At 34.7% G+C, this 72,089-nt stretch overlaps 3 protein-coding genes and 1 long non-coding RNA gene across 4 annotated transcripts; 1 reads left to right on the top strand and 3 right to left on the bottom strand.

The window, feature by feature from the left end:
* Nucleotides 1–10,055: 10,055 nt before the first annotated feature.
* LOC114384426 (E3 ubiquitin ligase BIG BROTHER-related-like) lies at nt 10,056–11,666 on the bottom strand. The gene is made up of 2 exons (XM_028344089.1): nt 10,876–11,666; nt 10,056–10,299 (listed from the first exon to the last, which is right to left on the bottom strand). Exons 1-2 carry the CDS (start codon nt 11,482–11,484, stop codon nt 10,297–10,299), a joined length of 612 nt encoding a protein of 203 aa, XP_028199890.1. The 5' UTR covers nt 11,485–11,666; the 3' UTR covers nt 10,056–10,296.
* A 2,822-nt stretch (nt 11,667–14,488) lies between these two features.
* On the bottom strand, nt 14,489–20,822 carry LOC114382941 (proteasome subunit beta type-3-A-like). The gene is made up of 6 exons (XM_028342486.1): nt 20,542–20,822; nt 20,336–20,443; nt 17,690–17,779; nt 16,038–16,122; nt 15,313–15,407; nt 14,489–14,810 (listed from the first exon to the last, which is right to left on the bottom strand). Exons 1-6 carry the CDS (start codon nt 20,727–20,729, stop codon nt 14,762–14,764), a joined length of 615 nt encoding a protein of 204 aa, XP_028198287.1. The 5' UTR covers nt 20,730–20,822; the 3' UTR covers nt 14,489–14,761.
* Nucleotides 20,823–27,807: 6,985 nt separating this feature from the next.
* Nucleotides 27,808–50,003, bottom strand: LOC114384417. Its single transcript, XR_003660676.1, has 12 exons — nt 49,373–50,003; nt 49,160–49,256; nt 48,962–49,074; nt 48,629–48,721; nt 47,629–47,670; nt 47,448–47,529; nt 47,174–47,282; nt 46,842–46,975; nt 44,221–44,301; nt 43,934–44,047; nt 43,733–43,843; nt 27,808–28,229 (listed from the first exon to the last, which is right to left on the bottom strand). It is a non-coding gene; the product is annotated as an uncharacterized LOC114384417 (long non-coding RNA).
* A 2,633-nt stretch (nt 50,004–52,636) lies between these two features.
* LOC114384592 (SWI/SNF complex subunit SWI3C-like) lies at nt 52,637–58,430 on the top strand. The gene is made up of 9 exons (XM_028344299.1): nt 52,637–52,871; nt 53,039–53,518; nt 54,162–54,697; nt 55,771–56,134; nt 56,206–56,279; nt 56,669–56,796; nt 57,013–57,086; nt 57,217–57,401; nt 57,647–58,430. The coding sequence occupies exons 1-9, from the start codon at nt 52,844–52,846 to the stop codon at nt 58,106–58,108; spliced, it is 2,331 nt and encodes a 776-aa protein (XP_028200100.1). The 5' UTR covers nt 52,637–52,843; the 3' UTR covers nt 58,109–58,430.
* Nucleotides 58,431–72,089: the final 13,659 nt, after the last annotated feature.

The following is a 72,089-nucleotide window of genomic DNA, read 5'->3' on the forward strand; positions in this document are numbered from 1 at the left end:
GGCTGATTCCTTTGATGAGATCTCCTTCCATCACGTTCCCCGGGAGGAAAATCAAATGGCGGATGCGCTTGCTACTTTGGCGTCCATGTTCCAGCTAACACCGCACGGGGATCTACCATACATTAAGTTCTGGTGTCGTGGCAAACCCGCACATTGTTGTCAGGTGGAAGAGGAACGGGACGGTAAACCTTGGTATTCCGATATCAAGCGATATGTTGAAAGCAAAGAGTACCCATCGGAGGCTTCCGACAATGATAAAAGGACGTTGAGGAGATTAGCGGCCGGTTTCTTCATGAGTGGGAGCATACTATATAAAAGAAACCATGACTTGACTCTCTTGCGATGCGTGGATGCCAAAGAGGCGAACCACATGATCGAGGAAGTCCACGAGGGCTCGTTTGGAACACACACCAATGGCCATGCTATGGCCAGAAAGATCTTGAGAGCAGGTTATTACTGGCTCACCATGGAAAGTGATTGCTGCATCCATGTAAGGAAATGCCATAAATGTCAAGCGTTCGCGGACAATGTCAATGCTCCGCCACATCCTCTGAATATCATGTCCGCCCCTTGGCCTTTTACCATGTGGGGAATAGACGTCATCGGGGCCATCGAGCCCAAGGCTTCGAACGGTCATCGTTTCATTCTCGTGGCGATAGATTATTTCACCAAATGGGTCGAAGCGGCTTCTTACACCAATGTCACAAGGAGTGTAGTGGTCAAGTTTATAAAGAGGGAGCTGATTTGTCGGTACGGACTCCCTAGGAAGATCATTACTGACAATGGCACCAACCTGAATAACAAGATGATGCAGGAAATGTGTGCGGATTTCAAAATCCAGCATCACAACTCCACGCCCTACCGGCCAAAGATGAACGGAGCCGTGGAAGCAGCCAACAAGAATATTAAGAAAATTATTCAGAAGATGACAGTGTCATACAAAGATTGGCATGAGATGTTGCCTTTTGCCTTGCATGGATACCGAACTTCAGTACGAACTTCTACTGGGGCAACGCCGTATTCCTTGGTTTATGGAATGGAAGCGGTACTCCCATTTAAAGTAGAGATCCCTTCCCAAAGGATACTAGCATAATCGGGCTTAGAAGAATCAGAGTGGGCTCAAACACGCTATGACCAACTCAACCTTATTGAAGGTAAGCGCTTGACGGCCATGAGCCATGGGCGCCTGTATCAACAAAGAATGAAGAATGCGTTCGACAAGAAGGTACGCTTGCGCAAGTTCCATGAGGGGGACCTTGTGCTGAAAAAGATGTCCCACGCTGTTAAAGATAATCAAGGGATGTGGGCCCCGAACTACGAGGGGCCTTTCATTGTGAAAAAGGCTTTTTTCTGGAGGGGCCCTGGTGCTTACCAACATGGATGGCGAGGAGCTACCTTCACCTGTGAACTCTGATGTTGTCAAGCAATACTATGCTTAGAATCTGGGGCAATTAAGGATGTAGCTGCATGTTCTTTTATTTTTGTGTGTTCTTCTTGGTTTCCCTCAGGGATTCCTGTCTGCTGTAATTTTCTTGTCACGATCTTCTAAAAAGAAGAGAACATGAGTTTGAGGCTTCAGTCCTCACTTTGTGCTTTAAACCATGTGCAGTCTATGATAGCCTGAGCCCTTTCGCTCAGTCCACGGGATGCCCCAAAGCGCGTAATTAAAATTGAACCTAATCGGCTCGTTGCATTTGAAAACATTCATACATACACATACGCATGCATGTTTTGTGATAACAGGGGCAGAATCATCTTAGGCCGTGGTCAGATGTCGGGACTAAGCTGAAGGCAGAAACCAATAAAGGTAAGACGGTAACACGGACACAGTTTGCTGCACAATGTCGTTTCCTACTTTCAGGTACTTAGGGACAGACGCAAGTAGAGGCTAGGGTCACAACCGATAGATCGTCATCCCTTGCCTAGCTTTGGACAAACGGAAAGCGTCGCTGCAAGGCAGCCTAACTTGCGCTCCCGATTAAGGGTCCAGTAGTTTCCTTTTATCAACTCTGGGGGCCACCCCCTGATCCCGGAGGAGGGCCAAATATGCGAGCACAACCAGAGAGAGAGGCTATCACGCTGCTACTATGCATACCAAGGCAAGATTTCACCCGTACCGCTGCAAAGAGACAAGTACGGATCATGCGCACCAACATGACCACTCTTACACAGATATAGATGACGTTGCTACTTAGCAACATTCTGCCCAGCGACCGCAATGCCGATCTCCCCCTACGAAAGTATCAGTTGGTTTGTACCATTCCGACATAGGTAAGTATGCATGTGGCTAAACTGATTTCTGATGCCATCCACTATTTGTAGGGATCGTGCCCACAAGACACCCAGTGGACCCGAAGAAGTCCAATAGGGTCCTGGGGTTTCTAGCTCTAGTTACGGGCCTCTGCCATTCCTATAGGGTACTCGTCCCCCCCAACAAAGGTCATGCCATCATGACATAGGTAAGTATGCACATCGCTCAACTGATTTCTGATGTCATCTATTGTTTGCAGGGATCGCACCCGCAAGAAACCTAGTGGACCAGAACAAGTCCAACAGGGTCCTAGGGTTTCCAGCTCTGATTACGGGTCTCTATCAGTTCCACGGAGTGCCCGTCGCCCCCGGCAAGTTCATCAAGCCCCCCATTAACCGGGCTTTCATCAAGAAGTACTGCACCCCCAGGCAGGCGCAGGACGAGACACCATAGCAGCCTAGGGATGGCTGACAGCAGGCAACAGACGCACCGCCGCCACCACCTCTAGAGTTCACCTCAGCTCATCCACAAAAAGGTTAAAGTGTTGCTTACGACACATGGCCGACCAATAGGCGACCAAGTCCAAAGCCAAAGGTAAGCAAAGTACTAGGTCCGTGACCGACAAGTCATCTGGCGTCCAGCTCAAGACATTAAAGAAGCGCTACTAGGAGGCAACCTAGTACCTTTTAAATCTCTGCTTGTTATTTAATCACCTTTGTTTCTCAAGTCATAGTAGGTCACACCCAGTTGCTCATGATCCTGGGAATTTAAATAAAATAAGCACAAACTCGGAAGGTAGTCATACCTCACAAAATATATATATGTATGTTTAGGTAGTGAAAATACCTTAGATATGCATGTATGTAAACAAAAAATACTTCACAAAATATATATATGTATGTTTAGGTAGAAAGATACCTTAGATATGCATGTATGTAAACAAAAAAAATACTTCACAAAATATATATATGTATGTTTAGGTAGAAAGATACCTTGGATATGCATGTATATAGCAAAAATATCTCGCAAAAATATCTCACAAAACATATATATGTATGTTTAGGTAGCAAGATACCTTGGACACGCATGTATATAGCAAAATACCTCACAAAAATATACATATGTTTAGGTAGCAAAATACCTCATGGAAAAAGAAAAAAGAAAAAAATAATAATAATAAGTTGTCTAGCTAAAAAACCAACAAGCTTTTGAAAAGAGATAACTTCCAGCTTTTCTTTGAAAAAATTTCACTGATTGTAACTAGTTTTTGAAAAAAAATGTGTGTACACATTTGAAGGGTAAATGCTGTGAAAGTTTTTCCGAACACCCAAAATAGACTCGGATGAATGCAAAAATTGATAAAAGAACATATTTTGGAAACGCTGGGTTGACTAAAGTAGAGAAAATGAATTATGAGCCCTAGCATCACATGACCAAAAATTTTTTGACACTTGAGTGTCCACATAGGTGCATGCATGACTAGTTTTGCATAAAATTTCCAAATCATCATTGTTGCATTTGTGTCATGGAAATAATGTGGGACATTCCCTTTTATCCCTGAACCAGACCAACACCCTGACATATATCATGTCCATCCGTTCTACAAGCCTTGAGCCAAAGTCCCAACTCACCATAAACCTTGCCCTCAAAAGAAAACAAAAAAAGAAAAAGAAAAGAAGAGAAAAGGAGAAAAGGAGAAAATTCCCGATCAAAAGAATCAGAACAAAGCAAAAAGGGAAAATTCCCAATCAAGGAAAATGGGGGAAAGCAAAAAAGAAAGAGAATTCTCGATCAAAGATTGGAAGAGAAAAGAAGAAATATGCAGAAAGGTCTTAGGACCAGACAATATCTGAACAATACAGATTTGTCGCCAAGTAAACAAGAAAAGAAAGGAAACCACGACCTAAAGTGGTCCTCTCCCTTTGATTGCCAACCAAAATCCTGTGTGTCAGCGACTTTTTCGCCTCGCACTAAACAAAAACAGAAAAGGAAAAGGCCAAAAACATTCAAAGCCAAAATTCCCACAAAAAAAAACACCTTTCCCAAGAAAAAGTCCTACTGATCCATGATCACGCACGTAATCTTTGATTTGATAGGAAATGATTTGCAAGATCAAGTCATGGCATATCTATGGTTCGGAATTAGGACGAAACACTTACCTGTGTTAGATTAATACACTTTGAGTGATTTCCTTCTATTTTTGTTGAACCCAGTGTTTCCTCTAAATGGTCATTTAGAAACAAAATGCTAAACATTCAAAATCTCATTTGTAATTATGAGAAGATTTCATTAGCATACTCTCCTTCCCCGGTAGACACGTTGTTTTTCATCCGAAAAGAATATGTTGCTCTAATTGGTTGGAAGTTTTGTCTATTTACTAAAGCGTGTTCGCATTTTAGTGAAGAAAACACCGAGACTATTTTAGTCTCATAAGTTATCCAGAACTACGTAGGTCTGAGTTCCTCATTGAGGATACGTAGGAGTAAGAGCCTCACTTTTGTCGGCCGCCCCACAATATCTGTCATACTGACACTGGAGTCATGTGACATGCGGAGATACCCGGGTGGTTATCCGTTTAAACTTTCTTTTGCTATCTCTAAGACTCAAAGCATGATAGCACGCAGAGACTAACGTCGTCTTCTGCACCTTTTGTCATCCAGAGGCGGCAGGCCCGATGACATGCAGTTATCCACACGCTCGATGAGTGATAAACGCGCAGGGACAAATTTTGCGCCCTTTATCATTCAGGAGCAGCGAGTTGAGTGGTAAACGCGCATAGACGAATTTTGCGCCCTTTGCCATTCAGATTTCGCAAATTGGGTGATAAACGCGCAGAGACAGATTTTGCGCCCTTCATCATTCAAGAGCAGCAAGCTGAGTGGATAAACGCGCATAGACGAATTATGCGCCCTTTATCATTCAGGAACAACAAGTTGGGTGGTAAACGTGCAGAGACAGATTCTGCGCCCTTTATCATTCAAGAGAAGCTGAATGGATAAACGCGCATAGATGAATTTTGCGCCCTTTATCATTCAGGAACAACAAGTTGGGTGGTAAACGCGCAGAGACAGATTCTGCGCCCTTTATCATTCAAGAGCAGAAAGCTGAATGGATAAACGCGCATAGACGAATTCTGCGTCCTTTATCATTCAGGAACAACAAGTTGGGTGATAAACGCGCATAGACGAATTGTGCGCCCTTTGTCATTCATATTTCACAAGTCGAGTGATAAACGCGCAGGGACAGATCCTGTGCCCTTTGTCATTCGGGGACAGTAAGTCGAGAGGTGGGCGGAGACAAATTATGGTCATCCCGCGCACCTTTTCGCCATCCAGAGGCGATCGTGTCCGGTGGCACGCAGAGACAAATTATGGTCATTCTGTGTCTCGCCGCCCAGGCTCGATCGTGTCCAACAAAACGCAGAGACAAATTATGGTCATTCTGTGTCCTGTATCAACCAAGAGGAACAAATTCGACAGTATCAAAATGATGTGTCGGTACTGATAATTTTCAAATTTTTGCAGGTTCCGCTGGCAGGGAGGTTCACTGGCCGAATGGTGTTTCGTTCGAATGAAATTAGTGTCTTATCTTTACTTCCCTTTTATCTCCAATAAAAGACAAGTAAAAAGGGGCAACTGTCATACCCTAATTTTGTCCGGGGACCATCCGTTGTTGGGATGCAACCCTCGTTTGACCACTTCGAGGTATTTGGCACCCATCGTTAGGCAATTTGTGAAGTTCCGAGACATGCCGGAAGCCAAAAGAAAAGCGTCGTAGCACAATTCGTGAAGTTCCGTAACATGCCAGAAATTAAAAGGAAGTGTTAGTGCGTAATCCGTAAAGTTCTGTAACGTTCCGGAAGGCAAAAAAGGGATGATTATATAATCCGTAAAGTTTCGTAACATTACGGAAAGAAAACAAGTATCGTTACGAAATTCGTAAGTTTCCGTAACTTTACAGAAAAAGAATCACCAAAAAAAGGCAGGGGGTGTATTTAGTAAAAATGGGGGTTCAAATAGCAACCAGACCCACTTGGGCCTTCCAGGATGTTCCTTCAGAATGCGGTTGCTTCTGGAGGAAGCAACCTAGCTCGCCTGGGCGAGCTGAGTGGCAAGCATCTCCTTCCTTTTCCTATAAATAAGGGAAGGAGGGAAGAACAAAAATGTTCATCCCTTCTGGTATTTCGGGATCACTTAAAATTAGTGAGAAAAATTGTTTTCGTGAAGAAAATCCAAGCCGAGGCGCTTCCGTAACGTTTTCGTGGGTGATTTCGCGAAGATTTTCAACCGTTCTTCGACGTTCTTCGTTCGTTCTTCGTCGTTCTTCGGTCTTCAACCGGTAAGTTCCCGAAATCGAACTTTTCAATTCATTCTATGTACCCTTAGTGGTCCTCATTTGTTTCACGTGCTTTTATTTTCATTTCATTTACTTTTCGTACCCCCTTTTGACGTGTTTTAGTCATTTATTTAAGTCATTTTCTCGCTTAATCAAAAAATAAAATAAATTTCCACCGATCATTTGAATTGTAACATTCGTTAATTTCTGTTAAAATGAAATACGACCGTTCGGTCATGCCGTAACCACGTTGGAAACCAAAAAGAGGTAAAATAATAATATAATAATCAAAAATATCTTTTAGTAAAATAAATAAAAAAAAATCAATCGGACGTTTTTCTTTGGTATTTCTCTTTCTTAAATCGAATCGACTAATAACCAAAGTGAAACTAAGGCTAAAATCAATTCATAAATCAAACTTTTGTCATCGCCTAAAAAAGCCATTTTCAAAGGTCCAACGCCTTGAAATGGTCTTTTCCGCTCTTATTGGTTAAAATTTCTAAAAAGCCTAAAATCAATATGTAACTTTGTTACCTCTTTCAAAAGAATAATTAATGGTCCAATGCCTTAATGTTTTCTCACTTTTCAAAAGAATCGAAAGATTGTCTAATGGTCCAACGCCTTAAATGACCTTTCATTCAATAAAAACATATCTTCCAAAAAAGGATAAAAAATAACTTAACCAAAATGCTTTGTTCACAAAAGAACTACGTAGGTCTGATTCTCTCATCACAATTGAGGAATACGTAAGAGCAAAGGGAAACACCCTTGTCGACCACAAAAAGATAAAAATATAAAAAGGCATAAAAAAGACATGAGAACGTAAAAAGGGAAGATAACATAAATTGAAGTCATATTTGCACATTTGATTAAAGGCTGCCGTCTCTTGTGACGGACGTGTTCACTGTTGGGATTTTTTGGCTTCTACATGAGCAAGCCAGCTAAAAATATTTTCCTATCCTTTGGGGGAGAATCCCTAAAAATTCCACTCTTCTCTTTCAAGAATTCACTGCTAATGGTTTCCTTATGGATTATAAGATGTTCATCCTCATAAGTGGGGAACCAACTACTAATGGCTTCATAATCCAGTTCAGGACGGTAAGGACCTGCAAAGCAAATGTTTTTAGAGTTCAAAGAAGCTGGGAGTAGTACCTAGGTTTCCCATACTTTCTTGCACTCTTCTTCATGTCTTAGAATGAGAATTAGCTCAATGCCTTTGTTGGTGGTCGTCGTTGATACAGTAGGTGTTGGTAGTGGTATGCTTCCCTCAGTACTCATAGAGGCCACTTGATCTGCGGAAGTATTGTATTGAGAGGAGGCCGCCATTGATGAGAATAGAAAGGAAGATGGAGAAGATTGCTCACAAGAGAAGAGAACTTAAGTTCGTGAATTAGGGATAGCAAGGAAGTAATGGAAGTGCGACTGACGTTTGAGTTATATATATAGGGTTTTAAAGATTGAAAAAAATTCAAAATTTGAATAAAGTAAACATCTTTTGAACTAATGATTTGATTTTAATATGACACATTAACAGGGTAGGCAGTTATAGTCGTAAAAGAGGTAATCATCTCTTATCGATTAGCATGAAAATCACAACCATGATTAGATTACGTCCAACACCAAAAATGCTATATTGTCGAAAGATGCTACTCGAACACACTAGTTTTAGGGGGCATCTGTTACTTTTGTTATTTAAAATTTGACTAAGTTATGAAAATTATGTTTCGATGAAATGGTTTCGCAAGGAGTAGAAGAATCCATTCAAAAGCGATCAAAACGGTTTAAAATTCAAGAAGTTGATTATGCAATCGAAGGAAGTTATTTTGATTAGGATTGACGATTTCGATAATTTCATTAAGGCATGTCAGATTGGAAAGTGCTCAGAAACGAAATCTTTTTCGACAATTGAAGTACCAGTTGACACGGTTGTGGAGAAGTTATACGAAGATAGTTATTAGTGTTGATTAATGTATCTAGGAGTATCGTTGCACACGTGTCGAAATCATATAATTTGATCGTTAGTATTAAAAGTCTATAAATAAAACTACTAATTGCCAATTTTCAGGGATTGAAACACTATCACTTAATTCGTGAAACACCAACAACGCTTACCATTGAAAATTGACTACAGGTTCAACAGGTCATCATTTATGTATTCAATTCTCATCTTTTATGAACTCATGTCTATTTTTTTTTGTTGCACATTTCTAAACCCTTTACTCTTTTCAATCTTCATTTCTTTTCAAAACTTTACTTTTCCAATCCGTTCTTCTTATTATTATCGAAATTGTTATAAAACTAATCATTAAATCGAAAACACTTTTACCAAAGTTTCCTTATTATCTTATAAACTACTATATTATTGTAATAAAAATGGATATATTTATCAAAATTATAATTGTGATATGTGTTCTCTGATAAGTTGAAAACTACAAACTTACTTGTTAAATAAAAGAAAACTCACAATCAAGAATGGATTTTATGTTTCATCTTTAAACATTTATTTTTTAATAAAATCATTTAGTAAAAATTCTTGTGTTGATCCGAAAATATCTTACTTTTAAGGAGTAAATATAATTTTCACGATTAACATATATTATTTATTCGATTATGGGAGAGATAGAATAGGATGTTTGTAAACTAGGCAAGGGAAGCAGAAAGCCGCATAAAAGAGTCAGAGGTATTTGAAAACAAAATGCAAGCCATAATCGAATCCTACCCATAAATTCGATTTTGGTTACCAGCACATTCGATTTTATTTACTTTCGGGTGCACACAGACTCGTTTCCATAGTCGACATCAACAGGGTTAAATTTGGAAACCCTCAATTTCTCATTTTTACTGTATCCTTTCTTTGCATTAATTTCTGCTGTTTTATGAAGAAATCTGCATCCGTGAAGCCCACTGATTTCATATAGATTTTACTATAACTTTCTACAGAACCGAACGAACGAAAGATCATATTTCTTTCCTTTTCTACGATCCAGTAACATTCTCCGCTCCTCTTTCCATTGAAATGAACACAGGCATAGTCACCATGTAGGACACCTCTGCTAAAAATTTAAACGACACTAGCGAAAAGCAAACATTGCATTAAATAAATAGACTAAACTAAATTGCTTAATTAAATAGACATACCAGATTAATAATTTAGCCTAAAATTTATCTCAAATATAAAACTTGGTAAATGGGACAACAGCTGTCTCACGAATTGCCCTGTTTAGCCCACTTTAAAAAGGCAAGCCCCATGAAATTGAACCATTTTAACGGCTACAATTTGTTCTAATGCATTGACAAAAGTAAAATGCCACCATTGCTCCACGTAATGGTTTTTTTTTCTTTTTACATCTCACGTAATGCTTTGTTCTATATGATTTTAAATTAAGATAAGCAACTATAGAATATTGAAGCGAGTCCTTTGATTGAGGAAATAGGCTTCTAGCAGCTTGATATATTTTGATTCTTTCTCTAATTTGCCTCTTTGTCATGATTTATATATTTTTAAGTATCATCTTGTATTAATTCTATATACTATAAGTCCACTGAATGTTCTGTGTCGGCTAGGCTAAAGCCTTCTTTTAAGTAAATAAATAACTAGGTGTGATACATACGTAGACATAGTCTTTAATTTAGCAAGTTACGGCATGACAGCCTCCAAAGAAACAGCAACGAACCTTCTCACCTTGACACCTTCACGTGCCACCAACATTTTACTACAAGTCAATAATGTGAAAGAAATTAATGTGTATCTAACTACTTGGAGTTTAGTGATGAAGGTGCTCTGAGATGAGATATTGGTATGCTGTGCCATATTTATCGCATTGAAAACATATTTAGTCCAATGCATGCACTTTTGACAAATAGGAAGAATTGATGTTTTCCATAGGATTACTTGTCGTGCTAATAGTTAGTTTTTTTTATTATTCAAACAAACATATTTTTCCTGAATTCATTTTAATTTTAAAATATTATTTTAATACATGAATTAATAACCTCAAGTTTTCAAAATCAATTCTACTAAAATGTAAACAAATGGACCAAACACATTAATTTCTTCATATCCATCAACGTATTCACGAAATGAAACAAAGAATTGATAATAAAGTATAATTTGATTTTCAATCACTTTTATACCTTGGAACATCAAATTTCTGTTATTTACAATGTTACAAATTAAGCTCCAGAGCAGCTTTTATTTTCTCAAGTATTTCAAATTAATTAAGATTGCACAAAGTAAGGAAGCATAAATTTTACACTATCTAAAAACCAACTATATATTCTTAACTAACCATCTTGGGAGCTGAAATTTCGATGTTACATATTGGGCAAACCTTCTTAATTTGGAGCCACTTGCTTATGCAATCTGTGTGATAAGGGTGCTCACACTGAATTGCCACCAAAGATTCACCTTCTTCATATTCGACCTGACAAATCACACAACGATCAATTCCACTTTTGTTTTCAGCAGAATGGAAAGTGTGAGAATGCAAGCATGAACAGATCTCATGTGCTGACAACCCTCTCTTCTCTTGTCCTATAAAATCTCCCAACTCAATCAATTCCTCATAAGTCAATTCATCTACATCGATCTCATCTTCTTCCATATCTTCGTCATCTTCATTATCATAATCATCGCCGTTGTCATTGCTTCCTTCACTCTCAAGAAATTGAAGTTCTGATTCGAACTCTTGGCTCAGGAAAAAATCAGCATCATAATCATTGTCATCAAAAGAGGACTCACCCTCAGTTTCACTTTCAAATGATGCAAAAGTTGTGAATGTCCCACTTTGCTCTTGCAAGTTATTTTCTTGAACAAAATTGTTGTCAGAATTAGCTTGCTCATGTTGATTGTGTAATGGGGTTTTTTGGGGAGGTTGTTTGCCTTCTTCACGTTCCATTGAAGGACCAAAAAATTAAGGGTAATTACTAATTAGCCAAAAGAATTGATGGGTTGGGAAAGAAGTGATAGAGGTATTTGAGGACATCGATGGATGAAAGCACAAGTTTGGAAATTTCTTTGAAGATGAACAAAACTTGCATGTCAAGTAATAGGAAACCGTTTTCATGTATTCCAAATATTCCAGATTCTTGGCTATTCCTATTAATATAATACCCCCATCAACTTTTCTCTTTTTGGATAAGGCAGCTTACGTGCAAAGCAAAAGCTAAACATTATCCTTAAGTTGCAATATACCTTATTCCAAAATTGAAGGTTTCAGCTAGCAATTGCTGCTGCTTGCTTACCTCAACTTGTGAACCTTTCATTGTATATATAAAACAAAACAATTTTTGTAACTTTTAATTAAAAAAATACAGTCAAGTTGCAAAATAGCTCAATTTTTTAATACAATTTCATTGTATAAAAAATACAACTAAATAAATTTAAAGTTTAATTTTATACATGGTGTAACAATTTTTACATTACCAATTAATTAAAAATCATGTTAGACATAACTTTTAAAATAATTATTACAAAATTCAATAATATTACCTAATATGATAATGTAATATGTAAATACCATTTATGATTATGACTATGTTCGACAAGGCACATTTCAGCTAGTTTTTATGTTATTTTATTAATTGAAAAATTTGTTTGACGATTTGATAAATAATTTTTTTTAGTAGCTTCTAGTGTTTTTTAAATGTTACTTGAAGTAACATTTTTTGAAATGTTGGCTTCTAGCTTCTGATTTTTTATATTTTCTTTCATTTTTATCTAATTTCCTAGTTATCCTTTTTAATAAATCATTTTTCTGTCATTTTAAACTGTTCAGCCACTTCAGCGACTAATTTTATCAAACATTTATAATTTAATAAGTTAATTTTTCAACTTTCAACTACCATCTAGCTTTCAGCTAGCTTTTCACCTTCAACTGTGTTAGACAATTTTACATTATTAAATTATAAGTAAAAAATGACTGAAAAATAATAAAATTATGATTTATTTAAAAAGGGTAATAAAAAAAGTGATAAATATATTAAGGATAAAAATGGAAGAAAATAAAAAAAGTTAGAAATTAGCGTTTTAAAAAATGCTAGAAGCTACTTAAAAAATTATTTACCGAACAGTCAAACCAGCTTTTTAGCTAGTAAAAAAAGTTAGAAGCTAACTGAATACCTTGTCAAAACATAGCCATAGGTGAAAGCTGAAAACCTAGTTGCTGAAAGCTGAAAAATTAACTTGTTAATTATAAGTGTTCTATAAAACTAATTTGTTAAACGACATAAAAATAATAAAACTATGATATATTTAAAAAGGATAATCAAGAAATTTGATAAATATGTTAAGGATAAAAAAAAATATAAAAAATTAGAAGTTAGAAGCTATAGCATTTTAAAAAACGCTATTTCAAGTAATGTTTTAAAAAGCGCTAAAAACTACTAAAAAAATTGTTTATAAAATAGTCAAATAAATTTTTCAACTAATAAAAAAAATTAAAAATTAATTGAAATGTTTTATGAAATATATTTATAATAATTTTTAAACAGGAAGTAAAATTGTTAAATTTTTATTTATCTGTAAAAATTAAAGATGTTATTAAAAAATTTATAATAACTGGCCTTAATCAATTGAGTTAGATACTTTACAATAAAATTGTTAAACTAAATCTAAAAAATGTGCCGCATGCATCATATAAGATCTCTTCTAATTTCAATTTTAGCATAATGATTCATTTCCTTGCCCTAGGCCGCAAAAACGTCCATAAGGGAGAAGCGCACCACTTGCGGGACAAAACTTTTGATGCCTTTTTAACCTTTATCTTCCTCTTTCTCTTTTTTTGGAAAATATTTTCAGTATTTTTAGATATGTACCTCTTTTATTAAAATTAAGATACTCAGTATGTACAATTATTTTTCCTATTTTATTTTTTAAAATAAAAAATATCATTTTTAAAATAATAACTAAAGAAGTAGGTATTACAAGAATATCAAAATTTTATTCCACCTTTTTATTCACAGATTTTTTCCACCTTCTAAACCTTTTAGTTTAACAAACATAAAATGTAAAAACATTCCTGGCCTAGCCATAATTTTACAAACAATAAGAAAACCATGAACATATAATTATCTTGCACTAATAATATAAAACAATATTACATTGTTATCAAGTAGGAATTTGGCTAATTGTAAATCGCCCATAAAAGTTCTAAAATTTGGCTAACAAGCAAATAACAAATAGGAATTCAAGTGATATTGTGCCTTAGGCATAATAATAGTCATATTTAAATGCAAATTAAACCAGTCCTTTAAAAATCTAACTAAAAATTAAATTGACATAACTTTCATATTATAATTTGATTAGTTCAAGCAGTTAAATTTGTGGTTGGACTGTAGCTAAATTAAATTATATTCGAGCAAAAAAGCTTAACTGATTCCTGATTTAATCAGTTCAATCGGTTAGTTTATTTCATTTTTAAGACATTCAAACATGTTTTCAAGAAATGTATTTAAATTAAAGACACAAGTGAGTCATTTCATCCTTAGAGGGTTCTAAATTTATATTAGCAAAATTATCCTCAAAATCATGCTAAATCACGTGATGCAATGGATCTTGCAGGGAAAACCAAAGGATCTGCCTCCCGTTCCATCCGCTAATTTTCTCTATAATATCTTCAATCAAATTCATTGGATCCAGTTGAAAACAATGTATGTACGCAATCAAAATATGAAGTAGAAGAAAGAAGCAGTGTTTCTACACATCATTTTGTGCACCAATCTAGCTGCTCACCTTTGGTAGGTTCTCTCATCTCAACCACATTAACTTTATTAACCTTCTGAGAACTTTTTTTTTAAGTAGTTTATTTTTTAAAAAAAAGACTTTTAATACCCTTTTTGAAAGCAAATAATCATTTATACAAGAACACCAGAAGAAAGGAAGAAAAAAACGGGAGAAATAGATTTGAGGCAATTCTTGTATCATTCTCGTGCTTTGCATGCCAGTCTGCACTGAAAAACATTCCAATAGGCCACTCAAATTCACAACATGCCCAACTCAAGTATCTCCTTTTCACTGATAATCTAAATATAGAACAAGTGAAACCGTCAATATATAAATTTCAGGGTACATTTTATCTAAAGAGCCACAATAACAAGGTACCCTTTAAAACAAAGGAGGGTAAATGTCATGACATTCAGCTCCAAGCTAAACAGAAATCCCAGGTGGCTTATAATTCAATCCATCCTTCCCTTCAAAATCCTTTCCTTCACTTCATTTGGCGTGCTGCAGAAGACAGATCAACATACCAATAAGCCCTTACAATAATATATTATGATTAGGCATAAAATCAAAGTTAAATGTCCTAATTCCTCACCAATAAGCCCTTACAATAATATATTATGATTAGGCATAAAATCAAAGTTAAATGTCCTAATTTCGAGGAAGAAAAATAGTTATAAAAGTAATAAAAAGAGGATGTAAGACAACATTTTAGGGAACAAATAGAGTGTTGCAAGTTTCTCTTTGAAAGTGATTATAGTAATTGGTAAAAATAACGATTAGAAGTCACAACAGCAGACAATGGCCTAATAGATTAGAGGAACTTCCCTACTCAGGATTTGTTTTCATCATGCCTTATTGTGAAAATTATTTTTAATAGATGCAAAAGTCAGAACTTCCGGTCTGGCCAGTGGCTTGTACAAGTACTCAGATGGGAAATTGACAACAGCAGCATCTAAAAATCTAAAGATCAAACTGCTAAGAGAATCAGAATTTGTAAGCTTACACAACATAGACATGTCCTCCCCAGCCACTCAAACAATCACGATCTACAGATGATAGCAGTGCTTGGGAGATGGTCTCAAACAATTCCTCTGGTTCCTGTGTCATGATTAGAAACCAGGCAGAAAAAATATAAGCTGTGTCTCTTTAATGAACATTGAGAAACTATGCTTAAAGATCTTTGACGTTAAATCACAAGTATGAAAGTGGAAAACTTTGATGCTGAAACCAATCCGCAAAATTAAGGCACTAGTAAAGCATTAATGGTCTTTAGAATTTGAATCCCAGACTAACACACCATAGAACATCTTGTTCCCATTCAAATATTTTGTCCTGGATTATTAGACATTTCTACCAATGATGCAGTTTTATAACTTGATAAATACTTGAATTAACCTCATATATGTCTGCATATGCAATAGCATTTTATTATGTATTGATATTTTATACAGACTTCCTCCCTTCCCAAATAAAATACCATCCCGAATTCACTTGCACAATGATTAGTCAAACTTATTAGACTTAAAAAAACCTATGATGATTTGATTATTCGTCTATACTTTCGCAATGAAGCTTATTCAATAAATATGGTGCAATATAATGTCTACAATAGTACAAAAAATGGATTGTTTCTGGGTTGATTGCTAGAAATTATCCATGTTAAGTATGGTAAAACACGACTACATTAATTTGCAAAACCACAAAAAACAAACAAGTTTTGTGACCTACCATGTCAGGCTTAAACATTGCCTCACAAGCACCATACAGAGACTCAGATGCAGTGCCAGAAACAACAAAATCTTTTGCAAGCTCCCTGCATACAAGAAAATAGTAAGATAAAGAATTACATACATCCAGCTCATATGACAATATACAACTTACAGGTTATTTAATTTAGGTGGAAGAATTGCTTAAAAGGCACAATCAATCTAGAACAATTTCAGATTAGAGGATACAGAAGATGTAGGCATATGACAATATACAACTTACAGGTTATTTAATTTAGGGGAAGAATAATCTTGCATTAAAGGTACAATCAATCTAGAACAATTTCAAATTAGATGTGGGCATATGAGAAAGAGACTAATGGAGGATAAGCAATCCTGCTGAGCAAACTAATTAAACAGATAACAACAAAGAAAAAATAAATGGAGCAAAGCCGCTACTTTATCAGCTGTTAGTGAAACCTAATAAAAAAGGCAATGTTCTTTCCACGAAACATAACCAACACTTAATCTCATCCCAAATGAAGTGTTATGCCAAAGATACCTACTTAAAAATACAAGAGTTTTGTTCCAACAAAAATGCAGCAACATATAATACATATGTATGAGTATACAAATTTAAGCTTCTAGTTTCACAAATTTGGTCCATCTTCATCACTTCCCTTGTAAATCATTTTTGCCAACCCCAACTTGCTTTTATCTTTTATTAACTACCCAATTAATTTTTTACTTGTTTTGTATCATAGGCAGTGTTATCAATTGTGCATTGCAGAAAATGGCAAAAAGCCAATAATATGCTATATCATATAGCAGATAGCATCACGGGCATATAGCGGAAGTCACATAATGGTTGAAATATATGATATATATCAATTACATATGTATAAAAAATTATGAAAATAAAATAAAATACATAAAACTTGGCATAATATTAACTCAAAAGTTCAATTGCCTGGAGACTTGTCAGAGATGACAACAGGATGTGGGATGCATGCTGCAACCACAACACTGATAGCAGCTGCAATAGCGGATGGAGTCGCAATCACAGATCCGAGAAATTTCGCTATGCAATAGCTATATAGCACCTCTATAGCAGCTATTTAACAACACTGATCATAGGATAGAAAACCACCAATTTTTAGGCTATTGAAACTTGGAAGAACAAAACATTTATAAGATCTGTTCTCATGTCTAAAGTTGAAGGAGACCAGAATAAAGCTTTCTTCCCTTACTTTATTGAATTCAAAATAGTACATATATATAGAGTACAAAAGATAGGGAGAGAAGAGAGAGAGAGGCTATGACAGTGACAATGCACTGTTGCCCTCTGAAAAATGCTACCAACTAAGTTACTACAAATGGCTAAACTACAAGGATATTCAACATCTAATTTCCAAGTAGCTGGAAATGGAATAGCTGGAATTAATAAAGGTCAATAAAATTGTTCAAATATGCAGATGATGGTTGTCTCACACTCAGACCTTCAGCCAAATGCATAAAAAGATGCAAACCATTGCTCAGAACTGTATATGGTGCATACATATCACTTAAATAGCATTATACATATATACTACACATTGCTAACATTTGCAAGATTTTGCACATCACCAACCTCCCTCTACAAGAAAATATGGACTGTCTAATAATTCAACTTACTTTGCGCCAATACAATCCATTGTGCAAATGAATGGTTTGTCTTCATCCCCTAATCCAGCAATTACAGGCTGGCAAAAATATGGACCAAACCTGAAAAGCAAAAGAACGCAAACTTTGTTTTCACTGTTCCAAAAAAGAGTTTATTAACAATTTAAAATAACAAGAAAATTTTAAATCTCACAGTTTACTGTGATTTCTTATAATCAGAGGTCTGCAAACAAGTACAAGGGAGCCAAATAGGCACAAAATTTAACATGGTTCAACTTCAACCTACAATAAGCTATATTGGTCAACATTCAAATTGTGAATTGCTAAGCTAATTTTTGAATTGTGAAGCATCATATCATATCAAAATCAAATCTCAAGATACAAGATACACACACACACACATATATATATATATATGAGCTGGATGTATATTGTACTTATATGGCCGAGAACCCCCCCAGGCCATACCCTATATTAGGAAGTCCCTCAAAGGCAATATATGGCCGAATAGTTCAGTCCCTCGGATACGTAACACTTGAGATATTCAGAAATAATGAAATGCTTTGGACTATAGCGGTTAAAGGTAACCCTCTTAGTCCTCTTAAGGACTCGAGGCTTGGGGGACATGTGTACTGATATGGCCGAGAGCGGTCATACACTAGATCAGGAAGTCTCTTGTGCCAATATAAGGCTGAACAGGTTACAGTCCCGCAAATACATATTGGCTCTATGGAGATTAAGAAATCTAGCTTATCTTATTTTAATCCTGTCTAAACTCTATCAGGTAATCTCAGATCGCATTCCCTTAATCAAGAGGTAAGGCCCATGGACCTTGAGACCCATAAATATAACATGTATGGTATACTTCTGACTTGAGCATAGGAGTGCCTTTGCAAGTACCCTACGTAGGTTGGAAGAGAAGTACGACAGATATTGATGAGAATGATTCAGCATAACAAAGGAGAAAATTACCTAGGTACCCTGATGCAAGTACATATATACATACGTACACTCGTGCAACAGTTTTAAACTAGGAATTAACAAAACAATTAAATCACAAGTCTCAAAACAAAATAACAAGTCTCCTGATGATTATAGCCCTCCACCATTAGAATCGTAAGTATCAACAAAATTCCAAAAGACTACCATGCAGGATGACCCTCCACCATCAGAATGGTGGGTATCAACACAAATCCAAAAGATTATCATAGAGGATAGCCCTCCACCATCAGAATGGTGGGTAACAGTTTACACTATACAGTTTCCCATCTGGGAGTTCCAAACCACAATGCAACCAAAACATTTTCACCATATGCTGAGTTAAAAAAGACTCTCTTTGAACTAAATTTTCACATAACAATGATAAGTTGGTAACTCAGTTTTATTTCAAAACTCTACACATTCAATTTCAGCTACCAAAACGACTTAATAAGGCCTTTATATCTTATGCAATAATAAAGCTTATCTATTATAGACTAATATTATCATAACTCTGGATTCAGGTACTTTTTTAACAAGTATTAGGCTATGTTTGGCCCAACCTTTTTTCACCTTATAAGTTTTTTCTTTTTTTGAGCAGAGCTAAAAAGTTAATTTAAAGTTAAATTATAAAATAAGATCTTTAAATATAAAATATGAAGTTGTTTGGTAACTATAGCTTAAAATCTACCCACTTTCTTTTAAAAAAAATTAAGGTCCTTAAGAGATTTTCTCCAAATGTGTTTGGTCTAACTTCTCCATTTAAGAAGAAGGAAAGCAAAAAAAAAAAAAAAACTGGGCCAATCACTACCTTACTAAGCTCATTATCAAGCCAAATCAAGTCACAATTCATAAATAAACTGTTTCACAGTGATAAAAAAAACAGGGAGGATGAAGGGAAATGTAAAGTAACCAACCCCAGAATGTCATATACATGTTTTATATTCAAAACAAGGATAATAGACTTCCTCATAATATGTCCTGTTTTTTTTTTTAAGGGAGCACAGAAATCAGGAAGGGGTGAAACAAACTGAAGTAGGCAACAAAGAAAAGGGAAATATTTAGGTTCCTAGCGACAAGTAGGCATTTATACATACAGGTATTTTGCAAAAGAAACTCCAGTTTGTCTCAGCTAAGTTCAGAAATAAATATTTATCAGTAAAAAGGCTAATAATATGCTCATTAACACATTCTCTTAAACACACACTTTATTATTGGTTAAAATTTGTTTAAAATCACAAAATTATGCTGATCTCAATTCCTATTTAACGAGTCTCATGTGTTTCTCAATAAATTCCAGTCAATTACAGAGTGGTGAAAAGAGTCTTCTTAGAGCTACTCACTACTAATGACCATAGGACAAAGACATACAAACACAGTTATAGCTAACATCTAGGAATTCCATTACCTCATCCTCATCATAAAACTCAAATCCCAGTGCCATTTTGAAAGGAAACCTAGAATCCCATAATTACAAGAAAATCTACTCTATACACTAGGGTATCAATCAATTCCTTCAAAACTCACTAATAACAACAACCCACAATCAATTTCCATTCATACGACTTCGCTAGGCAGACCCCATTTTAAAATCGCCAAAAAATTAAAACTTCCAACAAATACTCCTTCAAAAGAAATCCAGAACAGTTTTTTTCTTTCCTTATATCTAAATTGCATTACCTTTTCTCATAGAGCAGAGCAGAGACTAAACTGGCAAAGGTCTCTGGTTTCATATCCCTCTCTTCACGCAGCTGGTACAGTTTGTGCCGGAAAACAAGACGCTGATACCTTAAAAAAGTAAACAAAGAAAAACAAAAAAACAATTAAAAAAAATTGGGGAAAAAAGAAAAGAAAAGAAGAAAATAGAAAAGGGTAGTACTACATACAATGTTTGAGCATCGGTGGCGAGGCCAGAGAGAGCGATGAAGAGCTTGTCGTGAATCTTGGAAATGCGTTGAAAATCCGTGGCTATAGTTTGGAGCTGAACGCCGAGCCTTCGGTCGCTGGCAATGGCGAAGCAGTTCTTGCCGACCATAGCCACCACGGCGCTTCCGTTGTACTCGAAGATCGACATCCTCTGAATTTGCAATTGCAGAGCCTTTGTTTGGGGTTAAGTCGTCAAATAATGTTGTCCTTGTCGTCTTAGTTAGTATTTCAAGAAGAGCACCCTAGTTTTCTTTGGGGTTAAGCCACCAAATAATAATAACATTTTATATTTATTTATTATCTATATTCTATAATTATAAATAAATTTAATTACCAATTTAATTTCAATAATTTTTATACTTATCTCTTTTACTCTTATAATTAATAAATGAATTTTTTAGTTCTTAAGTTTAATAAGTGAATTTTTTAGTCTCTAAAATTTACATTTTAATTCTCACTCCAAAAAAAATATATGTCTTTAATTTTTTTTTTAGTTAAAAAATCTTAATAACAGAGATTTTTTGGAAATTAAAATATAAATTTCAGGACTAAAATATTCACATATTAACACTAGGGAATAAAAGGAATAAGTTTGAAAATTATAGAAACTAAATAAGTAATTAAATCTAATAAATAAAAGATAATCACTCTTTATCTATCCTTTTACAAAACAATTATGTCTTTAATAAGTATAATAAATAAAAATAAATATTGAAATCCAACAATTATTATTATTTTTTCTCCACTTTTTTTTGAAATATTTTCTCTCACGTTTTCTGCTCATACTCACCAGGGAAGTTACCCCAATTTTATTCAAAAATTAATCCCTTATGCATGTAGTTAACTTCAGTGTCTCAATCCTGCTTGCTTTGATAGAAATGCTTTCAACAGAATTTGGGGAATGAAACTTGTCCACTACACCTAATGAAACTATTGTTGTGTGCTTCAATACATTTTTCTCTTTCATTTGCTGAAAGAGAAACGGTAATCTTAGAAAACCATTTGGCATTACAAACTAAAAAAAATGTCACGTTCGCATAAAATGATGTGAGTTGTAAGTGAGAGTTACTCAATAACTTAGTTTTTCCACTACTAAAAAAAGGCATTTTTACGACGCACCTTCGAGGTCGGTTGCAATATGACCGTCGTAGTAGGCAGGGCGGTGACATTTATGTAAATATTGTACTTTTACAATGACATTTGCATGTAACACCATCTTAGAAAGCTAATCAGGGACATTTTTGCAATTAAAAGGAAGTTATCTAAGACGGTGTATATGAAACACCGTCGTTGAAATTGTCACATATAAAGACAGGTTTCAATATTCACCATCGTTAACATTACTTTATAAAATGATATACAATCATTTTCCTGTCGCGCGCTAGGTCTTCCTCGAACTCCCTCTCTCTCAAAATTCTTCTTCTCAAAATTCCTCGAACTCTCTCGCAACACCATCACCTCCGCAAAGGAAGTCACACCCCCCTGAGCTTCGCATGGCGTGTGGCTGACTTTTTGAGCACCATGAGCTCGACCTGCAAGTGTTCTCCAAGGTAAGCTTGCATGTCTTTTTCTTTGCTTAAGTTTGACTTAACTTTAGAATGACAGTACCATGTAAGAAGAGTTAGGTCTATTTCAATTTGTGTTTTTCCCCCACAAAGCAAAGGGTTGTTGTTCTCTTTCAGTATTAAGTTTGAAAACCAACCTATATTAGGTCAAATGAATGTATTTTCTCTTTGTTTTAGTTCCATTTCTTTGTTTTATTTTATCCTTCCATAACTGGTATAGTTTTGTTATATTCGTTGTTGACACTTTGCATGGGTATTAAGTTTTAGTTATTCACTTGTAGCTGAATACTCTCTCAGTATGCAAGTGCATTTGACAATTTTATGCTTTGTTACCTTATGTTTTAACTTGACAGACAAGGACTGGGAAGATATCAAGTTTGGGGTGGACAATGAAGTAGACTTCTTTGTTGTCTCATTTGTCAAGGATGCTAGAGTGGTGCACAAGTTAAACCACTACCTCAAAAGTAATTTTTTAGTCATCTAATTTTCTTTTTATGCCTATGTATCTAGGTGTGTGCATCTTTGTGTGTAAGTTTGTCCTTTGTTGTTGTATTATTGGTTCTCTAATGGGAATCAATAATCACTGCCATTTGCAGAATGTGTTGGTGTAATAATAACTATTATTGGAAAGCCTCCTTAATTGTAGTCACACGTAGCCCACCTTAGTTGCAGCCTCTTTGAAAGTTGTCTTAATTGATCTCTCAAAGGTGGTGTTTATTTAGTCCCACATCACCGAGAGATATGACTTAATAGAGCTTTAAAAACTTGAGAAGTCCTTACCTTAGCCCACTGATTTTGTTGGATTAAGTTAGGACCAAAGCCTCAATTCTAAGAACTACCATGTTGTTAGTTAGGTGTAGAAGTTAGAAGCAGTAGTGTATTATGAGAATATTGATAGAAAATAACTTATCATGTATTAGCTGTTGTGTATTTAAAATTTAAAATTAGAAACTAACTTTGTGATAGTTATTCATAGAAAATAACTAATAGCACTTATTTATTAGCCCACCGATTTTGTTGGATTAAGTTAGGACCTAAGCCTCAATTCTAACAACTGTGATGTTGTTAGTTTGGTGTAGAAGATGTTGTTAGTTTGGTGTAGAAGTTAGAAGCAGCAGTGTATTTTGAGAATATTTATAGAAAATAATTTATCCTACATTAGCTGTTGTGTATTTAAATTTTAAAATTACAAGCTGACTTTGTCACAGTTATTCATAGAAAATAAGTAATGGCACTTATTTATTAGGATATTTTTATAGTAGAGTGTGTAATTAAGCATAAGGTTTTGTTACTTGCTGCTTCTGAACATAGAATACTCCCTGTAGGAGACTTTTGTCTCTGGGACAGAAAGTGAATTGTTGCTCTATCATTTCAAAATAATTGTCAGAGAAGCAGTTTCTAATTGTAATATTTAAGTAATACAGAGCATTTGGTATCACATTCTAATAATACATTATTACTTTTAACTCCTACCCGTTACTGTCCACATCTGTTTTTCTTGCCTCGGTTTTTGAATTATAATTTCATTTGGATGCTTTCTTTCTTCGTGCTCTATTTTTCTGTTAAATTGTTATTGCAATTCATTTCAAGTTGTTATATTGGTTAATTTTGTTAGAATTTGAACATCAAAGATTTGTCTTGGATCTTTTGGTAGTGCACGAAAGATCTTTTGGATGCTTAATGGTTGTCTTGTTAGTGTCTTCACTTTTCAAGGAATCAATGTGAAGGTAAAGTCTATAAAATGTACATGACATTATATGTGACTCAATTAGTTACTGAACATTGTACATGTTCATACTTGATAGACTTATCAGATGTTACCCAGGATTGCTATAATATGAGAAGTAGATAATAGAAATTTATTGTTGTCTGCAATATTTGTCTCTAGTGTTTTCGGTGGTGATTATGTTATTGAAATATAGATCAAAGCATCTTTTAGGCTTATAGGAATCAATAAAGTTGTGATATTATACAAAAATTACAAAAGGTCCAACTATAGATGCTAATCAAGATCTTCCAACAAGCCACAGATAAAATTAGGCCTCTTCGTATTTGTTATATGCTATATTTCTCTCTTTCCCATTGAGCTACCTACCCTGTTCTTTTTTTAGGGCATTTTCAATTTACTCTTGCCTACGGTAGCAACTTATTTAGTGTCTTGGAGCCTCCTTATTCTACACAAAGATTTGGCCATTTGAATCTTTGTAATGTTGGCTCCTTTGTTATCCAACCATAATTAAGTTTACTAATTTAGCTATTATAAACCTACCTACTCTTCATTCCCAGTTTTGTTTGTCAAATGTGGCAAGCAATTGACACCACAGGTTAGTGCTTGTAGTCTAGTTTAGATCCATAGTAAGGCATAAAAGCCAATTAAAATCATCAAGTTTCTATATTAGGAGAACTAATTGGTTTAATTCAACTTGTAAAAACAAATCAATCCCAATCCAGTTAAATTTAAGATGACAATAATAGTTTATTAGGATTTCTAAGTTCCAAGGAATCCGTGTCTAAGTTAAAGTGGCCTAGGAATGGTTATAGAAAGCTGAAAGCAGCGGATGATCATAAAGAAATAGATAGGGAACTACTTCCAACAACTGGATTGAATAGGGTGTGTTCTTAATCTGCATTTGTTCTCTCTATCTCTCTCTCTCTCATAACGGTAACTTGCTTGAGTGATTTTTATATTGAAAATAGGGAAACAATACACGCTGTGAAAGAAGTAAGAGAGGCCTTGGTAGTTGTGATGAATCCTATGACAAACAACTCTATGGATAGTATTGTGCTATTTGGAGACAACTTCAAAGATCTCAATAACAAATGCAATACAGTCAGTATGTTCGAATAGTTGTTTGGATTGTTGTTCTCCTTTGTTTCATTGGTAAGTTGTTGGTATGATTGTATGTATACTATATTGTACCCCTCCATACATTGTAAGTGCTGGCATGCAGCGGAATTTCTTATGAACAACTTCTTTCTACTTTAGAAATTGAGGAATTTTACTTTGTTACTCTTTTTATTATTTAATATGATTTATTTCAATCATTTGTATGGCCTTCTTGCTAATGCTTTTGCTTTTGCATCTCCTCATCCTAAGCTGTTGTTTATATTTCTACTTTTTTTAATTCTTTTTTTCCAAAATTGTTCCCTTTGTTTGCAAAAGTTACTCTTGTTGCTTTCTCTTCTGCTTTTCTATTTTTTGTTTCATTATTTTGTTGCTTTGCTTGTTTATTTCACATGTGGACAAGAGGTTATTTTGAATTCTACTAAACTTTATTTTGCAATGGGGCATTCTTTTATGGGGGGCTTCCAATTATCATGTACAAGTCTGTAATGTGAATGTGAAGTGTGTAGATTTGGTTACTTTTTTGCCCCCTTTCAATAATTTACGAATAAAATTTCCTAGTTGGTTGTATTTACCAATTGATTTTCTTTTTCCCTTAAGCTTATATCTTGGTACACATTGTTGGAAACTGTTCAAAATTTTCTCTGTTGCTATCATACATTCTTCACATGCACACATTATGTTGGCCCTATTTACCAACTGATTTCTTTTTTCTCTAAACACCCATAAGCTGATATCCTGGTCCATTCTTGGCAACTGTTTAAAATTTTGTCTGCCCACATTATACATGCCTCACATCCTTGCATTATTTTGGCTGTTTTTACCAACTTTTTTTCCTTGAACACCCTTAAGCTTGCAAGTTACATCTACTCCATTGTTGATAACTGTTTGATAATTTGTTTGCCCACTATAAAATGCCTCATCACATGCTTGCATTATTTTTATTATATATGATATATGTTGTTGCTTACACTTATTGGTATCCTGCAGCTTTAATTGCATTCCATGAAATGTAGAATAAAGATATAGATGCACGATCTATCAATTTGTTGTTGGAGACATCTCGAGGTACAGACAAGTTTTTGATGCAAATTCATATAGTCCCACATTGTCACTTGAGCAGGAGAGATAGAATAGATTTTCTGGATTCTCACTTAAGCTTTGGTATTACAGTTACAGTCTACCATAAGCACTTCCTCATTTTGTTTTTTGTTTTTCAATCTGTTTCTCCCCTCCCATTTCAAAATAGTCAAAGAAGAGCTCTCTCTTGTACTATATAATAGTAAGATGGAAATGATAAAAGGGGATTAGCCTATTTGATATTGTAATGTGTATCACACATCTTATATAATGTAGTACCTATTGATGTGCTAGATACTTTTTATACCTGTCTGGGTGATCATTCTTTTATGTTTTTGAATTGGTTCATATGCAGCTTTACATTCGATGTTGTTGGCTTGTGACTGTATTTAATTTTCCCTTGTCACCTATATATACTTATGACATATTTCTGTCTCATTTTCTTCCCTTTCAACTTTTTGCAGTCCTGATGGATATATGCATGTACCCGAGTCAAATTAAAGTGGTGTGTATATTTCTATTTTCTTTAATTAAACATTGTAATTGATCATAGGTTTCTGTTACATTTCTATGTATGTATATATATATATATACTCTAATTGTTACTCGTTCATTAATTTCATGCATTAGTGTAGGATTAATATATTCTAATCTGCTTTTATGTAATATAAATATCTTTCTAAGACAATGCTGACGTCAGCACGATCTTAAAAAGTCAGGCTTCAAAGACGGTGCTGACGTCAGGACCATCTTAGAAGTCTAGGCTTCAAAGACGGTGCTGACATCACGACTGTCTTAGAAAGTCAAGCTTTAAAGACGGTGCTAACATTAGCAACGTCTTAGAAAGCCAACCTTCAAAGACGGTCGTGACGTCAGCACCGTCTTTGAAAGTTAAGGTTTTCTAAGACGGTGTCTCTTCGACCGTCGTTGAAAGTTGGACACTTTCAACGATGTTAGATTCAAAGACAGTCAAACACCGTCGTTGTTTGTCTCTATCCACCGTCATAGAAACCACTTTTTCTACCAGTGTTCCCTTCTTTTTCCTAATGTTTGGTTCTTCTTGGTTTCACTTTCACTTTTGATTATTTGTATTTGTGTTTTTTTTTCTTCATTTTTTCATGTTTTTACTTATCCTGATATGCACATTTTAATTTTATTTGATTTTCTATTTTGGAGACTTCATTGATAAATATGCTTGGCTTTTCTAGTGATGGGTATCATATTTTTTGTGTTTTCATTTTGGCTATTATTTTTCTACATGTTGATGCATGCAATTTGATTCGAGATCCATCCCTCATAGATTTGCACCAACTTCAAGTCTTGAGCAAGGCAAGTTATTTAAGCTAAATATTTATAAGGTCATGAATTTTATATTTGGATTATGGAATAGTCTATCTCATGATCTTTAAAAATGAAATGTCATATCATCTAAACACTTTCCTTATCTTACTTTTGGTTATACTGTTTATCATCGGTTATTTTTTTCTTTTCTTTTCTCTTATTATTTTTCCTTTCTTTCTAATGATTCAAATTTGTAATTCTTCTTCTTTTCTTTTCATCTTTCTTGTTTAACAATGTGTTTAGATGTCTAATTAGTCAACCTAAGAATTGAAACCAGATACACATTAAATTAAATTCTTTTTTATTTCCTTCTTTTGCAACTTTTTTCTTCATGTTTTCTCTCATTTCTTTTTCTTCTTATTCCATATTACAATCATTTTTAACTAAAAGTTAAAACTACCTATTTTAAAATTTTTAAACCAAATACCGCCCATTTTGAAATTGTGACACCCTTCACCCCACACATATATATACTAATAATAAAAGGAATAGGAATGTGAAATTAATTAAAAGTTTTAAAACACATTTAAATAAAAACATTTCACAAGGGTGTAAGACTCGCATTCATTTTTCTAACATCATAATAGAACTTGTCCAAATAAATAATAAAATTATCTCGGCTCAAAACAAGATCGTCCAAAACTCCAAAGAATGAACTAAAGACTAAGCATGTAAAACAAAATGATAAAAAAAAACTACATGCCCAGAACTTCATGCAAATAATACAGAAACTCATGCCCCAATGTCACATCTTATTATAGCATTGTGTTCCAGCATCCTCTAACATGAGGTTCTCCATAGCCATCCACCTAACCATCTGCTCCCACGAACACAAAGTTCAAGATCATAACAGGATCCATACACAAACAACACACAAGGAGTGAGTTATCACATTCCTAACTAATAGAGAGAAACGATACAACATAGATATACATATCTTGAAATACAACTTACTTCAACACAACTTACGTCATTCCACCACTTATCATGTAACATCACATCTAAACACTACACGTCTCACACATTTTCACATCATTCACGTACTCATGAATGAAAACTCAATATCACACAACCAATCAATACACAAACATTATGCAACAAATATACTAAGACTCAATCCTATATACAATGTGGTACCGTGTCAGTGAAAAATCTCATCGGGCGCCTAGGAGTACATGACAAGACAAACCACACACTGGTAAGTCAAGTCACTCTCACTAGGTAAGATCATAGGGAGACCAAACAGGGTCACTCTGTTTTACGAGAACGCTCCAACCATTTGGGATTAGCATAGGCTTTAAGGAACATTCAAACTGAGTATATTTACCCCCAAGGTCTATACTCTAAAGAGTCTGTCAGGGTCTCTCCCTCTTGATTCAGGTCCAACCAAAAAACATTTTAGCATGCAGACTCTAACTATGAATTGTACAAAACACACGACTCTTCAATTGTACTCAAAATAATTTTAACTCGTCGCGCCTCAAAGTGATTAAACTCGTCAAGTTCCCACAGTGGATCCCATCACAATACTTGTCGCGCATTAACTCGTTGCCCTTAAAGGGTCTTGCAGTCGTGTGATTGTACGGTTCATGGCTCACAACTCAATGCACACAACATCTCAATACACGTGTGATCTCACAATTTATCACACATTCAATTTATCACTTACACACAATCTCAATCACAATTTCATGATCCCAATATAACAATTTATCACACTAATCTAGTAAATCTTGTCCAAGACACAAACAAATTATTCAAAAATGATTCTCACAACATGGGGAGTAAAACCCCTCAAAAAATTTCACATAGTCCTATCAAAATTAAAGGAATCAAAATCATAGGTAAAAAACATGAAACATCTAGCGCGCTCAATTTTATCAACCAATTCGTATCAGGACATCAATTGGTTTGTCAAACACAACAATCTCATAATTATAATTGTAAAGGAAGAATTACAATACAATAAACATCTCAAAACAAATCCCAATTTAACCCTCTAAGGATCCCTACACATGTTCATTCTAATCTCAAATGTGATAAACTCATCCCTTACCTCTAAGTAGGCTCACATATGTAGTCCGGCAGTGATAGCGGCATCTCTAATGGTTCCCTAAAATTCCTCAAGCTTTTCCTCTGGTTGCTCGGTAGGGTTTCCAAGCATTAAAGAGAAGGAAAAGGGATTGAAGGTTCCATTTCATTGTCTCCGTGCGAGGAAAATTTCTCTTTCCACACACATTATTACGCAAATCCCAACAGTGAAAATGTGTGGAAGTGAGTTCCAAACATGGGGTTCAAATTTCACAATAATCCAATGATTAACGACTTTGGGATCGTAGTTTTACTAGAATAGGTTTGGGTGTATACGGGAAAAAAAAGCTACGCGCGAGAGATATTTCTCTCACCTTAGACATTATTTCACAAATTCCAATAGTAGAGATGTGGGAAAATACATTCTGAACCTAGTATCAAATTTCACGATAATCTAACGGTTGATGAGTTCGAGATTGTAGTTTTAATGGAACGGGTTTGAGTGTATGTGGGAAAAAGAGAAAGTTTTGGAATAGGTGAAGGGAAAACGGATTTGAGAGGAAGAAAGAAGGTAGAGACGTATCATAAATGTAAAAAATAACCTAATATGTCTCTATTTATAGTTAGGGTACTCTCGACCTATTATTTAATTTATTTTATAAAATAAACTCAATTTTATTCCTTATCAAATGGAACATTATTTTTATTTTCTAAGAACTTATATATATATATATATATATATATATATATATATATATATATATTATTTACCTTAAAACCATTATTTTAATTGATAAAATTACTTCTTCCTATTTATTTAATTACAACAACATCATTATTTTTTTAAAACTCTATTTATTTTTAAATAAAATCTTTTTTAATTTATTTACAAAAAATGGGGTGTTATAGAAATTGGTCTTTACATGCCACCCATTATTTACCCCACTTTTCCATTTTTTATTTAGAGTCCTCTCATTCTTTTTCATTTAATCTCCAATCCTTGTTAATTTCTATTTTAATTTATGATTAGCAAAATTTTAATATGACTTAAATATATTTTTGGTCCCTATAAGTTCATTCTTTTTCATTTTTAGTCCTTGTAAGTTCATTTTTCGAATTTTAGTCATTATATATTGGTGTTTCTCCAATTTTTGTTCTTGTAAGATATTTTTCTCATTTTTAGTTTTGTAAGTTTGTGTTTTTCCAATTTTGGTCCCTATAAGATTATAATTTTTTCATTTATAGTCCTCATAAGTTTGTTCTTATAGGGACCAAAATTGAAAAAGTGTAAACTTACCGGAAATAAAAATTGAAAAATGAACTTACAGGACTAAAAACATATTTAAGCCTTTTAATATTACCTATCATTTTGAATTTTTTTATCTACCAATTAACAATAAACCAAATTTTAAGAATGATTGTAATATGATTTAGAAAAAGGTCAAGTCATAAGATAAAGTTTCAATGATAACAATCTAACAAGAATTAAATTGTATGTCTTCTGAAGTTAAGTTACTAATGGTTTGCTTTGAGAATATGATCATAAGAACATGACTTAATGATATACATTGGAACAATTCACAAAGAACATGGATCAAGTTAGGAACTATCAATTTGAAATAAACAAACATTCAACAGCAAAGTCTGCTCATCAGAAGCAACTTTATCAAGACAAAATTTAATATAAAAAAACATATTAGATTGGACATGCTTCCAAAAAATCAAAGTGCAATAGTGAACAAAATAAAAAGACACAAGAAGGGGTTGAATTGTGTCTTAAATAATTTTTGGTTCCATTTAAGAATGTTTCTTTATGTAGAAAGAGATTGTTAAGAATAAAGAGACTTTCTGAGGCCAGAAAGAAACTTTATCAATTTATGGAAAAAGGTTAGCTCAGAACAAAACTTCAAATCTTTTTATTAAAGACACAAGTCTTTCTTTGAAATCTTCCTTGCAAGATATTCTTAATCAGTTCCTTTGGTTAACCTATAAAAATAATGTTTAGTAATTGATTAGAGAATAAAAGTGAGTGTGAAGGAAGAAGATATCACAACAAATTTATACTGGTTCACCCTAAATCACAATAAGGTTATGTTCAATCCTCACTCAAACGAGTCAGATTTCACTATCATAACTTCAATTGCACTGGCACACAACACCACAACACCTTAACTCAAGGTGTCAACAACCTAGAACTTCACCCAAGTCTTAGAACAATAGTTGAAACCTTAATCAATGACATTCCCACTAACTTAAGATATACACAGTTGTTCCCTCACCCCAACACCAATACTTGGCCCTAGATTGGAGACTTTTCTCAATTTTACAGCTAAGTGGTTTTATGTGAATATATTGCACAAACACAGATTCTTCCTATACTAGGAGGTTTCCACTTAGGAATACAATTCTCACTTCTCAGAAGGAAACTTTATCATTTTTTGAAAAAATGTTAGTTCAAAATGAAACTTCAAATATTTTGATTAAAGACACAAGTCTTTCTTTGAAATCTTCCTTGTAAGATATTCTTAAACATTTCCTTTGCTTAACATTGATTAAAAAATAAAAGTGAGTATGAAGGAAGAAGAAAATAACACAACAAATTTATTCTAGTTAACCCCAAATCACAATAGGGTTATGTCCATTACTCACTCAAACTAGTGAGATTTCACTATCACGACTCCAGTTACACTAGCACACAACACTACACTACCTTAACTCAAGGTGTCAATAACCCCGAACTTCACTCAAGTCCCAAAACAACAACTTAGACCTTAATCAATGACATTCTTACTGACATATACACAATTGCTCCCTCACCACAACACCAACACTTGGCCTTGGATTGGAGACTATTCTCAATTTTACAGTAAATGGGTTTTTTGTAAAGATACTGCATAAACAAGTGGGTCACTCTCACAGAGAGGTAGAAACATATTTTCTCACATAAAGAAGGCTTGATGTTTTTAGTTCTTGCTTCAATAGAGTTGCTTACTTCGAATGGTAGCTTGGACCTCCTTAAGAAGGCTTTCAACAAACTATTTGTTGGTTGTAGGGACCACACTATCAATTTATTATAGAAGTTCAAATATTGCTAGCTGTAACATGCTCTATCTGAATTTAAAAGTCATTCTAAACTTTTCATTCTGAAGTGTAGTTTAGTGAAACATATATCAAAAAGATTTTCTAATAGGTTTGTTAAGTAGAAATCTTTGATTTTGTAGCAATTTGTCTTGAATGAGGATTAATGATGTGTCTTGGTAGTTGGTTCAACTTTATTCTTCTTCTCAAATCATCACAAGTTCCTTTAGTATTAATCCTTTAGTGCTTGTTGTTTGCAATAGTGATATTTTATCCTTTATTCCAAAATTATTGTCTAGAGATGTTTATGTTTTTAAAGGTTATTTAATTTATGCAATTTGAATTATTTAGGAACATAATTGGTCTCTAGGGTATGATATCTAGACTTTTGAGTCCATGATACTAGTACATAGGGTACACTTGCCCTTGTGCAACATTATTTTACACATCACTTTCTAATGGAGACTCTATTCAGAATGTAACATACTGTACATACAGCTTCTACCCAAAAAATAATTTTGTATGCCAAACTCACTTAGTAGTGTTCTAACCATCTCTTGTAAGGTTCTATTTTTCCTTTCCACAACACCATGTTGTTGAAGTGTTCTTGGACAAGAAAAATTGTGGGAGATACCTTTTTCTTCAAAGAAATGTTTGAATAAACCATTTTCAAATTCTCCCCTATGGTCACTTTTTATAGAGATAATTTTTAAATATTTTTTCATTCTGAACCCTCTTACATAAATTTCTAAATGCATTAAATGACTCATCCTTATGAGAAAGGAATAAAACCCATGTAAATCTAGAAAAGTTATCTACTATCACAAGTTCATATCTCTTCCCACCTAGACTTAAGGTTTTGGTAAGGCCAAAAAGATCTATATGCAATAGTTCTAGGACTTTCTGAGTGGTTATTGCATTTTTACTCTAGTGGTTGGATTTGGTTTGTTTTCCTTTTATAAATGCCTAATAGACTCTGTCTTTCTCTTATTTGATTTTGGGTAATCCTCTCACAAGGTCATGTTTGAAAAGTTTAGATAGAGTCTTCATGTTGAGGTGTCCTACCCTTCTATGCCAAAGCCATTTGTCATTTTCAAAAGCTACTAGACGTGATTGTCTCGATAGAAAATGCTATAAAGGTCTCTTTTTAATCCCAAAGAATAGGACTTTTCCCGTAGATGCTTCTTTAATCAGACAAGCAGTAGCTTCAAACTTAACTTCATATCCATTGTCACATAGTTAACTTTTGCTTAGAAGATTATGTTTTAACCATTTCACATAATAGACATTTTTAATCTGAGCTGAGTTGGGTTTACGAATTTTGCCAACTCCCTTGATGATGGCCTTTTTGTTATCTCCAAAGGTTAAAGACCCTCCATCCTTCTTTTTCTCAAGGTTGAGGAATTTTCTTTTGTCTCTAGTTATATGCCTGGAGCATCCATTATCCAAGTACCACAACTCTTTGTTGTTGTTGTTGTGGAGGAGGCATTCCTACATTAGAAAGTAATATGATCTTAAGTACCCATAGCTTCTTGGGTCCTTCTTTGTTAGTCATCTTTATGAAAGGAACATTTCTCTTTTTGTAACATTAAGTGGTTAAATGTCTCCATTTGTTATAGTTAGAGCATTTCCTTTTGGCCTCTTGATTTTTAATAGGCTTTTGAAATACTTTCCTTTGCTTCTGATTTAATCCCAAACTAGTTTTATCAAGTAAGCCTTTTTGGTCTCCAATTAGTCTATTAAGGTTTTTGGTTCCATTTACAAAGTTAGGAATGTCTTTAGACAACTTCTCAACTTTCTCTTTTAAAACTTTGTATCCATTTGCTAGTTGAGTTTGATAAAAAAAGATAACTTATTTTTTATCCTATATTGCCTTCTTTATTTATTAAGAAAGCTTGAAATGAGATTCTTCTAAACAATGATTTATTTTGAACAAAGCTTAATTGTTTATTCTAAGTTTCTCATTTTCTTTCTGAGCATCAGAAAGTTGTTCTTTCAGAAAGATACATTTTTGAGTTAAAGAGTGTGAACCATTAAGTAGATTATCAAAAGCTTGTTCTAATTCTTTGTAATTTGAAAAGACCATTGTACTTTCAGAGTTAGATACATGTTCATTTTCTGAATATGCCATTAGACAAATATTTGCTACTTGTTCTTTTTTTTTTTTCGAGGATGAAGATTCTAAATCATCCCAGATGGTTATCATTGCTTTTTTCTTTTGATCTCCTTTCTTTAAGCTTTTCTTTAGAAAGGGACAATCTGGTTTAATGTGACCAAGTTTTTGCATTTATAGCATATAATATGTGATTTTGAACTTTCTCATTATTGAAGATCTTTTCTAAATGATAATCTTTTTGTCCTTTTCTTTTTCTGAGTAGTCTTTGTACTCTCTTTGTAAGGAAGGCTAGCTCATCTCCATCTTCTTCAAAACCTTCATTATCACTTTCCTATGATTCTGCTATTGAACTAAGCGCCTTTAATAGTTGACTTGCTTTGGTTTTCTGAGAAACCTTTAGAGGGTCTTTGGTAGGAGAGAAGTTTATGATTCCCAAGAATCATAGGTTGGGAAACTTAATTGCCCATGTTTGGTATGTATTTTAAAAAAACAACATTCCTCGGAAAGGATGTTTCCCAGGAATGTTTTTTAATTAGTTTCCCACATAAACTTTCCCATGGGGGAAGGTGGGAATCATACTTTCTCTAGTTTAATTTTTCTTTTTCTACAATAAAATCATCATGTTATTCTTTATTAAATTATATAATATGGTTAATAATTAAAATAATTTGTAACAATATGTGTATCTCTTTGATTCCTAGAAAACTTATCTAAAGATTCTCAATGGTTAACCAAACAAATTTTATTCATTCCCAAGATTCATGATTCTCAAGAATCATGATTCTTGGACATGAAAAAACTTCTCCCGTACCAAACACCCCCTTAGTGCAACAACTTTTCCTTTAGGAAATTGTAGCTCCTCCATAAGTTATTGCTCATGAACCTTTAGTGAGCCTATTAGTTTATCCATAGCCAAATTCTTCAAATCTTTGGCTTCTTGTATTATTGTGGACTTTGGTCTCCAAATCTTTGGTAGGCTTCTTAAGATTTTTTTGATCTTTTGGTGTGTTGTGTATCTTTCTCCAAGAGCATTTAGTTCATTCACTATGGCAGTGAATCATTGAACATGTCTTCAATGGATTCTTGTTCTTATGTCCTTAACATCTCAAACTTGTGAGTTCATATATTAACCTTGTAATCGTTTGCCTAATCTGTTCCCTCATGTGTTGTCTTCAGAGTGTTTCAGATATCCTTTATTGTCAAACATTCTGTAACCTTTTCATACTTAGATATGCTAAGTGCACATGTTAAAATGAACCTTGTTCTAGAGTTTAGAAGGACTCTTGCTTTATCTTCTGAAGTCCATTCTTCTTTGGGCTTCTCTATCTCTACTCATGCTTGAGTTTTTTCCATGGGCTTGTATGGACCAATTTCTATGGTGTCCAACAAATCTACATCTTGTGATTCCAAAAACAACTTCATTTTGTCTTTCTGGTAGTAGTAATCTTTTCCATCAAATCCTAGAGGTCTATTTGTTGAAGAACCTTCAAGTATGAGCACTGTTTGAGCTTGTACAACCATCACTTCTTCTAGGTGTGCTCAACCTAAGAGTTAAGCTTTGATGCTAATTGAAGTAAATAAAATGACACAAGAAGAGGGTTGAATCATGTCTTAAATAATTTTTTATTACTTTTAAAAATGTTTCTTTACTCAAAAAGAGATTGTTCATAATAAAGAAACTTTTTGAGGTCAGAAGGAAACTTTATCAATTTCTAGAAAAAGGTTAGTTCAAAATGAAACTTGAAACCTTTTCATTAAAGACAAGTCTTTCTTTGAAATCTTCCTTGTAAGATACTTTCAAACATTTATTTTGCTTAACTTATAAAGACAATATTTAGTAACAAATTAGAGAATAAAAGTGAGTGTGAAGGAAGAAGAAGATAATGTAGTGAATTTATACTAGTTCACCCAAATCACAAGGCTATGTTCAATCCTGACTAAAACTAGTGAGATTCCACTATCACAACTCTAGTTACACTGGCACACAGCACCACAACACTTTAACTCAAGATGTCAACAACCCAGAACTTCACTTATGTCCTAGAACAACAACTCAAACATTAATCAGTGATAGTTCCACTAACTTAAGATATACATAGTTGCTCCCTCACTAAAACACCAACACTTGACCTTGGATTAGAGACTTTTCTCAATTTTACAACAAAGGGGTTTTCTGTGAAGATATTGCACAGACACAGATTTTTCCTATACTAGGAGGTTTCCACTCAGGAATATAGTTCTCACTTCTAATAGATTTACAATATAAGCTTAAGATGGAAGTGGTTCACTCTCATTAGAGAGGTAGAAGCATATTTTCTCACAAAAAGAAGGCTTGATGTTTTTAGTCTTGCTTTAATAGAGTTTATTGCTTCGAATGACAACTTCAACCTTCTTAATAAGGCTTTCAACAAACTACCAATTGGTTGTAGGGACCACACTATCGGTTTGTTGCAGAAGTTCAAATATTGCTAGTTGTAACATTCTTTGTTAGAAATTAAAAGTCATTCTAAACTTTTCATTCTGAAGTACAGTTTAGTGAAGCATATATTAGAAATACTTTCTAATAGCTTTGTTGAGTTGAGATCTTTGATCTTGTAGCAACTTCTCTTGAATGAGGATTAATGATGTGTCTTGGTAGTTGGTTCAACTTCATTCCTCTTCTCAAGTCATCACAAGTTCCTTTGGGATTAGTCCTTTAGTGCTTGTTGTTTACAGTTGTGATATTTTATCCTTTATTCCAAAATTTTGGTTTGGAGATGTTTATACTTTTAAAGGATAACACTTATCTTGCATCCTTGTATTGAGAAATCTTCAGATTCTAATGAATCCTCAGAATGTTACTCATGTGGAAATTTGAGAGGAACTTAATAACTTCATCAATAGTTGCAAATTCAATACTTCATATGATACCTCAGAAAGTGTATCATATATATAGCTTGATTCTCCCTAGTTTCATTGTAATGAGTATCTAGCTTGCTTTGAGATTTGATGTAGATAAGATATTTCTTGAACTCAATCAAAAGTAAGTTTAGACTAATGCAGGAAGTCATTTTAATACGTGTTTCTGATGTTGCTTCATTCTAATATATATCTTAGTCTTCCATTAATTCCTTGGTTTGAAGCTTTCTGAGAGTTCTTTGTAGTTCCCAACCTTGATACCTTTAAAGAAAAGCTTTGGTCATCAAAACATGCTTCAGTTTATCTTTTGAAGATTTCTTGTAGTTTGTTTCCATTATGAAATTTCATTCTAAACACATCAACATACTAAACTTGTCTTTATTTGTTTACTAAAACACTAGCAAACAAGTTAGTCTAGATATCTATCTCCATCATCCTTATATTTTGCATGACTAATGCTTTGTTATCATTAAAAATAAGGATGTGGATTCAACAAATATGACCAAAATTTTTGTATGATTACAAGCATTATTAAAAGATGAACTTGATCAAAAGTTAGTAACATTTGAGGCTAAAGTGGATCAACTAATCACTAGAAGAGGGGTTGAATAGTGACACTAAACTGACTTTACCTTTTAATGCATAATCAACACACTACTTTTGATATATGGAAGGAGAGAATTCTTCTACAATTAGGGTGGATAGACATAGACTATACTATAGGTGTTAGTTGCTATTCATTAGTTTGGTATTGAAATTTTGCAAGAAAATACCAATGTGCCTCCAATTTATTGTTCTTTTTGTAGAAATTGTACATATTTCCCTTATTGTGTGATTTTATAGAGTAGAAACTCCATTTTTGTGACCTAATGTTGAATCCAACTCCGTTTTAGGCCAAAGAAGAGAAGGTAAAAGCTGCTGATGACTCGCTTAGCAAGGCAAATTGGCTAAGCGAGATGCATCCGCTTAGCGAGGCATCCAGCTCGCTTAGTGGATGGGAAACCCTAGAAGAGGACAAGTTAGAGATCTGCACGGCCAACATGCCCAGCGAGGACGTCGTCTCTTCTCGTGCTTAGCGCACCCATGCTCGCTTAGCGGATTTTCACTTACTCTCGCTTAGCGAGACATGCTCGCTAAGCAAGTCTTCAGAAGTTGAAGAGTCCAAGAGCCTTTAAAACACTAAAGTTGACGGAATTTCAAGGGAGAGCCAAGGAGATACTATAGAGAACAAGTTGAGAGCAGCAAAAAGAGCTTAGCTTTGTGAAAAATAGAGAGATTTAGGGTTGAGAGGCTAGAGAAGACATTCTCCACCATTTTCTTCCATTTTTCTCTCACCAAAAATAGTTTTCTTCTTGTTTTGTGAAGCTTTACTTATAATGAAAGGCTAAGCCTCTTTGTTGGGGAGTTACTACTGAATCTCTTGATGTAATACTCTTACTATCTGTTTAATGTTATTTCTCTGTGTTCATTGCTTCTATCTATGCTTATTTTACATGCTTGTGGCTTGATCACCCATTTGAATGTGTAGTTAGGCTTTCTAGTATTGGAAAATGCTTTAAAACCTTAGAACTTGATAGAGCAAGCTAGAAATTTATATGTCTAGGAATGGAGTGAAGTGATCTAGTCTATTTTACACTGTAGGCTTAGTGCAACTTTTTTAGAACAAGTTTGTTGAGAAATCAAGAACAAAGACTAAAGAAAGTTAGGCTCATTCATGTGAGGAATCATGGTTTGAGTAATTTCTCAGTGTAAAAACACTAGGATAACGTTAAATAGAGAAAAACACGTTTTATACAGCAAGAGAAATTCAGTAGGACACTCCCCAACGCTTTTAACTTGATAGTTGTCATTTTTGTTATAGCTTTAAATATTCTGTTTTTGTTCAAATAGATTTTATAGTGCAGAACTCAACATTTGTTTTATTTCAATCCTTATAAGTGTTTACATGTTGAATATACATGGTCTAGGTGAAATAAATTCCATGTGGATATGATACTCGATCTTATTGTTTTATACTACTTGTGCGAATCGGTACACTTGTCGACCAACAAGAAGAATAGGGAAAGATGAACCACTTACAATCACTAATGAAAGTAGTTCAGCTGCTGTTGCACTATGAGCGGTGAGAGCGATCCAACCGGCTCAGCGTGATGTTCATTAAGACCAAAATCTCGGCTATGATATGTGGTTTTGTTGACCAACATGAAAAGGTCCTAGACTTGCTTAAGGCTATTGATGACCAGTTCATCACTTCAAATAAGGCTTTAGCAAAAATCTTGATCATGAAGTTCTCCTCTCTTCGGCTCATCAGTGTGAAAGGTGTGCGTGAGTACATAATGCAAATGCGAGACATTTCAGCTCAACTTAAGAAGTTGGAGGTTGATATGTCTGAGCCCTTCCTGGTGCACTTCATTCTGAACACCCTTCCATTAGAATATAGACCATTTAAGATTTCCTACAACACACATAAGGACAAATGTTCTATCAATGAACTAATGACCATGTGTGTTTATGAAGAAGAAAGGCTTGAAATGGAGATGAGTGAGAGTGTATTATTGACAACTGCTTGTGGGAAGAACAAAACAACTAAGTCTCAAGCTAATCAGACGGGGAATGGTAAAATACCACCTCAAGCTGATATTAAGGTGACAAAGTGTTTCTTCTGTGAGAAGAATGGACACTTGAAGAAGAATTGCCCTAGATTCCAGAAATGGCTTGAGAAGAAAGGTAAATTAATCTCATTAGTATATTATGAATCTAATATGGCTAGTGTTAATATTAACACCTGGTGGATTAATTCTGGATCTACAATCCATATTGCAAATTCTTTATAGGGTATTCAAAACCTAAGGAAACTAGTGGGAAATGAGCAAAGCATTTTATCAGGCAATAAGCTAGGATCACCTGTGGAGGCTACTGGAACTAGCATTTTAACTTTAAGTAGTGACTTTATTTTGAAATTAGAAAGGACTTTTTATGTGCCATGTTTTTCTCGAAACTTGATTTATGTTTCTAGACTCATACCTTTTAGATATTCCTTTAATTTTAAAGACACATCGTTTGAGTTATTTTATAATTATGAATGTGTTGGAAATGATATCTTGTTTGATGGTCTTTATCTTCTTGGTTTACAAAATGATGCCACTTATAGTTCAATGCATATTTAAACTGGTATTAAAATGTGTAATATTAATGAGAATTCCTCTATGTTATGACACCAACGATTAAGACATATCTCCATTAAGATGATTAAAAGGTTAGTGAAAGACGAGGTACTTAATACTTTAGATTTTGCTGACTTTAAGACTTGTGTGGACTACATTAAGGGTAAGCCGACCAACATGTCTAAGAAATGTGCTAATAGGAGTTCAAGCATATTAGAAATAATTCATACTGATATTTGTTGTCTAGGTATGGATGCACATTGTCAGAAATATTTTATCACATTTATAGATGATTAGTCACAATATATGAATGTTTATTGTCAGAAATATTTTATCACATTTATAGATGATTATTCACAATATATGAATGTTTATTTGCTTCATAACAAAAATGAAGCATTGAATGCCTTCAAAGTCTTTAAGGCTGAAGTTGAGAACTAATGTGGCAAGCAAATAAAAATAATGAGATCAGATTGAGGTGGAGAATATTATGAAAGATATACTGAGAATGGACAAACACCTGGTCCCTTTACAAAGTTTCTTCAAGAACATGAGATTATTGCCTAATACACTATGTCTGGTTCTCCAAATGGTGTTGCAGAAAGAAGGAACCAAACATTATTGGACATGGTATGAAGTATGCTTAACAACTTCAATCTTCCTAAATCCTTGTGGGCTGAAGCACTAAAGACGATAATGTATATATTAAACTGTGTTCCAGCCATGGCTATCCCAAAGACACCTTTTGAGTTGTTTAAAGGTTGGAAACTGAGTTTGACACATATGTGCATTTGGGGTTGTTCGTCTGAGGTGAGAATATATAACTCACAAGAGAAGAAACTTGACTCGAGGACTATTAGTGGCTATTTCATTGGCTATGCTGAAAGGCCTAAAGGTTATAGGTTTTACTGTCCATATCATATTAATAGGAGGAATCAATAAATGTCAAGTTTCTTGAAAATGACTTGATCAGTTGGAGTGATCAATTGAGGGACTTAGGTTCTAAAAGTGATCATATAGAGTCTCAACTTTCCACATTAAGTGAAAGATTAGTTGTAATTCATATCCTTCATGTTCAAAGGGATAATGAACAACAAATGACTAGCATTCCACAACCTGTTGTTGATAATCTAGTAGATCAAGTTGATAATCAAATTCCTGAAAATGATGAACAACCAGCTGAACAACATGATCCACAAGAAAATATTGATGCAACAATAAGGAAATCTACTAAAGTAAGAAAACCAATTATTCCTAGTGATTATATTGTATATTTGCAAGAATATGAATATAATATTGGAGCTGAAAATGATCCTAAAACTTTTGAACAAGCCATGAGTTGTAAAGAGTCAAATTTATGGTATGATGCCATGAAAGATGAGATGAATTCCATGCAGAGTAACAAAGTTTGGAACCTTGTAGAGTTGCCTAATAGGGCAAAGGTCATTGGCTGTAAATGGGTCTTTAAGACCAAAAGGGATTTGCTAGGCAACATTGAGAGATACAAGGCAAGACTCATTGTTAAGGGATTTACTCAAAAAGAAGGAATTGATTACATAGAGACTTTTTCTTCTGTATCTAAGAAAGATTCTCTTCGTATTATCTTGGCATTAGTTGCTCATTTTGACCTTGAGTTGCAAGAAATGGATGTGAAAATAGTCTTTCTTAATGGTGATTCAGAGGAGGAGATTTATATGAAACAACCTGAAGGCTTTTCCTCAAGCAATGGTGAGCATTTGGTTTGTAAGCATAAGAAATCTATACATGGTTTAAAACAAGCGTCCTATCAGTGGTACCTTAAGTTTCATGGGATAATTTCTTCATTTGATTTTGATGAAATCCCTATGGATCAATGTATATACCACAATGTCAATAGGAGTAAAATATGTTTTCTTGTTTTAAATGTAGATGATATTTTACTTGCAACCAATGATCGAGGTTTGCTACATGAGGTGAAACAATTTCTCTCTTAGAATTTTGACATGAAGGATATGTGTGATGCCTCTTATGTCATTGACATTAAGATTCATAGAGATAAAACTTGAGGTATTTTAGGTCTATCACAGGAAACCTATATTAACAAAATTTTAGAGAGATTTCGGATGAAATATTGTTCACCAAATGTCACTCCCATTATGAAGGGTAATAGGGTTAATTTGATCCAATGCGCAAAGAATGACTATGAGAGGGAATAGATGAAAAACATTCCTTATGCTTCAGTTGTTAGAAAGCCTCATGTATGTTCAAGTATGCATAAGGCTTGACAATGCTTTTGCAGTTGGAATGTTAGGAAGATATAAGAGTAATCCAGGTATTGACCACTGAAGAGCTACAAAGAAAGTGATGAGATACCTGCAAGGGACCAAAGATTACATGCTTATGTATAGACAGACGGACAATCTGGATGTGATTGGTTATTCAAACTCAAACTTTGCTGGATGTGTTGATTCTTGCAAATCAACATATGGGTACATTTTCATAATGGCTGGTGGAGTTATTTCATGAAGGAGTATTAAGCAAACTTTGATTGCTACTTCTACCATGAAAGCTGAGTTTATCTCTTGTTTTGAGGCTACATCACATGGTGTATGACTTAAGAGTATCATTTCTGGGCTGAAGATAGTTGATACTATTTCAAGGCCTTTGAGAATTTTTTGTGATAACTTACCTGCTGTCTTTATGGCTAAGAATAACAAAAGTAGAAGTTGAAGTAAGCACATTGACATTAAGTACTTACACTACAAGAAAAATGACCTATACCTATAGACAAAAATTGTCACTATAAATAAAAAATCTGTAGGTAAATGTATGATAAACTTTATCCTACGGACGTTTCTTCCGTCAACTTTGAGGGGGTGTATAATGACGACTAATTGTTTGTCACTATAGGTTTTACCTACTATGTATAGTGTGTAGGTAAAAGTCATTAACTTCTACTTACATCTCCTAACTGTAGGTAAAAGTCTTTAATATGTATCTATCATCTTCAATTGTAGGTAAATGTTTAGATCTTAGAGAGAGCTTAGAACATACATAATTGAATGTGGGCAGTGCAGCAACCCAACGATCCTTCTAGCTCCAACTCCAACTAGCTTTGCCAAGTAGTTCATAATTACCTAGGCCTTGGCTAGAGCAGGCCCTCCACTATTTTTCATAAGATATTCATATGATTTTAATTAGAACCAAGGTGAAACATGGTAATGTGACTACTACTCATGATTAAGATTAACCTACCTGATGAGAGAAGGCATATGCCATGGTTCTTTCCCTCTTGACTGTTGCTTCTACTACTCATGAGGTTTGCCAATTGGATAGCACCATATTACTAAAGACACCAATAGCAATCACCTTTGCAAGCATCAAATGGAACTCAGCTCATCCACAAAAATTAGACATAAATTTCAATTCTTACTATAAAAATCATTGTCTATCTCTTTGTTGCTGGATATGTAAAATACTTAATTGTAATTTGTAAGTAATAACATACTGACAGACAACAGTTATTGTGTGTACAAACTTACTTGTACTCTGATTCATCTTGTATGAATGCATGAAGTGCCTCAACTGCTAGGGAGAATGACATAATCAAAATAAATAGTTGTCTACACAAGCAACAGAACAAGAAAATTCAAGATGTTAGTGCATATGATGTAATGTACCAAACAGGAGAAAATATTGAATTAAGTTTGCCATAGTTAATTCAAAACAATGTCATACATAATTCTTTTAGCCTCATACAAGCAGTCATTTAAAGACTCAACATTGTAAAATTCAAACCAGAATGTCATGTATTATCCCTTCTTTAACAAACTAAATTGCCCTGGTAAAATATATATATCTTTGGGCAACTCAATATAGTTAAACATGCCAATTTAGAATTTTTTTTTACCATTTATTATGCAATATCATTTAGCATTTTACAAGATTTTTATGAAAAATAGTTCTACATAAATATAAAAATTCTGTTTTGTGGATATTTACATTCGGGATAAAAATTACATGTCAAGTTGTCAAAAACCTCTCAAAAGGAATCAGACTTGATTTGTAATCAACTGTAACACTATAATCTCTACAACTTACTTTTACTTTGGTTCCAGCCAACATATATATCAGCCAATAGACCAGCATATATATCAACTAATATATATGTCTGCCAATAGACTAGCATCAATAGAGCATAATAGGTTGGACTTAAGTGCCTAATATTTTAGTGAAGTTAAAATATTTAGATTATGAAAAATGTAAAGTTGATAAGTTTTTGTTTTAAAAAAGTATTTGCTAATTATATAAACAAATTGAAACTGAACTTGAATATTTTAATAAAAAAGATTTCAGATTTGAGATGGAAAAGAATGTGACTAAAATAGGAGACATTGAAGATAGCAATTATAGATGCTTCACAACACTAACATAGGTGCCTAAAAAAAATACCAATACCAGGAGAGAGAAAAAACAAACATAAAGAAAGAAATAGTAATTAGCTCTACTCAGCAAGTAAATATCATAAAAGAATGAAATAGTTCTTTTCCATCATCAGTGAAAAAACCGCACTTGCTCCGACAATTTTTTTGTTCTGTACATTGTGTCCATACACGATAATATAATTGATTAATAACAATGGATTTTCTTCCCAAAATTGGAATGACAGACATATATACATTGAATCGTGTTTCATTTGGCATTATATTATTTGACAATTTTCAAATAAAATGGCACTGCAACATGTAGGCTCCTGCAGCCATATTTGCTAGAAAATTTGAGTGGAATAAAGATAACAATAACATTTTTTTAGGGAAAGAGAACAAGAACATAAAATCATTTAATTGTAACTACCTAATAAGCATAAGGTGTGAATATAATTGGTAAACGGGTCAGCTCATGCCGTTTAAGATTTGTTACAAGTTATCCGTATTTTAATTGGTCCACATTGTAACGGATTAGGCTAGAATACGAAATAAATTATTTTTATTTTCTTAATTTATGCCTGCTAGTATTCTTTATATTGATTATTACAAATATTTACTTATTTATTAACTCATATAAACTATTTTAATTTCGTTCTATCATTTTTCTATTTAGTCTGTCATATCTTCCTCATTTTCACATCTTTTTGTAAATATAAATTTTTAATATATAATAAAAAATAAAAATGTGGACAGACATGTGCTTGTCTCTCCACTAGTTTATTAGAGAAAAAAATCATTAGAGCAACAAAACTAATTAAATATAAAAATTAGACACCAAATTAACAAACAGAACAAGATTGCAATACAAGCTGATTGTAATTTCTGATGTTTGGTTTTGTTTTTCTTTCGTCCAACTAAAAAAACACACAAGCGGATTGTAGCCAGCCCGGCCCACTAGTCTCCTATCAAAGTTTCAGTTGTTTTAAAACGACGACGCATATTTTAGAATTCTACCTTTCGTATTGATTCAAACTGTATACTATATTTTAGACAAATGTTTATTACTTTGATGTTTAGCTCTCATTGAAGGTTTTACTTTTAAATCTTAATTTACAATTCAAACATTTATTAGTTAACATAGAAAATATGAGATTTGAATACATGCATGTTAATTACTTGAAAATCCTAACATTCAAATAATCCCAAATTTCCAAAGAAGGATACAAGTTTGACAACATCTCTAAATAATTATTTTAAAAGTGTCTAGTCATAAAACATAGTTTAGTTTGACACTAGTTTTAATTTAGCTTAAATTTAGTTCGACAAAAAATTAAACCAATTTAAATTGAAAAAAATATGTATAATTAAATGAATGATTTCTTTAAGTATATTTTCCCCAATATCAATGAATGTTTCGCTCTTTATTATTAGAAGATATTTATTAGTTCAACAAATAATGTGAGCAACACCCCAAGATTCACTCATTTCATTCTTCTCTATTTTCGCCACCAATAATTCCAATTGCAAAAAGGCAACTTGGCATGCACAGACTCACACAAACATACATATTTGAAAACAGCAAGGTGGCAGTTTTGTAAATTAAAAGTGAAAACTGAAAAGGAAAAAAAAGTAAACAAAATGAACTCAATAGCTTTTGGTTTGAAATATCTAAAGAAAAAAAGAAACAAAATAACATCTGATTACCAATATTTGTTGGATTAAGTAAGGAGTCTAACCGGTATAGTTATGAGTTTCTGTACACATTGGTGAAGTTGACCTTAAGAGATGCTTCTATGCCTGCTGATGTAACTTCCAACATCCAGGTTGCAGGATTATAACCTTCTTTGATCTTAGGAACTCCTTGAATAGCCTACATCAATCATGCACTATAGTGAATATGCTAAGTTCCCAATGCTACAGAAGCATCATATGTTATATGTGTTAATCTTGTTTACACTAAATTCGCCTCATAGTACAGAATCAGATCAGAACAGTGGTGGCCTAATGGACCAGCATATATTTGCTCCCCTGCCAACTTTAAAAGTAACATCCATTAATGTAGTCTTACCGGCACCACTTACACCCATCAGAGCTGTTAGTACTCTTGGCCTAAAGACACCACTAACACCCTTCAAAAGTTCTCGACGTTCCTCAAAAACTCCTTGCTTTTTCATTTCCTACAATCAAATAAACACTCAAATATATTTTAAATATAATCAATACCATACAAATAGAAAGATTACATTTTTTAAAAAAAAATGTGTAAAGTACATGTGGCATGTCTAAAGAATATTTGATCTCATCAAATGTGAGAGATAGAGGTTGAAAAGGAAGAACCATACCCTTCCTTCCACTTCTGTTAGCTTTATCATCACTAACTCTTCCAGAAAAAGATCTGGATGATAAGTTTGCTTCTTCTACAATCTTTGTTTCAAAATCATCATCAGATTCAATTGGTTATGAACATAATAAAAAAGCTCAAGCTAAAAATTTAGAAACTATAACTAGAGCTCAAGGACTCACCAAAAGAGATTTTTCCATTTGGTAACTGAATCAACTCTTCAGCTGTTGAAGCATTTCTCTCAATCAAATTCTCAATTAATTAAGGATATTATAAGATAAAAATAATTAATGCATCAGACTTTTAGAAAAGAATCTTATAAAAAAAAAGGACAAACAATTGAGTAAAAATAATCTTATACATAAGAAAGGAGGTAGTATATTAAGATCTCAACTAGAAATAAAGTTAATATAATCCTTATAAAACTAAGCCAATCCTAGAAGCCAGTTTTTTTGAGATTGATTAATCCATAAACTCATTCTAAGAGCGCAATCCATTTTTGTCTTAGTGAACATAAAATAAATCAAGAATATCATGCAAGCGATAGATATTTTAACCATAAAAAGTTGCTACCCAAGAAGCTTGGCCAATTAGAAATCAATGTTAATATTATTGACAAAGTAAAACATCAACAATACAATTATTATAACTCCGCAAATGTTGATCTACAAATAATGTCTCACCAGTCACCATGTTTAACCATTTGTCATTCTGTTTATAATCTCACATGGTACACTAGTCATGATGCAGGGATTATTTCTCCTGAACACGATCCTGCATCTCTACTTTTACAGTTTAGTTACCAACTCCTTTATCTCTTTAAATCAAAATATATTGCACTAAGTCAAAACACTATAAAAAAATTGCAACATGAAATACAGAAATACCCGATAAACTCATGCATATTGAAGAACATGCTAAATAAGTTCTAGGATTAGCAAGTTAATGAAGATTCCAAATTTTATGTAATATATTGAAAAACAACTCTTATTGTACAAAAGGAATCCCGCATTCTGGACCGCATTGAATGGTCGGAAAAAATATAACCACTGAAATACATCTTCCCAGGAAATCCAATTTTCCTGCATTCTGCTGCAAATTATCTACAGTCGGCAACAAAATAGATGAACACTATTGGGCTAAAATTCTAAGCTTGTAGGGATATTAGCTTAAAATGCTTACAATTAGTAGACCAAGGAATTATGATTTAGGCTTTTTTGGGGTATCCGAGCTTGATGGTTCAGCTTTCCTCTTAATTCCCAGAAAATGCTCTACCTGAATCAATTAAAAAAAAAAAGATTTTAACAGAAAAATGCAAAGCTATTCCACGAAAGCACTTTTTCTAAAGCTTAAACACGTCCTAAATTACCTTTCGATCACCAAGTTAAACATTATTAACATTAAACATTGAACATAGTTACTTACTTCTTAGCATGCCAAAATCACTTTTTGCCATAATCAATTTAAATTTTTTTAAAATAGGTTCTGAATGCTGCCATAAATCAACTCTCTTACATCATCTTTGGTCAATTTCCTTCTCTCAAATTCAAACTCAAGTTTTGAAATGGGTTGAGTGGATGGTTCACAGTCATGTTCGCCAAGCCAGTGAAGTAAGGATCAGATAATGCCTGATATCACAAACATGACAGAAATAATGAAATATACTCTTAGGTAATTATCAATGAAATTATATATAGGTGATAGGAGATCAACCTCTTCAGCTGATGGAAGGTCTTTAGGATCATTAGGTAACTTTCCTTCTCCAACATAATTATAACATGCAAGAGTTTCGAAATACTCCAACTGTATGCTTTGAACATTGTCGTTGTTTCCACATATGAAAACTCCTCAGAAACACTAATAAATTGAATTCTTTTTTCAACAAATAAAGAAACGCAATGACATCGATTCAGAATAATGACTTACACAAAAACTTTGGTAAAAGCACTTGAGAAGACGCAAATTGAAATCCGTGTAATTTGAAAATCGAAAGGAGGCGCTCTTGCTCATCGATTTCCTCGAAATGTTGGCGCCAGCGATCCTAATCCCAATCCTTGTCGCCACCGCCGACACGGACGCGATCGTCAGCAGCGGCGTTCCCAAGGGACTTCCAGTAGGAATCGACTCGGTTGGCGACCTCGGAGAACTGGTGCAGCACGGAGTCTTAGCCGCTGCGTTTGGCGCCGGCACTGCGGTCGTCGGAGGAGGAAGAGGCGAGGCAGCGATAGGGGGGTTACGATGGGAACGAGAAAAGCAAGGGCGTCCATTGTGCGGGGAACGGAACGGCAAGCTTCTAGCGTCGGGAAGGTGAGCATTGGTGCGGAAATGGAAGAAGAAGCCATGAGAGAGAATGAAAGAATGGATATGTGTGTTGTTGAAGAAGAAGGAGATTGGGAATATACTGTGTGTGTTGAAAATGTGAAGTGAAGGCGATGGAACATGAGGCTGGGAACTTGGCTGTGAAAATTTGAGGGATGGATCTTCTTAGTGCCTCAATAGATTTTTTATTTTTTCTAGACACGAGGGGATAAGGATGAAATGAAAATTTTTATTCTTACCTTATCTTTCCTTCTCTTTATGAATCAATGTCATGTAACTTCCTTTTATTTTTATTGATCGGTTTGGGTTGCCATTCAAAAAGGTGAAATAGGTGGCACTAGACAAATTATTTTTTATCAATGTCATGTAACTTTCCTTTTATTTTTAGTCTTAAATGGATTATGTCAAAGAACATACATAAATAATTTGAAGTGTAGTTCTATTAGTCTTTCTTTAGTATATTAATAATTATTTTAATATGATAAAATAATTATTTTAATTTGAGAAAAATAGTGAAAATATTGTATATTATTGAGTTTCTGATTAACTTTCTTAAAATAATTATTTTAATATGTATTTGTTTTATTGTATTTTACTTACACTTTTGTTTGTAGGTAGAAACTTTTTAAATTTTATCTACACCAATGGACTGTAGTTACAAGTTTTATAGGATTTTACCAACACCAAGTAATCGTAGGTATAAGTTTTTTTAAATTTTACCAATACTAAGCATTTGTAAGTAGAAGTTATTTTGAGTTTTACCTACACTAAATAATAGTAAGTACAAATTTTTTAATTTTACCTATGACAAATAAGTGTAGGTATAAGTATTTTTTGACTTTTACCTACACTAATTTATGTGTGTAGGCAAAAACCTCCGTAGGTATATGTCATTTTTCTTGTAATGCATTAGAGAAAGAGTAAAAGACAAGAAAGTGGTCATTGAGCATATAAGCATTGAGCTAATGATCTTTGATCCTTTGACTAAGGGCATGCCACTCTTTAAGTTCAAGGATCATGTAGAGAAAATGATACTTGGTTCTACTTTATGATTGTATACATACAGGTTAGAGTTGAAATTCTTATATTGTGATATTTTCTCATATTCAGACGCACATTGATTTATTTGAGAAAATTTATGTTTTGGACCAAGAACAAACATTAGGTTTATTTATTAAGTTTTATTATCACATTGAATATACTACTTGGGAAATTGAATATATCACAATACATGGATGATATTACTCGTTATAAGAGGAAACACCACTATGATTCACATGTTCATTTCTTAAGGAAATTAAGCATTGACTTATTTTAGCCAATGAGTCAAAACGTTTGGACCAAATGGGAGAATGTAATAATTTTCTATTAAAAGCTTTGATTAACTCCTTAATAGTGGTTTGAACGTTTTGGACTTAGAAGGTCAAGTGCTCCATCAGTTTTGGAGTTGAAAGGCCAAATATTGATTGACATCAATGGGTGATAATGGCTACTAAATGCTTTCTTGATGGTAGAATGCCTATATGTAGAATATATGTTTGGTCCCTAAACTCACATCTCTCATTTTCGTCTGATACACCATTTACAGAGGGAGAGTGAGAGCTTGGAAGAACTAAAACAAAACAACTCTTTCATGGCAATGACTTGAGGTATATTTTTTTTTGTTTTTCGTATTTGTTATTGACCTACATTTCGTTTTGTTGTTTGTAATATCACAGGTTTGATATTTTAGTCTTATAGGTCTTGGTGGAAAGAAACAGGGTGGTGCTTCCTACATGGAGACAAAAACAAATAAGAGGAACCAACTAAGTGCATGTTTGGTTTATAGTTAGAAATGTTGCAACACACGTTCCAATACAAATCCAATGAATAAATGCAAAATGAATTAAAAAAATAAGAGTCCTAATCCATTGACAAAATTACTTTTATATCAAACATGATTTTACAATTACAAACCAAACATGCTCTAAGATGGTGACGCCTCCTATTATATACATGTTCGAAACAATCATGCAAATAAATACTTTTTTTTACTCTAGTATGATATATTTTTTTAATACAAAAAAACACTAATCAAGACACCCATCCATTCATCCAGATTGGTTGTGTGTAGAATAGTGATATTCATAATTGAATTAAACCGTTTGTAAATCGTCAAACTGATATAAAAAAACAAAAACCGCAAAAATAAAAAAATCTAAAAAACTACATATTTTTTGCGATTTAGTTCAGTTTTCTAACCAAATCAAACAAATCCCATATTATAATTATATTGATTTTTATTGTGGTAATTAATAACAAATATTAAATATTTTATAACTTTTCTATGTTTTATAATCAAAATCAAAATGCATATTTTACTTTAATATGCAAACAAAAAAGATATACTAATATTGTTAAAAAATAATGTTAAATATCAAGTGAGGTACAAATTACTATTATGTTTAAAAAGAGTTGGTAATATCATTTTATATTAATATTAAATAAAAGTAAAAATAATAATTTTCAATTAGAGTATATTAAACAAAATTTAATAAAAAATAAAATTAATTTTCAAAATAATAAGTATAATAATAATTATGTAAGTTTAGTTGATATACCTAGATTTAGTTGATAGATTTTAAATTGTGATAATATATTAAAAAAATAAAAAATTATCAAACTTTACAAAATCAACTCATAAAAAAATTGATTTGTCTTAATTTAGATATGATGTTATAATTAAATCATAATTTTATTTTATGTTTAATACAAATAATTTTTTATTTAAGAATGAAACTAAATCACCCTGCAAACATCGATGAAACACTCCTCGGAACACAGCGTTAAAATGACGTGTCATTGAACCCTTCCCCATTCCGGTAAAATAGAAGCAAACACCCCACATCAACACCACACACACTTTTGTTTTCCTCTCTTCACAGACCTGACACAACACAAGCACTAACATAACCTTCCTCCAAAACCAAATCCAAAATATTTTCCCCCAAATTCCACACCTCCCTTTGCGCCAATCAACGACCCCACACTCAAATTCCCCCCACCCCCCCACATCCACTCACTTCTCTCCTTCTTCCCATGCCACCTTCCCCTTCTTTCCCTTCAGGTACCATCTACAACAATAACCTAAAATTCCTCTCTCCAAAATCCCCTTAACCTCTCACACTTTCTTTCTTTTTTCCACTCTGAAGTCAACCTCATTTCAGTTTCAATTTTAATTTTTCTCTCTTCATAACTATATTTTTTATTACTATTATTTTTTTTTTTTGACAGAGAACCGAACAAAATGGAGGAAGAGGCGGAAGAGAGAATCCTACAAACGCAACCAGAAGCGTCACGGCGACGACGACGACTCCGACGATGACAACGAGCCCGACGACGATGACTCCGACGACCAATTCCGCAGCCCTAGCGCCCAACTCGCGGACCCGCGGCGCGTGGATATCGAGGTCGTGTCGCCCGAGGGGGTCCAGATTTCGCGGTTCCCGCCGGCGATCAGGCGCGAGGTGACCCGCCCCCACGCGGTGGTCGTGGCAATCGCAGCGCTGGAGGTCGGCGACGACAAATCACATCACAACAACGTTCCGGTTCTGGAGAATGTGTCGCACGGCCAGCTCCAGGTGCTGTCGGCGGTGTCCACCGATTGCCTCGGCGGCGGCTCGAGCTTCGTCGTTGCTCCACCGCCAGTTTCGAAAGGCTCCGGCGTGGTTAAGCGGTTCGGGAGTAGGGTTCTTGTTGTTCCTATGCATTCAGGTTCTTGACTCCCTTGGATTTGAACTTTTTTCTGTTTTTCGTGGAATGTTTCTCTTTGGTTGCTTTGTGTACATGATGTTATAATTATAAAAAAGGAATTAGTACTTCAGAGTATATCTTAAACCTTGTCCCTAGTTTGAGTTCTTATGTTTTAGTGTACCGGGAGGTTGTTGTATCTCCTTAAAATTAGGGGTTAACTATTAATTTTGAATGTGATTTTTTATATAATATTATATTCAAGAATTGAAATGCACTTGTAGTTTAGACGTTTTTTTTTAAATATGTTGTCATCTAATCATTAATTGACATATAATTGGAAATTCTTGACTTTTGTAATCATTACTTTAAAAGTCACACCTGAGATTATTTCTGATTGGTTCACCGTGGAAAAAAATCTATACAAGGTCAAGTAACATGTATCAAATTTAAACACTTTTCAAAGTGTATTGCATTTTTGTGTTGCAATGAATTTTAATAAAAAAAAAACTTATTTTGTTTTTCCCCCTTTGGTGGGAGTTTATGTTATTTGTTAAGCTCCAAGTATGTTTTGCTTGTGGGAGATTTGATCTGAAGATGTTTAGAATGAATTTTGGTTGATTTAACATGTTGAATTACATGATAAATTTGGAATATATGTGAGCAGATTGGTTTTCTCCAGCCTCAGTGCATCGACTTGAGAGACAAGCAGTGCCTCATTTCTTCTCAGGAAAGTTGCCAGATCATACACCAGATAAGTATGTGGAATGTAGGAACTACATTGTTGCAAGATACATGGAAGAGCCAGGGAAGAGGATTACAGTCTCTAGTTGCCAGGGATTGTTGGTTGGTGTTGGTAATGAAGATTTAACTCGAATTGTCAGGTTCCTTGATCACTGGGGAATTATCAATTACTGTGCTCAGGGCCCAAGTTGTGAGAATTCGGACAATGAGACTTACCTGAAGGAGGACACAAGTGGTGCAATATGTGTGCCATCAACAGCTTTAAGATCCATAGATAGTTTGGTTGAATTTGACAGGCCCAAGTGTAAATTCAAAGCAGATGAAATTTATTCATCTCGAACAATGCACAATACTGATATTTCTGATTTGGATGACAGAATAAGAGAGCATCTATCTGAAAACCATTGCCATTATTGTTCTCGTTCTCTTCCTATTGTATACTACCAATCACAAAAAGAGGTACACTGGCTTTTTGTTTTAAACTCAACTCTTTCATCACTCTACCATGAATAAACCTGTGGCTGTCAATTACTTTTGTCCTATTCGTAATATGCTGGAATTTGTCAGTTATTAACACATGGCAGTGCATAGGTATGACATTGAATTCTCTGTACATATGATTGTCGGAGAGTGGAGACAAACCTCCTTTAGTTAAGAGATTATTCATTACACATGTCATTGGTTTTTTTCTTAGGCTTCTGTGTTAGATGTGGTTTTATTATTGAAATAAATATTTGAAGGTATCAATAAGAAATATCTGATGATTTGTGTATTTGATGAGCTTTGATATTAATTTGTTAGGGAACATTCTATAACCATTTTTTTCTTCATGTAATCATTGTATAGAAGAGCCCCATAGGAGTAGAGCAAACTAAATGAAGATATAAAATAAGAAAGACTAGAAACTGAAAATGAACTTTGGCTTTGTTATTAAATCAAAGAAATCTACTCAAGATACCTTTGGCTAGCCTTCTTAGCATAATTAGAGTACCAGCCCAACTCTGGTAACAGGATTAAGTTGTTTCTTGAATTCTTGCATATTTCTCTCTACTAAGGGAACCCAATTGGAATAATCTTTCATATTTTTCCATTTTCTTCCTCTTTTGTTTCTCCCCATTGTGGCTTCAATCCCATTCTCTAACATTAACATATCGTTCCATGTCAACTGTACTTGAACATGCTAATTTGAAGCTAAAACTGCACGTTTGCTGCAGTTTGTGCTTAGTTGAAATTTCAGACATGAATAGGCATTCTTCCATTTAACCGTAACAAAGTCTGACAGCTGGCAAATGGTTGCCAATCTGTAAGATAGACAGTGCTTTATTAATACAGCTTAGTTGGGGTTCTTCAGGCAATGCTAGCGAACTATTTTAAAAGTTGGCACTCTGCTGCAAGGAAGCATTTCTCTGATTAATATTTCTTCTAAAGCTTACAACTTATGGGTACATTATGATGACCCTCCTCTAAAACTAAGCTGCAGAATGCCTTTGGAAACATTTATCATTATTTGTAGTTGGCATCTCATGTTTCAGGTTGATATTTTACTCTGCACTGATTGCTTTCATGATGGGAGATTTGTCACTGGTCATTCTAGTATAGATTTTATAAGGGTGGATTCAACTACAGATTATGGTGATCTAGATGGGGATAGTTGGACTGATCAAGAGACTTTGCTGCTGCTTGAAGCAGTGGAGGTTTACAATGAGAATTGGAATGAAATTGCTGAGCATGTTGGCACCAAGTCGAAAGCGCAATGCATTCTTCATTTTCTCCGTTTACCTGTAGAAGATGGAAAGTTGGAAAATATCAATGTTTCAAGTTTGTCTTTGTTATCCAATGTGAAGAATCAAGAGGATATTGGAAGATTGCATTGTTTCTCAAATGGAGATTCTTCAGGTCTGTCTTACTAAAACCTTCGAAACTTCTACTTGTGATATGGTTTGGATTTCATATCCTTGTTCTCACAGGACCTGTGCATAACAGCCAAGATTCTGATGGCAGGCTTCCTTTCACAAATTCTGGAAATCCAGTTATGGCACTGGTAGGTGACTGGTAATGATATTCTTAAGTTTGCCATTTGTTAATGGGTGCACGTGAAGTATGCCTATTAAGAAGACTAGGAAGTGGCTATCAGTGCTGTACCTAATATCTTGTCCTTTTAACTTGTTTCTTCTAATTGCATTTCTCCTCATTAAAGGAACAAGTCTTGATTTGAGTTTGGTTCAGTTTATTTTGGTGAAATCATATTTTTTGACAGCTTTTGAGACTTCTTGAAAAAAAAAAGATTTTTTCCTCCGAAAAAAGCTCTCAAAAACATGTAATTAATGATGATAGTGTCACAGTTTCACAACAAATCAGTCTGTGTATTTTATTCTGGAGTTCTTTTACTTGGATTCTTACTCATTTGGTTTTGTTGGATGCATTCTAAAGGTTGCCTTTTTAGCCTCTGCTGTTGGACCAAGAGTAGCTGCAACTTGTGCTCATGCAGCTTTAGCTTCATTGTCAGGGAATAATTCTGGGAGCACGGCACATATAGAAGCAGTGGAAAATGATAATCGGTGAGTGTCAGAGTGATTGTCATTTCTTAGTTAAAGTTTTTTCTCATAGCTATTCATAGTTATTCCCTTTCACTTTTTAACAAGCACAAGATATTTAGTTGTTTGCTATTGTGCTTTTCACTTTCTCTTTGCCCAATAATTTTATTCTCCTTCTGCACCAACAGCCAGCCTTATTGCATTATTCATATAATTAGGTTTTTTTATTTGCATGTGAAGGACAAATTCAGAAAGTATACATAATAGAGATGGTGGCCATGATGGAGAGGTTGCAAATTCAAATCAGAAAAATAGTGAGTTATGGTTGTATATTTCAGTTACTGATGTGTAATTATATCCCCATTGTCTGGTAAAGTGGTAATACCCAGTGTGTAATTCTTTGGGAAATGCTTTTTTTTTTATTTTTTTTCCTTTTGAATTCAGAGGACATGTCAAAAGTACTTGGTTCATGTGGTCAACATGAGGGAGGGTCAATCCTCCTATCTGCTGAGAAAGTCAAAGATGCTGCCAAAGCAGGCCTATCCGCTGCAGCAATGAAAGCTAAATTGTTTGCTGATCATGAAGAGCGAGAAATTCAGAGGCTATGTGCTAATATTGTTAATAATAAGGTACAACTGCTTCCTTTATTTTTATTTCTTAACTTAATTGCTTCACCTAAACTGGCTATATACTTAATTGCTTCCTTTTTCCGATCTGGGTGCATATGTATGTATGTATGTATATATATGCACTAGTTAAACATTTTTCTTGCCAGATAGGTAAATGATAAAAATTTAGGAAAATTTAAAAGTGGTCTGTGCCAGTATTTTGATGTCTATAAGACTATAACATGTTGGTGGCTCCTTATTGGCAGTTGAAAAGATTGGAACTGAAGCTGAAGCAGTTTGCAGAAATTGAAACACAGCTGATGAGAGAATGTGAACAAGTTGAGAAGGTGAGGCAGAGGTTGGCTTCTGAACGGTCCCATATTATATCAACTCGTCTGGGAAATGGTGGAACCACTCCAATGAATATAGCAGGTGTTGGTCCATCCACGATTAACAATAATAGCAATGGTAGGCAACAAATGATTTCCGCTTCTTCCTCACAGCCTAGCATCTCAGGGTATGGCAATAGCCAACGAGTTCATCCACACATGTCCTTCGTCCCACGGCCTTCAGTGTTTGGGTTGGGGCAAAGGTTGCCACTTTCTATGATACAACAACCACAATCAACTTCTTCAAATCCGATGGTCAATGGCCCCAGTAATTTGCAGCCTTCTCCCAATCATTCGATGTCGAGGCCGGTGTCAAGGACTAACTCTGATTTAGGTTAATTAGGAACTCAATGGTAGTTTTGAAATATCTACATTACAATTTTAGTTGGTCATTGTTTTCAGCAGTCAAGAGTAGTGTCAAGAAATTTGTTTGTTTAGGTTTTAGGGCCTGTGATTGGTTTCAGTAGACTATGAAAATGTTGCTTAAAAGGAAATAAGTAGCATTTGATTTTCCAAAAGTTATAGTGTCTTTCCTATTGCTTTGCGCTTTAGGGAACATGGGAAGTTTATTGTCATCAAAGCAAACAAATTTCAAGTTAGTTTTACACAAACAATTAACATCGAAAAATCATGATCTGGTCTCAGTTACTTTTTGTCTCCACTGTCTTTGCTGTTGTAAAATCTAATTCCATGATATGTCTCTTACTGGATCGTTTGTGTCACGGGCACAGGGTGCAAACTGTTCGTGGATTCTTGTCCCTGTCGAATGTTTGTCTGCAAAGTTCAAGACAAACGCTTATCGTTCTTTATTTATCATTTATCGTACAAAACGACTTCACGTGCGGGGGGAGTACAAAAATATAGTGGAAGATAATCATTGATCACGTACAGAAAATTATAGCGATGCAGCGTGTATTGGATGTACGATCTTCACTTCAGTTTTTACTTAAATTTAAGCAAAAATATTTAAAATTTGTTTTCTTTATCCATGTTATGTACCTTTCACAGAAAAATATGCATGTAATGTACTTTCTCCGAAAAAGGTGAGAAAATAAGGGTATGTTCGGTTTGTATTTTTATTTTTTGTTTTTATTTCTTTAGAATTGTTTTCATTTTCAAAAGATTAGAAGTCTGAAAACATGTTTGGTTTGACTTCTTGTTTTTCTGTTTTCAAGAAATAAAAATACTGAAAATATGTTTTTAAAAGAAAATGTATTTATAGATTTGCTTAAAATTACATTATTTGTCACCGCGTTTTTATTTTACCCAAAATGAGGTTCTTGGTTTCAATTGAAAATACTGAAAACGAGATTTTATTATTTTCAATTTTTGGTTCGTTTGAGAAAATATTTTCATTGAAAATATTTTTAAAAATTCAATCAAACACATTTTCATCACTATTTTCTATTTCCAGTGAGAATAAAAACAAAAAACAATTAAACCAAACACCCCCTAAGATTCTTACTTTCAGCTGTGCCTTAAAAGCAGTCGAAAACCAAGTAAAAATAATATGTAAATAATAAATTGCAAAAGAGAATAACAATATGATTGTTTGAAGAGAATTCTTAATATAATAAAAAATTAACGACCATTACACAACCATAATTGTAGGGCATATTTTTTTATATTTTAATTTATTAGTTAGTTAGTCCGAAAAGAACAATATGTATTGAAAAAACATGTGACTTTTAGTAAAATTTTTTGTCTAATATTTAATAAAAATATTGCTAAAAATCTCTAGCAACATTGAAAAAATATTGCTAAATTATGAATAAATATTATCAATATATTTTTGCGACATTTTAAATGTTTTGTATAACTCATGTTGTTAAAGCCTAAAAATGTCCCCAAAAAGACTTTAGCAATATAGGTTATACGCAACTTTTGTAAAAGTGTTGCAATAATGTATCAGTAACATTTATGCATAATTTGTTGACATTTTTCAAGTGTTACCAAAAGCTTTTAGTAACATTTTTATTAAATGTTAGATAAAAAAATGTTATTAAATGTCACATGTATAGTAGTGAAAAACTAGTGTAAACTCCATATTTTGTTTCAGAGAAGTGTATTTAGGTGAGTCTCACTAATTTTGTTATAGTAGGGCCCCCTCAATAGAAAATGTGTAAACTCCATATTTTATACATTTATTATAAATCACATGAATTTCACCTAATAGGGAAGTCTATGTGAAAGAAAGTAGCATTTTTTATTTTATTTTTTTCAAAATTTTGAAGTTCATATGAATTGCACTAGTGTGACACTCATGCTATTACTATCATTGTAACAATATATGTAGGTATAATGTTATGAAAAAAAACCCATTGGGCTCCCTTAAGCTCTGTTTGGGTTTAGTGATACCTAGTAGTTTGTAAGGGTTTCCTTTCCCACGACCATTATTCTTGTTGTCGCTAGGTTTTCCTAACCTTTCTTGTGGACCATAGGAAACATATTGTTGTTGATGACGAAGACAAAATCGTGGTTACTATACTAGGAGTAACCAACCCAATATCCCATTCATATGATGAAGAAGCATGGATGGTTGGAAAACTTTACACGCAGAGCTCTTTTAATGCTAGAGCCTTTAAAACCACCATGACAAATGTTTGGAGAGTAAAAAATGGAGTGGAGATCCAAGACATTTCTAATAACCTATTCACATTCAAATTCTTTAAATGGAGTGACAAGGAGAGCGTCGAACGAAGAGGGCCATGGAATTTGATCATTGCTTGTTGGTCTTAAAAGATTTGGGTCCAAATAAGTCCCCCTCTTATGTCCTCCTTTCAACCTACCTTTTTTGGCTTAGGATTGAGAGTGTGTCATGGGGGTGTATTACGCAAGAGACAATAAAGGTGTTTAGCAACGCCATTGTCAGCTTTTTAACCTAAGATTCCTTTGAAGACTACTGTCATGCGGGGTGTTTGTGTATCAAATTTTGCTTAGACCTAACCAAACCCTTGTGGAAAAGACTCAAAATGAAGATGAGAGACACGAATGCCAAAACTTTGAAAGTTTCATATGAAATATTGGGAAATTTTTGTTACCTGTAGAAAAATAGATCACTCTCTTCGGGAATGTGCAGAGAATATGCAAGAAGGGGAAGGTGATGACCTTGTTAGCAAGGCTAGGCTTGATGGAAGCTCCTATGAGGTCTAATATTGTCTTAGGGGTCCACTCTAAAGTCACTTATGGCAAAATAAAAAACATTATCCCTAAGGCAATCTTGAATGACACCAAAAAATTGTTGGATCAAGTGGCCTCGGAATAATTATGAAGGAGGGGAGGTTAAATTAATTATTAATGTGTCTTGACTAATTAAAAATTATCTTAATATTACTAGATTCAATTAGGCTTTACTACTAAGTTATGAGGAAGTAAAGAACAAAAACAATAACTTAGACAAAAGTAAAGCGGGAATAAAAAGTACACAATGGAAAAGTAAAGAGTGTAGGGAAGAAGAAAACAAACACCCGATTTATACTGGTTCGGCAACAACCCGTGCCTACATCCAGTTCCCAAGCAACCACCGGTTCTTGAGATTTCCAATAGCCTTGTAAAATCCTTTATAAGTAAAGATCCACAAGGGATGTACCCTCCCTTGTTCTCTTTGAACAACCAAGTGGATGTACCCTCCACTTGAACTGATCCACAAGAGATGTACCCTCTCTTGTTCTCAATATTACAACCCAAGTAGATGTACACTCTACTTGTACCACAAAGGATGTACCCTCGAATGTGTTAAGACAAAGAATTCTTAGGCGGTTAGTCCCTTGAATCTTTGTAAGGGGAAACAAAAGATATCTCAGGCGATTAGTCCTTTGAAATCTTTTGTTTAAAGGGAAGAAGAAGAATCAAAAGAATTCTCAGGTGGTTAGTCCTTTGAATCTTTTGGCAAGAGAAAGAAGGAAGAATCAAAAGAATTCTCAGGCGGTTAGTCCTTTGAATTCTTAGAAGAAGAATAACACAAGTTTTTGGACAATGAACTTTTCTTGAATAAAGAAAGTTTTGAACAAAAACTCTTAGAAGAATGCTTTGAATGAATGAAAGAAATTTGAAATTTGTCTCTTTAAAATTCGTGCCATGGTCACATATTTATAGTCATTTGATGACTCAAGTTAAAAGTTTATGACTCTTGGTAATTTCTTCAAAACTAGTCACTTTTTAAAAGTTGTGACTCTTTTGAAAACTAGTCACTTTAAAAGTTGTGACTCTTTTGAAAACTAGTCACTTTAAAGGTTGTGACTTTTGAAAAATCTTCAGAAACTAGTCACTTTAAGAATTGTGACTTTTGGTAATTTAATTTTCAAAATAAGTCACTGGTAATCGATTACCATTGTAGTGTAATCAATTACACATCAACAGATGTGACTCTTCACGTTTAAATTTGAAAACCAACGTTTAGAAACACTGATAATCGATTACAAGTATTGTGTAATCGATTACACAAGTTTGAAATGATTTGAAAAAGTTTTATCACAAGTTGTGACTCTTGAAATTTGAAATCTAACGTTTTAAAACATTGGTAATGGATTACATGATTATGGTAATCGATTACAGCTTTGTAAATCAATTTGAAAAGAATGTTGGCTCCTGGTAATCGATTATTTCCTTTTGGTAATCGATTACCAGAGAGTAAAACTCTTGGTAAAAGATTTTTCTTTGAAAAATTCTCTTGAACAAAATTGTGCTATTCAATATTTTGAAAAACTCTTTTAATACTTATCTTAATTAAGTCTTCTCTTGAATCTTCACTTTAATCTTGAATCTTGATTGAACGACTCTTTAATTCTTGAAACTTGTTTTGATTGAACGACTCTTTGATTCTTGAAACTTGCTTTGATTGAACGACTCTTTGATTCTTGAAACTTGCTTGACTCTTGATTCTTGACTTGAGTCTTTGGCATCATCAAACTAATCTTGGAAAGCATTGCTTCCACAAAAATATGAGATATGTGGAGAAATTGATAATGTTGGAGTTTTAACCCCTCTGACCAAGACAAAAAAAGGGGACCTCTCAATAGTGATTGATGTTGCCAAGTCTTTTGAAAGCTATTGTCTGACCCATCTTGAAGAACCCATTGATGGGGAAAAAGGAAAAGAGAAGAACACTAAAATGGAAGGGGCACCATCCTCATAATCACTCACCCTACCAAAAGCTATTGAGGTATGTGAGAATACTTTGACTACACCATAAATTTCCCCCCTTCACCCTCCTTCCCTTTCCCAACAACAACAAACCTTTTTGGAAGGAGAGGCAAAGCTTGTTAAAGATTGGGGGGGAGGGGGGAAGGGGATGGAAACACATGGCCAGAGAATCAAGAAAGGGAGATACCTTTAAAAATGAAACCCTAATGGGGAAAAAGAAGACAAGAGAAGCCATGGGAGAGAAGAGCATGGAAGTTGACTTTGACCATGGCCTAAAAAAGCATTGACAAAACTCATCGGCGATGGCTGCTTAGCAGCCTCACCAAGAGCCATGTTGCTCCTTAGCTAAAACTATTGTGGGCTTGGGAACCACATACAATTTGGGCTTTAAAGAAGTTCATCCTTAGTGAAGATCCCGATTTGGTTTTTGTCATGAAACCAAAAAATTGTATGCTGAAACTAAATCCTTCCTAGGTGTTGCTCGGATGACTAATCTCTTTGGGGGTGGATTGTAGATGTTTTGGGAAGGCTAGGACAGGGGAGTCTTCTTTTGTTGTGGTGATCTACTGTGGAGGTAGAGATTCTAAATTTCTCCTAGAACCACATCACTATAAAGTATTCCCAAACTATGAGTGAGAATTCGTCTTTCATTACCTTCTTTTATGACTTTCCGGAATCCCTAAATAAATACCTTTCTTGGGAACTCTTTTCTTGTCTCAACCCTAGTTTTGAAATCCCGTGGATTGTAATAAGGAATTTCATCCAGATTCTCTCTTCAAAAAATAAGAAGATAGGAGCTATAGCTGACTTCTCTAGCATTTTGAAGTTCTATTTGGCTATGTCTGATTGCAACTGACATGATTTAGGGTTTCTTGGACATAGGTTTACTTGGCCCGACATGAGGATGAATGTTGATAATATCCAACAACGTCTAGACAAGGATCTTGCTATAGATGCATGGCAAGATTCTTGGCCTCATGTACAAGTCTCTGCTTTCCCTCGCTACAAGTTTGACCATAATCCTATTTTGGTCTCCTATAGCTCTTCCCAACAATCAAAGAGGAAGAACAAATCCAGACCAAAACTCTATTAGTTTGAGCAACTCTAGCTAGAATGTACAAGTCTTTACTTTCCTTCGCTACAAGTTTGACCATAGTCCTATTTTGGTCTCCTATAGCTCTTCCCAACAATCAAAGAGGAAGAACAAATCCAGACCAAAAACTCTATTAGTTTGAGCAACTCTAGCTAGAAAAAAGGAGGATTGTCAAGATATTGTTCAACATTGCTAGATTAAAAAAGATGATGCAATCCTTAATATTCAACGAGTTAGGGGGAAATTTGAAGAATAGGGAGATATAAATTTTGGTTAGTTTCCTAAGAGGATCAAGTCTCTCAAGCAAAAGTTGAATGCTGTCCAATCGAAACCACAAACAATCATAACATTTTCTTGACCCACAAAACTCAAAAGGAGTTGAATGAGCTTTTGGAGCATGAAGAGATTTATTGGGAGGAGATGTCTAGGGCTTCATGGCTTAAACATGGAGACAAAAACTTCAAATTTTTCCATAGGAAAGCCTCACAAAGAATTCAGGTAAATTCTATCTCTTCCATAACCAATGATAATGGTATTGTCCATAGTGATTTAGAGGATGTGGGAAATGTTATAACTAACTATTTCTCCAATTTGTTTTATGCTTCTAACACTCTTCAAGTGGAGGAAGTGGTGGCCTTAGTGCAAAAAAAAATTGATAATTAGATGTTTCAATTCATGGAGAAGGATTTTTCAGTTGAGGAGGTGTACCAAGCTCTTTAGTACATGTTCCCCACAAAAGCTGCTGGCCCAGACGGAACTCCTGTACTTTTTTTTATCAAACTTTTTGGAATCAGATAAGAGTAGATGTCACAAGGCTTGTTCTACAGATCCTGAACAATGAAGGGGATCCCATTAGTTTTAACAAGACTTATATTACTTTGATCCCAAAGTGAAGAGGCCCAATCATCCATGCTATTTTTGACTGATTAGCCTATGCAACATCTTGTTCAAGCTCATCAACAAAACCATAGCTAATAGGCTCAAATAGATCCTCCTTGATATGGTGTCCTAGAATCAGAGTGCTTTTGTTCCTAGAAGGTAAATTTTTTATAATGCCACGACTACCTTCAAAACCTTCCATTTCATGAAGACAAAGCATACTAGCAAGCGAGGCTTTATGGCTTTGAAGCTCGATATGTCCAAAGCCTACGATAAAGTGGAATGGAATTTTCTAGCCTCTATTCCATCATCCAAGGGCTTTCCCCCCAAATGGTCAAACCTAATTATGAAATGTGTCTTCACTACTAGAGATTTTAAGCCTTCTAGGGGTGTCTGAGACAGGGGATCTGCTCTCCACCCATCTCCTCATTCTGTGCATTGAAGCCCTTTTGGCTTTGCTTACTTGATCCTTGGAAAATCATAATCTTCATTGTAGCAAGATCTATAACCAAGCTGCCCCAATCTCTCATCTCTTTGTTGATGATAACATAATCTTTGCTTAGGTTACTTCATGGGATCCTCTTTCTCCCTATCTACTTGTGAAGAAAGCTCCCACATTGCTCATCTTCTCCAAGTGTATAAGGAAGCTTCAAGCCAGAAGATTAACCTTGAAAAATTTGAGATTTCCTTTAGCCAAAATGTTTTGACAAACATATGTAATGAGCAAATTATGTTGTTGGGTGTAAAGGGAGTGGGATCTCAAGCCAAGTATTTGGGCCTACCTTCTCTTATAGGATGGGGGGGACCCGGGCAAACGAAAGATGCATTGGCTATCTTAGGAGAAGCTTTCTCGCTTTAAAAAAGATGGTGGTTTGGGCTTTAGAAGGATTAAAGCTTTTAACAAAGCTTTGCTAGCAAAATAGACATGGAGACTTATTCAAATGGATAATGCAGTTGCTGCTCCAATTCCCAAAGCCAAGTATTTCCCAAATACTTTTGCCCTTTATGCAAAGAAACATTTTAGACCTAGCTATTCTTGGAGTAGTATTTTCTTAGCTAGGGATCTGCAACTAGATGGGACACTCTAGCAGATTGGGGATGGAGCATTAGTCAGAATCTAGGATGGCAATTGGGTTCCAGGGTTTTTGGTTTTTCCTTATCCGGAGGGCTTGGATCCCAATGAGCAGAATTTAGATGTAACAAATCTTATTAACCAGGCTGACAGATAATGGGACTCCAACATTGTTCATAATCTCTTTCTGAGTCATATTAGCTAAAAAATTCTGTCTATACCCATCTCTCTAACTTCTCATCGGTATAGACTCATTTGGAGACATTCTGAAGATGGCCACTATTTGATCAAATCGGGATACCATTTTGAAGTGAGAAAAATCTCAGCTCATGCCCCTTCCTCTAGCTTGATCTCGGGTAGAAACTTTGGAAGATCCCTGCAATTTCAAAAAGTAAAAATCTGGCTTGGAGAGCTTGCAAGGACATCATCCCAATTATGACAAATCTTCAGAAGGGGGGAGTGCAGGTGGATATTGTTTGCCCCAAATGTGGTCTCTTCCCCGAAACTGTTGTCCATGCACTTCTGACATGCGAAGAGGTTAGAAGAACCTGGTTTGCTTCACCTCTTGGTGGACTTTTTAATGTGAGAGATGACTCTTCCTTTGCAGAATGGTTTGGTTAAAATTTGCAAATCCTTGATCCAGAAACCATGGCCAGAATCTTTGATATGTTGTGGGTTATTTGGAAAGGTAGAAATGATTGGGTTTTCAACAAAAGAAGACACCCTATCCTGATTTCTCTGAATATGATTGCTGTCTTAATGCTACCCAAACAACCTCCATCCAATACCAGGAATAATATAAAGAAATGAGAATGTTGGAAATAAGGCTTTTTATGTTTAGGAAAAGTGTTTAGGAATATTGGAGACTTTGAATAGAAACTTGATAGGAAGGAGAATTCTTTATGGAGGAGAGAACTTTGTATTTTTGCTTGATACAAATGTGTAGGATTACATCTCTATTTATACTACTCTAAGGAGAACTCTAGACACACTAATTCTAGAGAGTTCTCAACTCTAGAGATCCAAAGAGTATTCTAGAGAATATTACAACCATAAGAAATATCTAGACACTCCAAACACTACAAGAATTCTCTAGAAACATGACCCATAATTACTTAAGCCCAAAATAACTAAGTCCAAGGAACCAAATAATTAATTTAGGCCCAAATCAAGTTTATATTTCAACATCCCCCCTTAAACTTGATTTGTGACTCCAAGCATACTCCTTAGCTTCACGAAAGTTTCCAACTTGAGTGGCTTTGTGAAAATGTCGGCAGCTTGATCTTGAGACATCACATACTTCAACTTTACCTCCTTCTTCTCAATGCATTCTCTTATGAAGTGGTAACGGGTGTCGATGTGCTTACTTCTTTCATGAAAGACTGGATTCTTTGCCAAAGCGAGTGATGATTTATTGTCAACACATATTTCCATAGGTTCTTCTTGTGGCATTTTTAACTCTTTCAACAAGTTCCTTAGCCAAATTGCATGACAAACGCATGATGTGGCAGCGACATACTCGGCTTCACAAGTTGATAGTGTGACTATTGGTTGCTTCCTTGACATCCAAGTGAAAGCAGTATCTCCCATAAAGAACACAAAACCAGTAGTGCTCTTTCTATCATCCAAGTCTCCACTCCAATCGCTATCACTTTGATGTATCGAAGGATTCTCTTTGCCGCCTTGAAGTGAGTTATGGTTGGAGCTTCCATGTCGCAACTTACTACTCCTACAACGTAGAGAATATCCGGCCTTGTATGTCAAGTAACGTAAACTTCCAACCAAACTTTTGTAAAGAGTTGGATCCACATTCTCTCCTTTTTCATGCTTGCTCAACTTGCTGCCACATTCCATCGGGGTGCTAACTGGATTGGCGTCATCCATCTTGAACTTCTTAAGGACTTCTTTGGCATAGCCTTCTTGGGTGATGAAAATTCCTTTGTCTTCTTGTTTTACTTCGATGCCGAGATAATATGCCATGAGCCCCATATCCGTCATCTCAAATTCATTTGACATATCTTTCTTGAACTCTTTGAACATGCTTGGATTGTTCCCTGTAAAGATCAAGTCATCTACATACAAACACACAATCAAAATATCTCCACTTTGCGCTTTGATATAGAGTGCATGCTCATATGGACACTTGATGAAGTTCTTGTCTTGAAAGTACTTGTCGATTCGAACATTCCAAGCTCTCGGTGCTTGCTTGAGACCATACAACGCCTTCTTCAACTTCAAGACTTTTTCTTCTTGCCCTTTTACTTCATAGCCCAGTGGTTGCTCAATATAGACTTCTTCTTCGAGAAAACCATTCAAGAAGGCTGACTTCACATCCATTTGATATATCTTCCATTTATTTTGGGCTGCCAAAGAAATGATCAGTCTAATAGTTTCAAGACGAGCAACAGGAGCAAATACTTCATAATAGTCAATTCCTTGTCTTTGACTATAGCCTTTAGCCACCAATCTTGCTTTGTATCTCTCCACATCTCCTTTAGCATTCTTCTTTGCCTTGTACACCCATCTTACTCCGATTGCTTTGTGTCCTCGTGGAAGTGTAGTAAGTTCCCACGTATCATTCTTCGTGATTGACTTGATTTCTTTGTCCATGGCGTCTTTCCACTTTATGTTTTCCGCCGCTTCTTGATAGCTTAGAGGCTCATAATCACCAAAAAGACAAAAGAGGTTAATGTCGTTTAGGTTTTTGGTTACCTCATAAATCTCTTCAATGCTCCTTAGTCGCGATGTCCTCTCACTTGAACTTGTTTCATCCAGCCTTGGTGTCGGTGAGGCAGGTGGTGTAATATGTTCCTCTATGATTGGTTGTTCAATTTCATCATCTTCTTCAAAATAAGGAAGAAAATCATACTTATCTTCTTGAACACTCCAATCCCAACAATCTTCTTTGTCGAACTCCACGTCGCGACTTATGACGATCTTTCTACTATCTGGATTATAGAGCTTGTACCCCTTGGATCTTGAGTCGTAACCCACAAACACGTACTTCTCACTTTTATCATCGAGCTTTGTCCTCTTTTCGTCTGGAACATGGGTATAAGCAATGCTTCCAAACACTTTGAGGTGAGAGATCCCAGGCTTCCTTCCACTCCATGCTTCTTGTGGTGTCTTCTCATGCACGCTTCTTGTTGGGGAACAGTTTGTTAGGTAAATTGCACATGCCACTGCTTCAGCCCAAAACTCCTTCGGCATCTTCTTGCTCTTGAGCATGCTTCGCACCATGTTAAGTATGGTCTGGTTCTTTCTCTCTGCTACTCCATTTTGTTGTGGCGATCTTGGCACTGTCAGTGGGCGACAGATTCCATGGTCTTCACAATATTTGTTGAACTTATTTGAAGTGAACTCTCCTCCTCGATCAGATCTCATGGCCTTGATGGAAAGACCACTTTCTTTCTCCACGAGGGCTTTGAACTTCTTAAAGTTTTCAAACACTTCTGATTTCTCCTTTAAGAAATAAACCCAGGTTTTTCTGGAATAATCATCAATAAAGAGGAGAAAGTACTTATTCTTACCAAATGAATTGGGTTTGATTGGTCCACAGACATCGGTGTGTATGAGCTCTAGCGGCTTTGTTGCTCTTGTTATTGATTCCTTTGGAAACCTTTTACGAAATTGCTTCCCAATTAGACATCCTTCGCAAAGTTGGTCTGGGTGGTTGATGCTAGGCAAGCCTCTCACCATCTTTTTCTTCGCTAAACGTTCTAGACCGTCGAAGTTGAGGTGCCCGAATCGTAGATGCCATAGCCACGAAGAGTCGATATAGCAAGCCTTGAGACACTTTGCCACATCATTTTGAATGTTCAAGAGGAACATTCTATTCTTTGACATAGGCACCTTAGCAATCAAGTTATGTCTACAATCTCTTAAGAAAAGACTATGTTCTTTCAAATGGATGTCATAGCCTTTCTCTAATAATTGTCCCAAGCTCAAAATATTATTCTTCATGTTAGGCACATAGTAGACATTGGATATGAATTGATGACTCCCATTCTTCAAATGTATGAGAATTTTACCTTTGCCTTTGACTGGTATCTTTGAGTCATCTCCAAATGAGACATCGCCAGTTGCCGCTTCATTGATCTCCACAAACATGCTTTGATCGCCGCACATGTGGTTGCTTGCGCCGGTGTCGAGGTACCACTTGTTTCTTTTCTCTTCAAATTTGTTTTGGCACGCGAGTAGCAAAGTTTCTTCTTCTCCGCCTTTTTCTTCTACAAAGTTAGCTTTCTCTTCAACCTTCTTCGAGAATCTACACTTGGATGCGTAGTGACCAATCTTGTTGCAATTGAAGCACTTGATTTGTGATTTGTCATACCTCGACCATGAATTTCCTCTTCCACGACCTCTTGTTACTTGTGGATTCCAACTTCTTTCTCCATTGTTGAATTTGTTGGAGTGGTTGTTGTAACCACCTCTTCCTTCTCCTCCATGTCCTCGTCCACGTCCACGATCTTGGCCGCGACCTCGTCCTCTTTGGCTCTTGTAATTTGCATAGTTTGCTCCCTTTACGTTGAGTTGTAGTAGTTGCTCCGTAGCCTCCTTTTGTTTAATTTTTCTCTTTTGTTTTTCTTCGTATGCTTGTAAGGAACCCATGAGTTGCTCAATAGTCATGGTCTTTAAATCCTTGTTTTCTTCGATGTTGGTAACAATGAAGTCAAAACTTGGATTTAAAGTTTGAAGTATTTTTTCCATGACCTTCACCTCATGAACATCTTCACCATTTCTTTTAAGTTGATTGACTACGGCCAATACTCGAGAAAAATAATCAAAAATTGACTCGGACTCCTCCATAAACAAACGCTCAAAGTCACCTCTAAGAGTTTGAAGACGAATCTTTTTTACCTGCTCAACTCCTTTGTTGCAAGTTTGAAGCTTATCCCATGCTTCTTTGGCCGTCGTTGCGTTGGATATCTTCTCAAATGTATCTTCATCCACCGATTGATAAATGAGAAAGAGAGCTTTCTTGTCTCTCTTTCTTGACTCCTTCAACGTCTCTTTTACACCTTGGCTTAGTGAGGTTTCATCTTGCTCCTCGAAGCCATTCTCTATGATATCCCACACATCTTGAGCTCCTAGTAGCGCCTTCATCTTGATACTCCAATTATCATAGTTGTTCTTTGTGAGCATCGGCATTTGGAAAGGAAAACCTCCATTCGCCATCTTTTGAGGATCTTGAAGCTCTGATACCACTTTGTTGGAAATAAGGCTTTTTATGTTTAGGAAAAGTGTTTAGGAATATTGGAGACTTTGAATAGAAACTTGATAGGAAGGAGAATTTTTTATGGAGGAGAGAACTTTGTATTTTGCTTGATACAAATGTGTAGGATTACATATCTATTTATACTACTCTAAGGAGAACTCTAGACACACTAATTCTAGAGAGTTCTAAACTCTAGAGATCCAAAGAGTATTCTAGAGAATATTACAACCATAAGAAATATCTAGACACTCCAAACACTACAAGAATTCTCTAGAAACATGACCCATAATTACTTAAGCCCAAAATAACTAAGTCCAAGGAACCAAATAATTAATTTAGGCCCAAATCAAGTTTATATTTCAACCGGGAAAAACCAAGGCCGGGCCTTACCAAGGGTAATTTTGATGCACCCATTAGGGAAGGGAGGTACAGGCTTCAGAGTTATCTTCAAAAACAATAATGGAGAAGTCCTTGCAGCTGCTGCAAAGCTTCTGCCTTCTATTTTCCAGCCTCATATCAGTGAGGCAATGGCTTTTTGCTGGGCCATTGAAACTGCTCATACCCTTGTCCCCTCATCTATTTTTGAAACTGATTGTTAGAGAATATTCCTTGCTTGGAAAGATAGATCCTTAACTGATTATAGCTACTTCGATGGGATCATTGATGACTGCACTCGTTTGCTTTACCAGGATACTTCGAACCTTTTGACCTTTGCGAACAGAGAAGCTAATAGAGCTGCGGATTCTCTTGCTAGATTAGCTTTTTTGGTTAATGATTTTGTTTGGATTTGAAGAGGTTCCTCCTCAAATTTTGAACATTGTTGAAGATGATGTAAAGCTTGATTCCGTTTCTGTTTCCTTTCAACGAATACACATCTTTCTCTTAAAAAAAACAATATATGTAGGTAACAGTACAC

Source organism: Glycine soja, chromosome 14, assembly GCF_004193775.1.
Source record: "Glycine soja cultivar W05 chromosome 14, ASM419377v2, whole genome shotgun sequence".
Classification (NCBI taxonomy): domain Eukaryota; kingdom Viridiplantae; phylum Streptophyta; class Magnoliopsida; order Fabales; family Fabaceae; genus Glycine; species Glycine soja.

What these genes read in the sequence shown, in the direction of transcription:
- LOC114382941 (XM_028342486.1), bottom strand. Translation starts at nt 20,729, where the DNA reads ATGTCGATCTTCGAGTACAACGGAAGCGCCGTGGTGGCTATGGTCGGC. An exon ending in CAATGTTTAAGCCTGACATG is followed by an intron (nt 15,408 to 16,037) that starts GTAGGTCACAAA and finishes ATCATGACACAG; the next exon opens with GAACCAGAGGAATTGTTTGA. An exon ending in GGAGGACATGTCTATGTTGT is followed by an intron (nt 14,811 to 15,312) that starts GTAAGCTTACAA and finishes TGTCTTCTGCAG; the next exon opens with CACGCCAAATGAAGTGAAGG.
- LOC114384592 (XM_028344299.1), top strand. Translation starts at nt 52,844, where the DNA reads ATGCCACCTTCCCCTTCTTTCCCTTCAG. An exon ending in TGTTGTTCCTATGCATTCAG is followed by an intron (nt 53,519 to 54,161) that starts GTTCTTGACTCC and finishes ATATGTGAGCAG; the next exon opens with ATTGGTTTTCTCCAGCCTCA. An exon ending in GCAGTGGAAAATGATAATCG is followed by an intron (nt 56,797 to 57,012) that starts GTGAGTGTCAGA and finishes TTGCATGTGAAG; the next exon opens with GACAAATTCAGAAAGTATAC.
- LOC114384426 (XM_028344089.1), bottom strand. Translation starts at nt 11,484, where the DNA reads ATGGAACGTGAAGAAGGCAAACAACCTCCCCAAAAAACCCCATTACAC.